Consider the following 72,089-nt stretch of genomic DNA (forward strand, 5'->3'; position numbering starts at 1 on the left):
CCTTAGGACAGCCCAGAATTTAAATAAGACCAACTGGAACTGAGAATGAATATGAACTCTTAATTTTATTAATCTTCTTATACTGCTGTGCATTGTTCTGAGTCACCAAAATATGCATCATTTCTGAATAGTCTGACACATTGCATTCCATGTTATATTTTAAGAAATACATATCATGTATCACATGCTAATGGTTTCTGTGGGAGGAGATGAGCAATTAAGGACTTGTGAAATTGGGGCAGCATACGTTTTTATAACTGATAACATAAACTCACAGGATGTCTGCAGTTCAGATATGGGGTTAGCTTGTACTATTCTGTAAATAAGCACAGGAAATTAGATTAAAAATTTTAAATGAGATTGCAAAAATTTTCAAAAGTGACCATAGATTCCATGCATCTTGCTTTGGGTCCCCCACTGTAAAGGACTTCCCAGAATCTTCACTTTTGACAGTTTTTGACTCTTTTAGAAAGTCCTTTAGTTCTCCAACATAAAAATACATAATACATATATATATATATATATATATATAAACAAATAAAACAAAACAATAAAAAAACTACTCTCTCAATTGCGTATTTTGTTAGATATGACATGTATAAATATTTTCTTTAAAAGCGTGCATTCTGGTCACTCAAGTCCTTCAAAATTTTTTTGTGTGGTTTTGTTTGGTTTTGTTTTAGTGTAAAACACTTATTTGTAATACAGATAGATACAAACTGAGGTTTATTGTTCCTCTCTCTTCACTGTTGCTTTGCAGTTTGTTTAGAAATTTAATGAATGTTTAAGTTTCATTGGTTTTCTTTCCTAAATATTGGTAGATCATGAAACAATGTCACTTAAAGTCTTGAAGAATTTATTTGGGATTAGTAAATAATCCAGTCTTATTGTTTTGGTCTTAAATACTGAGTTTCAGGCAGAGAAAGAAGGAACAGAGATGTTTTTCCTCTAGTGCTGAAAAACACATCATCTCCTACCTGATAGCTTGAGACAATGTAGCTGTTACAACTGAAGCACTATGGTGGGCATTTAGCTATAGCTTGTAACGACATTGTGAGATTCAGGGTTACTTCCCAAATCCTCTTGTAAACTCAAAACAAATTTTATTGGAATAAAACCTGAGCACTCCTCTCCATCTTAATATGGTTGGGAAAGAGAAGAGGGGAGACAAGTGAGAAGGATGATGGCAGGCAGCAAGTTTTCAAAATGCATTTTATCTTAAAGTTTAAACCATATTTACCATCATTTATCATTATATCATTGTTTTTTAGGAAAGCCTGGAAAGTGCTCTGTATACAATTTTCCTGTCATGTATCTCTGCTTTTTTTTTTTTTTTTTTTTTTAATAATGAAGTAAAAGCCAGACATAATGAAACTTTATTCCTGTTTTCCTAAATTATGAAATCTCTTTTCAGTAAGTACTATTTCATTGGATAAATTGTTTAAGAAAGAGGAAAAAATAATTTTGAAGATAGAAAACTTTTTAATATGTGCTACATATGATTTTGACCATAAATTAAATGTTCATGAGAAAGTAGCAGACAATGGTAAGATCAAGTAAAATAGTTGAATGTAAAGTTCGATTTTTCTTCTACTTATACTTGAATCTTTTATATTGTCCACACTTTTCCAGAAGCTTTACACAACTTTACAGAACTTTTGCACAATGTCTAGAAGCTTACCTAATACCTGCATTTGTCTACTTTCAGTTTTGAAAGTTCTGTTGTATTGGGAAAACAAAAATATAGATAAAATGTTTCATGAAAGTAATTTCAAAATCCATTTTTTCAAGAACATTGTCAACTGCATAAAATTGGAGATTGAATATACCAGTCCCTCTGTTTTCCAGTCCTGATCAACTTCCTTGAATTGCCAGCCCAGATCCTTAAAGAACATTTAGAACATTTGAACAAAAAAAATAATTGCTCAATTACTGCAGTTTTCTTCAGGAACAGTTTAGATGAGCTATTGGGTTAGTAGTTCTGGCTGTTCTGATGGTACAGATGGACACAGCAAACAATAGTTCTGAATAAATTTGCAAATCTGTAAATTTTGTCTAAAGGTTTTGATTAATAGAGGTAATCCTACCTCTGCTTTGATGCTGCACTTTCACTTCTAGCCCATCAGCTGAAATCAGTTCTAGGGAAACTGACAGAATACCGTCTCTAAGCATAAATTGTAGTCTGAATTGACAATCTTTCTTATATTCCTTCTGTTTCATTTTCTCTTCTGTTCTGATTAGGTAGTTATATAACTACAAGTAGCAGTATCACAGCAAATATTTAGACAGGACTTAGAACTGGTCTGTATACCTTTATAACTCCACTCTTCTTGTGGTGATCTGTGTAAAATTACTGATAGTACTGCATACTGTGTAAGACCATGTAGATATTCCTTGTTCCACACTTTCTGTCTTACAAGCATAAATTTATACACCTGTTTTATGTGTGAAATTCATGTAGTGTTTGGAGGATAAAATTAAACTCTGTTCAAGATAACTGTTGAACACTATCAACAGCTTTGAAGGTGAGAGGGAAATAATAGACAAAGCCACATTTACTTTATTATACTGTCTTACTGCTCAGCTGAAATGAAGGAAATGCAGCTCTTAACTGTTCAGTGAGAATGCATCTGTGGGTATTTTGATGCAAATGGAAATAAAAACTCAGAGTAAATTCATTGTGTGGAGGAAGAACTGCACAACAACAAATCTCTGTACTCACCTACCAAATCTTAAAGTCAAACTGTCTTTGTATGTATACTCCAAAATTTATCTTTGGTATACATTGAACATCTTTGACATATATTTGAAATATTCAAACATTCATAAATTAAGTTTTTGTTGTTGTTGTTTGTTTTTGGTTGGTTTGCTTTCCCCATTTAATGGCTATGAAATTTAGCTTTCTGAAGATTCCTAAGAACAGCAAACTCTGTTTTATGATTCAACAAGTAATTCATTGAAGGCATAACAAGAAAAAGAGTACACTTATTTACACAGTGCAATACCTTTTTTTTTATTTACACAAAATAAATAAATTAATTTTGCTAATTCTTGGGTGATTACACATGTTGCACTTCTGGTTAATTAAAATTTGTTAAGTAATATAAGGATTCAAGACATGCTGTTAAATTAAATTAGAATGCAAATAAAAAAATAAATTCCAGAATTATATCATGTCATATAAAGTTGACTAAATAATAATGCTATCAATGTTCAAACAAATATATTTCATCTAAGTCTGTAATTTATATCAAGTAATAATAAATGGTATTATTTTTGCTTATTCATTTTTATTTTTGTTTTATTTTTTATTATCTGTAGTGCCAGTACTTTCTAATTTACCAGGAAAGGTTTCTTCAGACCAAAAGTAACAAGGAACTGATAATGGAAATTCTTTCAGCAGGAACTAAAAGTAAACTTTGGAAATACAAACTTTTTCTGAGTTTGGGCTGTGTCTTTTCCTTACACAAAAAAACACACTTGCTGTTCTCAGTTACTAGTTACCAAAACTTTTAAAAATTATTTTTAAAAATTTATTATTTTACTGAATAGTGGAAAACTATCAGTTTTACAATTTGCTTTTTCAAATACGTGCCAACTACTAAAATAACAGTAATCTATTTTACTTTTAAGTGAAACACTATTACAAGTTATGCACTGCCTGTGTAAGTAGCTGTCATTATTCCAGCAATGGAATAAATTCCTGCATTATAATTGCTTTAAGCATGACCATTTTCTCATTGTATGAAAATACTTTTTTTTTTTTTTAATTAGAAACAATTTTTGCTTCACTTAGAGTTAAACTTATGAATATAATATTTTATTAGAAATATTTAAGTTAGAATTAACTAATTATGGCTTGGTAAAAAGAAATGACTGGCTTTACTATTTACCAAGCAAAATCACAAAAGAAATATATTATCTTGTTGCTTTTATGATGATGATCCCACACTGAAATTGTCAGCTTAATTCAAAGTACCATTATTTCAAGAGGGGTTTGTGATTCCCATTCTGTTAGTAAGTATGTTTTTCCCTAATATACTTTTCAAGATCTGTATCTATGATAAACTTTTTAACCAGTATGAGGAATGGTCAGAAGCCAGACATTGGACCAGTATCTCATTTCCTGTCTTCTCAGGTGTTAGCTTGTTTGAAAAAAAAATAATTGTTTGTAGCACTAAAATTATTTTTGCTTGGTTTGTATGGGTCTTGTTTACTTGTTTCCTTGTCAAGACTCTAATGTGAATCACTAAGAACACAATCCATACTGTGAACATGAGTCTGAGGTGGTAACCACAGTGAGTTTTCTATTATATATCATCTCTTACATGTAAAAGCAAGAAAGGGAGTAAATACCTTGTGGTTTTAGAGCACAGAACATTGTTGGACTTCAGATTCCAAGAACATAAGGATCATAAATCTTACATGCAAAGTATCATGCTAGAATTTTCAGTGTAAAATACCTGTTTAAATTGTCATAGCATAAATTAAATCAACAGAGCTATAGATACAATTGTTGGATTTGGTTTAAGAAATCTTAGGAGCCTTCTGTTCAGGGTTCAATATGTTATTTTTTTTCATTTAGGATGACGTTTTCATACCGTCAATTATTGCTTAGTCTTCTCTAATTTGATTATGCTGCGTATACATCATCTTCTCCAGTATCTTACCTTTAAATCCATTCATTGTCTAAAATGTAATTGACTCATCTTACTTTCAACAAAATGCTTACATGAGACTCCTAAACCTTTCTCATTCTTTGTTTTTAGTCTTATTGGCCTTGCAAACTGGAAACATTTTCTTGTGCTTCTCAGTACTCTATCTAGGGGTTTCTAATCAAGTACTTATGAAACCATTGTGTCCTTCAGTCCTTCATTGTGTCCTGCATGTGTTAGTTTGCTTTACCTTGAAAACTTTCAATTCACATTGGCTTTTCAACATATAAATTAAATGTTTCACCTGAACTTTGATAGAACATAGATGCTTTCAATACCTTTATTCATTATCTGTTAAGTATGTTCATTAATCAACATTTCCTGTTTTAAATAAAAATGTATTATTCTGACACATGTGATTATGGTCTCCTAGCAACTTTCTGAAACTAGTCCTTTTAATTTCTATGGATCTGAAACCAGAGAAGAATGAAGATAGTCTTAATTCTGTATGTGGTTTAATCCTTTTCTCCATGTGGTATAACTTTAATTTATTAAAAGAGTTGATATCTGCAATTTCATTGGACTAATGATAAAGTATAGCATTAAGCCTTCATTCTACATGTCAGTGCAAGCTATATCACAGAAAGAAAAATCTCTTCCCACATATTCAGTTGGAGTCTGCAGTTAGCAGGCTGATTGTTTTTCAGACAGAAAGCTCCAGCAAGGCATCTTAAAGGAAAAACTTAATTCAATAGGAGTTTTCAATACCTCAGTAAGAATCAACTTATTTCATTTTATGTGCTGCTTTCCTCAACTCCACCGGGCTGCATGAGGTAACTCTTGTCCCCAGTTGCCAAGTGCCTTCCCTTTTTTCAAGTCATCCTTAAGCTTTTGTCTCAAATTACTTCCTCTTCTTTTTATTTCTGTTCATTTGTCTATTGCTTCTTTCTCCTGAACCATATTTTTATGTCCTGCCACAGCTCATTCTTAGAAAACTGTGCAAATTCTTCTCCTTAGGTGTTTGATCTTACAATGTCTGGCACCCTGGAAGACTGCTGCACTGCTTTCAGATGAACAGGAAAGTTTATGATGTTACAACAGTAGATCCTAAAAACTACAGTTAATAAACCACCTTACATGTAGGTACGCATGTATATATATACACTCATAAGAAGAAATCCATTCCTCATTACTGATAGTGTGCAATTTCTCAGTCTTTACCACACTAATTTAAGACTGACCAGTTCTCTTTGTTTTGGTTGGCACTTACTTCATTGCTTTATCTCAATGCATACACAAGGAATGCAGACTTAATGCCAACATCAATGTTCATCCTTTCTATATGTATCTAAGCTATCAATCTGGAAGTGAGCTAAGCTGAGAGGAATACAGAGACATTGTCCAAGTATCAGAGATCAAGAAAGCTAAAGCCCAGACAGAATTGAATCTGGCCAGGGATGTCAAAGGCATTTAGGCAGAAGGGCTTTAAAAGAAGTACTGAATGCCTTCTTTGCCTTGGTCTTTACCAGCAAGACTGGCCCTCAGGCCCCAGAGACCAGACTGGAAGGCTAGAGGAATTAAGATGTTCCCTTGGTGGAAGAGGATCATGTTAAGGATTACTTAAGCAAACTAGTCTTTCACAAGTCTGTGGGCTCAGATGGGACAGAAACGCGAGTGCTGACAGAGCTAGCAGATGTGATTGTGAGGCCACTCTATATCTTTGCTTGATTGTGGCAACTGAGTGAAGTGCCTGAAGACTGGATGAAAGCAACTGTCACTCCTATATTCAAGAAGGACAAGAAGGAGGACCCAGGGAACTACAGGCTGGTCAGGCTCACCTCGATCCCTGGGAAGTGATGGCACAGCTAATCCTGGAAAACACTTCCAGGCACATGAAGAATGATGGGGGAACACTGGATGTTGTCTTCCTGGACTTCAGTAAGGCCTTTGGCACCGTCCTTCATAAGGTCCTAAGATCTCCCTTTAGAAGTTCTTGAAATACGGTCTGGATGAGCAGACAGTGAGGTTGATTAAAAACTGGCTGAACAGCCAGGCCCAGAGTGTGGTGGTCAGTGGCACAAGGTCTAGTTGGAGGTCAATAATTAGCAGAGTACCCTAAGGTTCAATACTGGGTCCCATCCTGTTTAACATCTTCATTAATGATCTGGACAATGAGGTAGAGTGTACCTTCAGTAAATGCACAGATGACAAAAAACAGACTCACCAGAGGGCTGCACAGCCATCCAAAGGAATCTTGATAGGTTGGACAGGTAGGCTGGCAGGAACATCATGAAGTTTGGAAAGGGAAAGTGCAAAGTTCTGCAACTCAGGGAGAACAACCCCAGGCACCAATACATGTTGCCAACTACCTAGTTGGAAAGCAGTTCTACAGAAAGTTCTAGGAATTCTAGGAGTTCTGGAGGACATGAAGTTGAACATGAATCAGCAATGTGTCCTTGCTGCTAAGAAGACTAAAATTATTATTGTATGCATTAGGCAAAGTATCACCAAAAGGCCAAGGGAGGTGATCTTTATCACTGGTGAGAGCACCTGGAGTACTGTGCCTATTTCTGCTCCCTCCTCACCCTCATATAGTTTTACATAGGCATACAGGACAAATTTTTGAGCTTTCTGAAGGAGTAACAGACTATGATTAGAGCTTTAGTATGTACTCAAACTTTTATTGTTATAGCCTGAAAAGGACAAATACAGGTAGCTCAAGTGCACTGTCCTCTAGAAGGTATGCCACTTTTCAACAGATAGTCAATGTCTTGGTTCTGTGTGGTTTGGAACCAGAAATAAGGTTGGAAAGAATGAACATAGGAGCTGGTCACACTTAAGATCAGTCTAGGTCTTGAGCAGGCCAGAACTTATGTTCCTGTACTAACCAGGGTTTCAGGTTGGATAGGGATGGGCAGATGATTTCTGTAGCATTGTTCTTAGCAAGTCGTATGGATTTTATCTTGGAAACATGGACAACTCTTCTGCTTATTCGTACAGGCACAGGGAAACCACACAGGGATTCTGCCTTGTAAAAAAGGTGAACAGGAGAAGCAATAAGAAAGCAGAGCGTATTTTCAGTTTCTTTTGCAGGATCAGAGATACCAAAGTTGAAGCTGATGTTCCTTTTATGACTCCCTAAGTTCTAAGTAAGTCCATTTCTATGGGGGTTAGTATAAGAAGGCAGCATGTATCATCTGTCTACTTTTCTCTATTATTGAGACCAGTTACAGTGCAAAACCTGTGAGCATAGTTACAATACATGTGAAGTATATACCTTGCCAAATATATTTGAAATGACTTAAAAAAGAAAGGTCTGTGGTTGTTTCTATTTATATGTGTAAAGTTATAATGGGGAAAAATGGTGAATTAACCAGCATAGATGGTGACTGTGCTGTGCCACCTGGCCACAGCAACAGAAAATGCAAGGTCCTGATAGGTTCAGTTTGCTAGCATAGACATAGTGTAACTGTTATATCTGCTGAAATCTGCTCAGGTCAACAAAACTCAGCTGGATCAGTATTTTGCTGTTTTCTCAGTCTTTTGAAAATTAGATTTCTCTCTTAGGACTTTCACCAATATTTTCAATATCAAATTATGTATTATTTTTGTGAATACTGATACAAGATTGGATCTTGCTCTGTAATTAGTTCTGTGATTTACAATGTTTGGAGAAGTGTTCTTTCATGCTGTGTTAAGAATAGTAGCTATGGAGAAAACAAAATGGGAAATAGCTGTGAAGGCTTACACAATTCTGTAGTACCACATTTAAAGTAATAATGGCTTTCACTGATGAAGACAGACAATTAATTTATATCTGTTGTTGTTGTTTGTTTTTCTTTCCTTTGGTAAGGACCTGATTCCATATAAAACTAAAGAGCTTTGAAAGACATATCAAGACTACCAGAACAAGCGGTGGTCAATGGCTCTGTGTCCGGGTGGAGGCCAGTGACCAGGTACTGTTTAATAATTGATAATCTTTATCAGTGACAATGGGATTGAATGCACCCTCAGCAAGTTCCCAGATGACACCAACTTGAGTGGTGCAGTCGATACAATAAAGGAAGGGATGTCATCCAAGTTGATCTGGACAAGCTTGAAAAGTGGGCCCACATGAACCTAATGAGGCTCAACAAGTCGAAGTGCAAGGTGCTGCACCTGGGTCAGTGCAATCCCATATATGAGTATAGACTGGATGGAGAACTTGTTGAATGAAGGCCTGCAGAGTAAAACTTTAGGCGTCTGGTAGACAAAAAGCTTGACATGAGCCAGCAATGCATGCGTGCAACCCAGAAGGTCAACTGCATCCTGGGCTGCATCAATAGAGGCATGGTCAGCAGGTTGAGGGAGATGATTGTCCCCCTATACTCTGCCCTTGTGAGGCTCCACTTGGAGTGTTTCATCCAGGTGTGGGACACCCAGCACAAGAACAATGTGGATCTCTTACAGCAGGTCCAGTGGAGGGCTATGAAGTTGATCAGAAAGCTGGAACACCTCTCCTATAAAGAAAGGGTGAGAGAGGTGGGGATGTTCATCCTGAAGAAGAAAAGGCTCCAGGGTGAGCTTATTGCAGCTTTTTGCTCAGGCAATGACAGAACAAGGGAGAATGGTTTAAACTAAGAGGGGAGATTTAGATTGGAAATTAGGAGGAAGTTCTTCACTCAGAGGGTGGCGAGGCACTGGAACAGGTTGCCCAGAGAAGTTATAGATACTCCAGACCTGGAGGTGTTCAAGATCAGGTTGAACACGCCCTGAATCTACCCTTTATTGGACTTAATGGTGAAATTCATTCTCCTTACTGGAAAATAATTATTTTTACTTCCTACTGTCTGCCTGCCTGGTTTCTCTGTTTCAGACTTTCCCACCCCATTTTCATTTTCACCTGAACATATTCTTTCCTTTACCTCCTTACTCTCCTCCGGCTATCAGAACTGAATTTGGTGTCAACATAATTTAATGTTATGGAAACACAGTAGGCTGGATCCTGTATGCCACACAGAATAGAATTAAATTCTGTGTTGGTGCAGCCTCACCTTGAGTACTGTGTGTGATTTTGGGTACCACAGTGGCCAAGGACATAAGAAGGACATAAAACTATTACAGTGTCCCCAAAAGAGGGCTATGAAGATGGTGAAAGGTCTAGAGGGCAAGACGTATGAGGAGCAGCTGAGTTCCCTTGGTTTGTTCAGCCCAGAGCAGAGCAGGCTGAGGGGAGGCCTCATGGCGGCCTGCAGCTCCTTCACAAGGGGAGTGGAGGGGCAGGCGCTGAGCTCTGCTCTCTGGGGACAGCAACAGGACCCGAGGGAACGGCATGGAACTTGGACAGGGGAGGGTCAGGCTGGGTGTTGGGAAAATGTTCTACACCAAGAGGGTGCTTGGGCACTGGAACAGGCTGCCTAGGGCAGTGGCCACAGCACTGAGCCTGATGGAGTTCAAGAAGTGTTTGGATAATGCACTCAGACACATGATTTGGTTTTGGGGTGGTCCAGTACAGAGCGAGGAGTTGGACTCAGTGATCCTTGTAAGCACCTTCCAACTGAGGATGTTCATGATTCTATGATTCTACACTGAATGGTATGATTTTGCAAAGAGTAGTTTTCAGGGTCATCCTTTATTTCTGAGATAAACCAGAATTGAAGCAGTAATTAATTAATTCTGTCTTTTGAAATATTCTATTGCTTTATTTAATACATTACTAGACTCCTAGACTAGAGGTTTAAGAAAGAAGTGAAGGAGGAAAGGACAGAAGTAGGGAGGGAGGAAAGAAAGACAGCTTTGTAAGACAGGTACATTTTGTTTAACCTCAAAGAAAGATTTTTCTCTCCTGCAAGTTACTAACTTACTTGCTATGGAATAAGCATAGTAGGTAAGTTGATAGCCTGTATAGCAATGGAAAGAATGGCAAGCTGATTACTTTATGGTTATTTCACAAAACTGATGAGACAGCAAATGATATTCAATCCTATTAAAAAGACTAAGCACAGCCTTTTTTTCCCCTTCTCTTCTTTTCTTTCTTTAAAAAAATAAACAAATAAAAAAAAAAATCCTGCATTTCTTGCACTAGGATTGAATGACATGATTCTACAATTCAGGGAGTCTGGAAATTACAGAACATCTGCAATGAAATTGGTTTTCTGTGGAAAACTGATGAATCACTTACTGCCAATGACTGGAAGGAAAAGTACTTGTTTATGCCCTTATGTAATGAATTTTTATGAGGTGAAGTTTGCTGTTTATAAAAAAATATACTTTCAGTTGCTGTAGATGTGAAATAATAGAATTCAGAATTTAGACCAACATATTACTAAAATGACAGTCACTAGCAGAATATCATCTGCTTATAAAATGCCAAAAGAGAGCTTTTACTTCTGTAATAGAATTAAAATTTCCATCCATCCTCTAAAAGAAAAAATAACAGGGACTGTAATAACACTGTTGTCTGTTAACATACCTTTAAGAAGAATAATTTCTTCAAGTAAAAATTCTTCTGCTTCAAGAATTAGATCTGAAATGCAGAAGAAAATTTGCTTGTGAGCAATCTTGCTCACATTTCAAATTTTCAAAACCAGCTTTCTCTCTTAATCATTGTCAATCAAGTACCTGCTCTTCTTTGCATGCCCCTTCTCTTGTACTTACTGGGTTTGCATGTAAGATATGTTGACTTTCAGAGTCTCACTTTCTTCTTTCTGTGAGTAACGTCTTGACTATGGGAGAAAATTGCAATTCTGAATAAACTGTTCTGAGAATGATAAAAGATAAAGTACCGATCAGTTCTAAAAAATAAATAATAACAAAACCAAAAATCACTAGGTCTCTTTTAAGCAAGAATTAAACTCATACCTGGGGGATTAGAACTGATCATTGTGAAAAATGCAAAAAATTACTTTTTACTGTCAAATGTGTCCAGACTGTTGTATATCTACCATTAGTGGCTCTATTTTTGATAAATTAACAGATTTTATTTTATTTTATTTTATTTTTATTTTTTGGTAGCTTGAGATAATTTCAGTAAAAGATGTCACTGCTTGAATGTGATTTCTTTTTTGATCCTGCCAAATATTTCCAGGAATAACTGGAGTGATTAGAAATGTACAGAAACATATTTTTAATGATGAAAACACTTTGCATTTCTTTAGCAAAAGCTGTATTTGCTATACAAGTGAAAAACTTCAAGTGCTATTTTCTTTAGAATTCTTCACTTGTCTGACATCTATATTGGTTTTCAAGTATTGCTAATGTAGCACACTTTCTTGGATCTATTTATATTTTTATGAAGATGAGTCTTAGTGGCACTGAGTAATGGCACAATAAGTAACCTTCATTCCTTTGTGCTTTACCTTTCAAATCATTACACACTGCCTGCCGTTGCTGATATCAGTGACAGGGATTGTGAAAAGAGTGCAATTGAAAAGGCATGCTGCAGGTCCATCTATGCCTTCTGCTAGCAAACCTGGAGACAGCTGGCCTGAGCATGACTTAACTTACTGTTTTCCACAGTGTATGTAATAGAAGCTTTGCCACTTGGCTAATTGTCCATCTCATCCTTGTGTTTGCAGCATGCTCTGGCTATTCAAAGATTGGTTTTGTAGGAGAAATATTACTCACTGCATGGGACCATTATGTATATGGAATGAACAGCAGTGACTGCAAAAGCTTGTGCATGGAAAAGGCCCTCTTTGATATCCTCATGTCATTTATCCTGAAGCCACTGCTCTATATAGCTCTGATTCCTATGTCCTATACCCCTCGCTGCCTCTAGTCTGTCCCTGTTCTGATCTTTTGGGATAATATTGAACAAATCAGAGATTGTTCATTAGCATCATGAATACTACTCTGAAGTGATGGTAATTATCGACTTTCTGAATCTATCTTTGAAAAATGCTTTGAACCAATTGACTTTATTATGTGGGGCAACCCACAGGATCCAGTCTTAGGCATAAGCCTTTATCGAAGGAGCCTGGAATTAGGAATTGTCAATAAATATTTTGTCCACATCACGTAGGCTTTTGCTAATTACAGAGACTGTTTTGTAGATATGACTGGCTGTGGTGGTCACTAATATAAGAAACTCTTACCTAATTGAGTACAGAGACTGACAATTTTTCATCAATTCAAAAGCATTTTTTAAAAGCTTAATCAGCTTCTGTTTCTGTGTCACGAACACTGCTTCTAATGCCTTTTTAAAAAGGGTCATGGATTTTTTTTCAGAATAATGGGTCTCGTTGCATATTCAGTCAGATGTTCAATTCGTGTTGTAAGATGGAGATCTCCAGTAACAGATTGGATACTGACATCCAGAATGCCAAACGTTGTTGCATCACACACAACCATGCACAACCTTAAGCAGAGGTACAAAAATCAAGGTGGGTTCCAGAGAATGAAACAGATCACTGCCTGGCCCTGGCAGATGCCCTGTATCACTCACTATGCATGTTTGTGTAGTCCTCTGGTCCTGGACTGGAATCCCCTCACAAATATCTTCTGTTTGAATGCCATCTACTTGGTGACATTGCCAGGCTTATGCTAGATCCTGCCACGGAAGTGGGCTCCCTTGGAATGCTACTAGGACTGCAGTAAGAATTTTAAGTGAATGCTTTGGTAGCGACAACATGAAAAAACCTTTTGGGAGGGTGAAGGAAGATGGTTGTGATCTACTTAATCAGTTCTACCCCGAAATGAATAAGGTATGAAGCACCATTTTAAAACTGATCCTTGGTATGTTGGTTGCAAGTGCTGTGCTCAGACTACAATAATTTTATTACTAGAAGTAAGTGACCACGTGTCGTGGTTTAACCTGGCCGGCAGCTAAACACCACACAGCTGTTCACTCACCCTCCCCCCTCCCTCTCTGGGACGGGGGAGAGAAATGGAAAGTGAAGCCTGTGAGTTGAAATAAAGACAGTTTATTAAGCAGGAAAATAACAATAACAGTAATAATAATAATAGTACTACTACTACTAATGTGTACAAAACAAGTGATGCACAATGCAATTGCTCACCACCCGCTGACCGATGCCCAGCCTAACCCTGAGCAGTCCGGCCCCCTCACCCCAGCAAGCCACCCCTATATATTGTTTAGCATGTCAGATGGTATGGAATACCCCTCTGGCCAGTTTGGGTCACCTGTCCTGGGCCTGTCCCCTCCCAGCTCCTGCTGCACCCCCAGCCTGCCCATTGGCAGGACAGAGTGAGAAGCTGAGACGTCCTTGGCTTGGTGTAAGCACTGCTCTGCAACAATTAAAACATCGGCGTGTTATCAGCACTCTTGTCATCCTAAGCCAAAACATAGCATTCTACCAGCTACTAGGAAGAAAATTAACTCTGTCCTAACTGAAACCAGGACACCATGAGCTTTACTGCCTAACATGGTACCAAACAAATGACTCTATCCTGTATGTGTAGCCACGTCACAGTATTTTCTTCTTAGTACAAGCCAAGACAGCTTCCTAACAAGCACACAGTGAAGTAGAAAATACAATTAGTCTACGCGAAAGGAAAGTTGTTAAAAAAAAATCAGTTAAAAATTTTGATTTGCAACCTAAAATTGTAGAAATTATTTTTAAACGAACTGTAACTATAAACTGTTTTCCCTCTTGGCATTTTGGTCTCATAAATGTTAAGTATGAAATAGTGTAACAGTCAAACCATCAAATAGGGATGATAACTATTTCTCTTAAAAAAAAGAAAAAAAGCCAACTTGGTTTTCATAAGAATGATGCATCCCAGACATCAATAGCAGTTATATCCTCAAATAAGGACATTCTTTAGTTTGGACCATATTCAGGAAATATATTTCTTCCAATGTTTTTACTGCCTTTCCACCATTTTGTCTAGATCACTGCCCTCTACAACATCTCACATGTATGGAAAGGTAAATAGATGGTTTCAGATGATGCAGAAATGGGATTCTATCCCTGTCATCTCTTTTACAGTATACTGGAACCTCTGATTTTAAGTCTTACATACTACTTAAATTTGAGATCTCTTTTACAGCATACAGAGTACACAGAGTTGTGATTTGTGGAAGCAAGGAATCAGCATTCTCCACCTCCTTTCTTCTAAATACCCCCAAAAACATACCTTATGACAACTGGTATTTCTCATTCAAATCAAAGCACATTAAGTATTTTCTAACATGTTTATTAAAGTAATTAGTCTTCACTTTTTTATTTTTTTTTATTTCTGATATATTGAAAATGTTCATGTAGCACACAAGACCTACAACAGATAAAAACAAATAAAACTGTTAATACAGGCTTGTAACTCACATCCAAGACTCGGTAAGCTTGGTAAGAGTTCTGGTTATTTAGCTTTCTTAAATTCTAGGCATTGATCCTTTTCACTGTTGCATATATAACTGTTCAGAAGTACATTCTCATGGTAGGTGAACACTAAAAGCCTTTAGTTTAGAGAAGATGATTGAAAAGATTAACATTCCAAAATAAAGTTTTCTTCTTTCTCTTGCAGGAAGCATCAGTAAATTATCTTGGTCCATCACTGCATTACTTTTTCCTGAAAATACAATGCTTATGAGGACAAGTTATCCATGCAATTAGTATATAACATTAATTATCCTTTGATTAGTCTACAAATTATTATTTTTTCTGTCATCTCTTCAGTTAAAACTTTTCCGCAGCTTACACAAGACACACAAAACAGAACTGCAGTAAAAAAAAAAAACAAAACAAAAAAAAAAACCACTAAGTTATAAGGAAGCTGCTGAGTATTGAGTTTGTCATCATAAAATGCTACCCTAAAAGCAAATGATTTTTGAATATGCAACTTGAAATTCTGGTCTCAGCAATCAGAGTTCTGGCTACAACAGACCAAAGGTTTCACCAAATGGTGACAGTTGGGGGCAGGGAGCAGGGCAGAGAGGAAGATGTCAGTTAAAGAACAAAACCAAACCAAAACGAACACCAAGAACCAACAACAAAATGAACCATCCTCTTCCCAAACCTTCTAATTCTAAGAGATGTTTGGTACTTGCTTACTCGCATTGAAAATATAAGAACTAAAGCCACTCTGAAGTTTGGACACACACTGTCACTACTTTGTATAGAATATTTGCATCTCCAAATGCAAACAAAAATACCCTACAGTGCATGACATGCACTAAATACCTTAAGTCTTTTTAAGACAGCCAACTAGCTGAACACCGGACTAATTATACATATTTCAAAAAACAGTTTAAGTAGCACATATGAAATTTACAAATATACAATAGAAAGTGAATATGGTTAAGGTAACATTCTCCTGTATCACAGCTCTCCATTTTATTCATGTTGAAGGTTACCTTTATTATGATTACTAATCAGTCTCTTATTTTTAAAGTAGATTTAAGTGTTCTCCTATCTTCAATAAGGATTATGAAAACAATTGACTAAATACATCTGTAGCTTTCATAGAAAATATTAAGTTCCCATTAGTGAAATTAAAATTATTCCTCTGCAATATTCTGAACTCATGAGGTTCTGAAATGTATGCATTTGGAGCCAAGGACTAAAAGTAAGGTTCTGGATTCTACAAGGACAGTTCTAGAGGGAACCAAGAACCAACAGTTTTCTGGCAGGTATCTACCTATACACTAAAACCAAATCTAAGAATCTTCAAATATGAAAAACAGAAGTAGCCTTATTAATCCCTGGAAAAGCAGCTAAGAATCTGAAAATATTTTGAGTTATTCTTAATAACTTAATGACTTTGGATCCTCAGCAACCAGTACAGAAGAAACACTTCAGAACAATGTTGAAGATACCAAACTGGACGTCAAATCTGTTGGCCTTGTAAGAAAAAGAATTTAAGACAGTTTGTATTACCTTATCCATACCATAAGAGACAGACTACAAACGTCATCAGTGCTGCAGGCTACAAAGCTAACACGCTGATGATCAGATACTACAGAAGTAGGCCAGTGCTTTGGTATTATAATTCATCATCAGTTAATTATCAAAGATTCCACTCCATAAGAAAAACAGGGCAGCCAACAGCAGTATACCAGAGCTAGCAGTGGTATAGTTCTGTACAACATAAGTACAAAACTTCTAGAAACGGGTATAGTACTGATTCTGTAACAGCGATGAAAAATAGACTATACTTGGTACTAGGATTTACACCTGTGTGAAGCTGCAAGAGATAAAACAAACCTTTGGAAACTTGTACAGCTTAGTTAAGTAAGTCAAAGCGCAGAATGGACAGAGGTAGAGCAAATAAGGAAGAAAACATTATTTAAATATTCAGGAAAAGGCAACATTACTGAACAGGAAAGAAGTCAACTCTTAACTAAGAAGAACATAACACCTAAAGGAGTCCAATATAGAAAATCTGGGCACTTTTGACACAATACTGCACTGTGACTTCAGAAAGATTGAAGAGTCCACAGAAAACAAAGGTCTGCTATGATTATAACCTATGAACACTGGATTTTGGATGTGTATATATTTTAATTAATAAGGACAGTTGAGGGGAGAGGTAGCCAGAATACTGATAATCCTTTCCGGAGACCACTTTCAAGTTGAGGCTGCTATTACATTTCTTTGGGAAGATCTATTAAATAACGTGCAGTGATAACTGATACAGAATCATCACTTCAGCACTAGCTAGTGGATATTCTCCAACAGACTTACTAGCTTTGATACTTCTAATAAGGACATATTGGTACCTCATGGTTCAAATAGCAACTGCGAATTGCAGAAATTTGGCAGACTGCTGATACACACTGACAAATTATATATTACAGTACACAGTATCTGGAAGCAGTTGCTCTGAAGTCTCTGTTGACTCAGAGAATAGTAGCAAAATTAATGAATTTTTGGGCTGCCCAAAGATACTTACGATCTTACTAACTTTAATTGCATCAGATGAAAGCATTATGTGTCACTCTAAAGATCAAAAAACAGAATTTAAGATCTTCAAACAAATAGACTGGTGGGTTGTTTTAATCACACTGAAGAATGTAATAAACCATTTTGTAAAAGGAGATCAAAGGTATGCATCAGTTGTTACTATACTATTTTGGGGACTGATTATTGATGATAGCCAATCAAGAACCTAGTCATCATAAAGTGATTTAATTGGTTGAACTGTATAAGATTTTGCAAATTTGATTTAAGAGCCAGAGCACAATAAAATGTGTTTGTGTGTTAACGAGACACTTATGGGTAAGACTTTCTGTTAAAGAAAAATAATGCAATTTTGAAAAAAATAATATACCCTATAAAACCAAGTCAAAGACTACATGAATGAAGGAATAAGGGAATAAACAAGGGAATAAAAACATCACAAAGCTGAAAGAGAAAAACAAATTATAATAGCCCAAAACAAGAACAATTACACAATTTTTAGTACATTTACACACACATATCTGGTTTGATCTCTTTTCTCTGTGGTAGTGAGTGAGTGAGGTTTGGAACCTCACAGAGGTTTTCTCCGTTAGTGAGGTTTGGAACCCACCATCACCACTCCAAATAAAGAGCGGCAAGTCCCAAAGACAGCATCTTGAGAGCAAACTGTATTCTCCAAAGTATCTGATTTAGAATAATGCATGTTGCCTCAGGTAGCTTCTGCATCCCAGTGGGTTTGTGTCCCTCAGCTTCATAGGAAAGAAACGGGAGGTGGTCATACATACATCACTGAAGATCCCAGACACATTGGTGGGTGAGAAAATGAGTTTTGTCATCTGATGAAGAACGAGAAGGTGTATTTTGATCAGGAGATGGTTATATCTCCTGCAGGCACAAGTTAACTTTTTGTCTGTTGACCAGACAGATCACTTAAAAGGTTATTCTTCTCTTACAAGTAGACCATATGTCCTGTTATGGTGGCTGAATCTGATGACAACTATTAATAATCTGCTGAGATAAGACTTCGTCTTACACCATTCCTTCCTTCAGTGGAGCATCACACTGAGAATTCAGATTTTAAATATTCAAAACTATTCTTTAGGTGTAACTAGGATGACTTTCACATAAAATCTACTAGTTATGTTGGTAACAGAAGAAGCTTTTACAAGGTTGAAAAAATCTACAAAGTCTATCAGGCATGAAATTCTGTCATTTCAATTTTATATTTCAATGGTTGAAGACTGTGTACCTCCGAGCCACACTTAGGACATGTAAAATACATATCAAATAAATAGTTACTTTTAATACAATAGTAACAAAAAACATGCAAACAGCCTATGGTATGCGGCATGGTAGGCCACTCCCCACACAATGAACACTCCTTGCAGTGAACTGCTAATGTGTTTTCATTATTAGGAAGACTTGCCATAGGCAAACACCACGAAGAAATTTTGAGTTTCAGTTTCTGTACATTAATGAGGGGTAGCAGGTAGATCAGAAATTCAGCGAAACCATGCCATAAGAGCTCCCTGTTCATGTATTCAAATCCTACCTGACGAACACTTTGTGGCTTGCAAAAAACTGACCTAATTCCTAGAATGCGTTCTGTAAGCGTTGCAAATGTTCCTTTCTGAAGAAAAATCAGAAAATTTACAAGTCCACACAGTTTAAGAAGTCCAGCTCCGAAGTTAAGGTAATACTTGATTTTACAGAAGGACTGTAGTTGACCATTGCTAAATAAATCATAACATCTTTCTTCCAACCATCTTCCACCAACAGTGAAAATAAGATACCATAACTTCTGGTGTTTGCTCAGAGGCTGGTATTTTTCTGTCTGAGATAAATTATTCTTGTACTGAATATTCAGAATAGCCTGTCCCACAGTTGCATTCTTAGAATAGATAGTGAATCTCCACAGTAAAAGCCATAGAAATGCTTTTAATTCTGGTTCAATATGAGACAGCACTCCTGGTTTAAATCCATGAAAACAGCTGGTAAACTGGGACCACACTAGTTGTTCCAAGGCTTTGTTTAGTTCAAGAGCATCGAGTTGACTTATTCTAAGCACAGGATTCACACTCTTTTCATTTCCAACGCTGGAGGACATTTCTTCAGAAAAAAAAAAAAAACACACAACTTTCTAGGAATAAACACAAATAGATTTTAGTGTAACAGAGCATTTCCTATTTTCATTCTTATTACAGATAACAAAATTGTAATATACCAGCAATAAACAATAAATAACAAATGCTTCTTTAGATATTGTTATGTTATCAGGAATTACTATGAGTCCCTTCAGCAAGCTTTACATTGACAGTATAAAATTGCCTCTCAAAAGAGCTTGTATTAGACTATTTTTCAAAAATAGTAACACTTTTACTTGGTTAGATAGAAGTATGTAACCTGTTTCAAATATTCAAAAAACTTCACATATTTCACATTTCACTATTCTCATTTCATATTCACATTGTGTAAATTAAAATAAAACAAAAACAAACAAACAAAAAAACACAATCCTGGGCACAACTGTTACACTCAACTGGATCTTAAAATGGAAGAACCTTGTAAAACTGTAAGATTGTTTATGGAAAAACAGGGAAAATAAGCAGAAAAAAATCCAGAAGAGAACAGTGGGGTGGATAGAAAATACTGTTCCAATTATAATTCAGTAGTTGCAGCTGAAAGTAAAAATCTTATCAATATAAAAAAAATGTATAGATTACATACAGAAAAATATAGAAGAAAATTAAGGCAAGAATGATAAAACCTGCTAAATAAAGGCAGCTTAGTTTAGGGAAGAATCATTATAGGTGATTAAAGAAATATTCAGCCATCAATTATCATACAGCACATCACTAAAGCCAGAATATATTTTCCAGAGTCTTAGACAGGTGCAGAATTGTACTACTAATACTCCTTAAATATTAAATTTCCTAGCAAGATCCTAGCAAGACTAATGCCTACTAGAAACCTCAACATATACTCTTCTTGTTTGAGCATTACAGAGAAAAAAAAACATTTCAAAAAATTGTTCAGCTTAAATGTCATCATATCTGAAATTCTCTAAGAAAGTAAATGGAATAAATTGTAAGAGCAAAATATGGATAACATTTCCACAATGCAAAAACTGTGTGTTAGCTGATTTTTTGATTTTTTTTTTAAATTTATTATTATTATTATTATTATTATTCAGAAAACAGACAACAAAGGGATTTATGGAAAGGGGCATATTTCAGGTAGTGGACAACATATTTCAATTTCTGAATCAGACTGTATAACAGATGAGGGACAGCCTTTTGGAGAAGGTACAGAAAAAATGCTTGCAATTTATATGAGGAAGGCCTGCTCTAACACAAAATCACTTTGAATATAAGGTGCTAGATAGGACCCCAGATACGAACGGTTGCTAATCACAGAATCACAGAATTTCTAGGTTGGAAGAGACCTCAAGATCATCGAGTCCAACCTCTGACCTAACACTAACAGTCCCCACTAAACCATATCCCTAAGCTCTACATCTAAATGTCTTTTAATGATATTAAGAATACTAAAAAAGTCCTCCAAACCAATAATGCCACCCTGAAACACTGTGCACCAAAAGTTTTAAAGCCCAGTATGAAATATTATTTATTTGTACCATGTGTACTGTTTTCTGTACCTACAGAAGTATGACCTGTAATTGGTCATGTCTGTAAGGAAAATACTGTGCAAAGCTCATAGGAAATATGATTTCATTTTTATTGTATGCTACGCAATGCCAATTTCTAATTAACCATGACTGGCTACAAGAACAGGGCATGGAGTAACTCCACTTTGTTTCTTTTAACTCTTCCTTCCTCATTAACAAGTAAAATATGAGTAAAGGTAGCATAAAGCCACCTCCTCTGGACAAACTGAGGTTCCCACCAGGTTGACACCCACCAGCCTGACAAGCCAGTAAACAAGGACATACCAAGCCTGTCTCACTTGCACTTCCACCTTTTCTGTAGTAAGCACTGAGGCACGGGAAGTTTGTCTGGAAAGCACTACCCAATAACTTATCTCCTCCACTTTGTGATCACAAGATCAATATGGACCCTACTGTATCTTTCTGTATCTCTTCATTAACAGCAGCTCCAATGAATATCTATGCTCCCAGTCCTCATTTCTCACCCCACTACAATTTTAGGAACCCCAGTCTCTGACAGCCTGCTCTGGAACCTCACTCCAGCCTCATAATATCCACCCCTAATCTAGTGCCTTCTTCATTTCTAGTAACATCTCAGTGATGCCTACTCATTTCACTCTCACCCACCCATTTTGATTACCCTCTCATAAGCATTCTGTACAGCTTCCAATACATATAATCTCCCTTCAAAACCCTAATTCTATTTTAACGGCCATCTCATCAAACTTCCACACCCACAGAAAAAAAGCCTTAGTAGATCAGCTTTCAACACAATCATTTTTTCCAGCTGTCTTCCAGCACCATCCCAGGGGCTGAGATCCTGTTCTTGTAGATTTCGTGTAAGGTAAGTAGGCTAACTCTGCAGATTTTTTTTTTTTTCCCTCCAGTATGGCTAGATTCTTTAAAGAAACCTCAGCAAGTAAGATATGGGTCAACAGGAACCTCTTGAAGTTGAAGGAAAACGTGTCAAATACACAGGACCAAAACAGATCATAAAATACATGAGAAATCTTGGTCACTATAGGCTCGGGACTGACTGATTGGATGGCTGCATTGCAAAAAAGGACTTGGGAATTCTGGTAGGAAGCAAGGTGAACAGAAATCACGAGTGCACCCTTGACGCAATAGTGCCTATTGGACTGCATTAGAATGGCACAGACCAAAGGATATGTTCATCCCTCTCTACTTGGCATTACTGGGTCTACACCAGGCATCTAGTTTTGACTTCTTACTATCACCACTACAAGACCAATGTCAACAAACCCAAAAGAGTCCAGACACTAGTATCGTCAGGGAGCCCCAACATGTGATATATGAGGAGAGCATGAAGGAACTCAGATTGTTTAACTTGAAGATAAGATGGGTAAATGCAATGTAATTGTAATCTCCCAGTTCCTAAAGGTTACAGAGAAGATTAAGTCAAACCTTTCTGCGATATGCACAGTGAAAGAAAAAGTGGCAACTGGTCATGTGTTGCAACATGAGAAATTCCAACCACACATAAGGAAAAAGATTGTCTTCAGGAGAGTGGTTAAACACCGGAACAAGTTTGTCTAGAGGGACTGTGAAATCTCCATCACTAGCGATTCTTAAAACTTGGTCAAACAATGTCCTGATTTACTTGTTCTAACATTGAATTTATCCCCTGTTTTCATAGAAGAATGTAATGGATGTCATCAAGATCTTTTCCCCTGACCTTGGACCTCAACCTTCCAATAAATTTGTGCATGGCTCATCGTATAACATAACTTTATGTTTTGTGACTAGAAATACACATATTTTTCATGCCCCTGACCCTTTACAGAACTTTATTTGAAGGAAGTAATTTCAGTGAGCCTGTCAGTGTAGGATGGAATTTTGTTTACAGAAAACGGAAACCACTTTTGAACCAATGAGTCCAACCACTGTTTGTCAAATTTCCAAAATCATCCCAAACCCATGAAAACTCCTTTCCTAAAACTGAAACCAATACTATATATACTGTTTAACTGTGGCATATTTAGTGTTTCTTCCTGAATTGTCAACTAACATTTTGATTCAACTTCAAAGTAAATTTTATGTCAACTATATGAAAAAGGAAGGCTAAGACAGAAATGTAACCAGCTAATACAAGTTATATATATATTCCTCTAAAATTCCTTTAAATTATGCTTATAATATTACTATGCATAAAAAGCATTTATTTCCCCAACAGTTAGGTAAGAATTCTCAAAGTAATAAAACTGAACATTATTGCCAGGTTTTTTGATTACTGCAAAGCATACCTAAAGTTTGCCATAGGTCATGGCTGTTAACCAGAAGACCCTGCAAGTTATTTAAACATTATATCCATATAGCTTTGATTTTAATGTTTAAGCACATTTTAGTGTACTTACCGTTACATACATGCTGAAGCACTCTGCTATAAACTATACTTATTTCAGAACTGATTTAAGGTTTTACTGCATTTACAGGGTAGATTTTCCACCTGAGATACACATTACCTATTTACTTTCCAAATAAATACATTTAAAGGGAAAATTTGAAACACATATTCACCTGCGAAAAATGTCTTCAAAAGCCCTAGGTAACGGCAACTGTTTGTTCAACAGAAGAGGCCTGAATTCTGAACTTACCTTATTTTGTAGGGAATTTCCATTTTATGTATATATATTATATATATATATATAAAATATATATATAAAATATATAATTTTTTTTTTTTGGTCTGTGATGGCTGTTTTTTCAAGTGATAGTAAGATATTTTTTTTCCCTCTTTACTTCCTCCATGTGAAAATCTTTCAGAACTTTATTAGATTTTTTAGTTTGTACTGCTTTCATAACATAGTGGTCTTACAGTAGGAATAAGTGAGAAATCTGCTCTCTGTCCTAAAACCAGATACAAGAAACACAGACTTTGAGTGTCAATAGTTATACCTTTTTATACTAATATTACATTTTATATTGTGCTGAGCTTACCAGACCTTACCAGACCATAAAGAGAATGTGGTCTTACCTCCAGTTAAATTCTGTTTGTCATGCTCTTACTGCCCTTTTTTTTTTTTTTTTTTTTTTCCTAAGATTTGGTCTACTTTACATTTACATTATTTAAAATAAGAAGAACTTAAGAATTCTGAATTGTTGACACAGTAATGAAAAAGAAAAATATCAATGCTCAGTTAAGGATGCCATCACACATTGGTTATCACACACGGTTATATAATCTATGATCAGAATTGAACAGTCAAAAAATCTGATGAAGATAAACAATAAGCTCTGTGTATGATTAGCTTGATACATAAATACTCTTTAAGACAAAACTCTAAAGAGTACTACATGAATGTTTTTCCTTGATTTTACAACTTCACAGATATTGCATACAAAAACTAAAAATTTGTCTGTCCGTCCCCAAGGAACTTTTCTGTCTTAAATAATCTACACTTTGTCTTTTTTTTTTTTCTTCCAACTAAGCACATCAACAATCCTACTTATACAGCACACTGCACTACAACTACAAAAAATGTATATCACGAGGGAAATAGGAGTTTCTCCTGGTATATGTTAGTGCTGTTATGGAGCATTGTACAAATTATGAATGAATATATTTTATTTGGAAACATGTTATTGACAGAAATCTATCAATAGTAATGTGAGTATTGTCAACAGCCTGCCAATATTAATGTAATTATGATTAAGGGGATAACATAGATTTTAGCTATAATACCAAGTAGCATCTCCTGCTATCAATATAAGCATTATTATTGACCTGTTCTGGGACTATCAGTATGAGATGTATTACCATCAGGCATATTTGTCAATGAGTTCTGCCTACAAAAATTCTACATTTAAATTTACAGGTCTGTAAACTTTGCCTGCAGAAATACACAAATCCAAGTAATCTCCAGAGTGCCATTTTTTTCCATGGGGCTATTCCACTGTGGATGAGTAATCAAGGGGTTTCTACTGTCTCAGTGCTACTGCAATCTCATTCCCTGCTTTTCTAGCAGGAGCATTAGACTAACATATTATAAACAGAAGTGCCAAAGTATTTTTTAGTATGATTTGGCAAAACACTGTTTTGGAGGCCAAATAAAAATATGTTTTATTAAATCAAAACCAAACATTACCTTGCAACACTAACATAAAACTGCATTTAGCACGCAAGAAGTAGCACCCTTGTTCACCTCAATGAGTTCATGATTTAACTATTTTACACAGTCTCTTCTACGCAGATAAAACAGTCTGATGAGGGAGAGACCACAAGGGACCACCCAATCCTAACTCAGCATGAATGTAGGCTGAGAAATACCTAGAGAAAGTTTTTTAACTACTAAAACAGCAGATTCCAGAACTTCTCTAGGTAGTCTGTTACAGCGTTTTATCACTGTTAGAGTGTTTTAATTACACAAAAAACTGTTTCTCATACTCAATATAAATCATTCTTGCTATAAATAAAGATGGTTTTCATTCCACCGGAGAAAAGAATAACAACATCACAGAAGAATTTCTAGTTTGTCTGCATTTTCTCAAGATAAAAAAAATGGTGGGGATGCTGAGAAGACCAACAGTATACAGAAGACTTGCCAAACTGGACAATATGCTATTTCCTACAATATGTTGTTATCCTCCAGAATAAAACTTTTTTTTTTTTTCAGTGTCATAGTTAGTTTAAACTGAAGTCTACAATATCTTCAGATCCTTTTCTGTCATTTTACTGAGTAATTATTTCCTGATTTGTATTTATATATGCTTTTCCTTTTATACGTAGTGCTTTATGCTTGCATTGCATGAAACGCATTGCATTTCATCTCATTGATTTCAGAGATATTCTCATTCATCAAGAGTGTGTTGGATTCAGACCTTATGTTAAAACAAACAAACTACAACAAAAAAATAACAACAACAACAACAAAAAAAACCACCAAAATTTTCAACCTCTCTTCCACTTAACAGCATCAGTAACTTTTGTAAGTGTGTTCTCTTCAATCATCCATCTCATTAATGCCTTTGCATTTAGACAGGATACTATAGATAATTACCCTATAAAGGCAATTTCTCAACTTGATGCTGATAATATCACCACCTAATGGGGACAATATTGGTATTATCTTTCACCAGCTTGCCTATGTGAGGAAAAAGTCTTTATTAAAACGAAGTAGTATCGTACCTAAAGTTTCTCCCTTACTAAGCTTGCCATCCTTTCTAAGAGATAAATATTAAGATTTTTTAAAAACATGTATGGGTCAAAACATACTGTCTGTTTTACAATTTCTCTTCTGAGTACTTCAAGGTACAAATTAATTGCTAAAATATTTGCTACTAAACCTTAATTTGGAACTGAAAGTAACAACTTCGATAACTCTCAACAAAAGAATGAAGAGACAAACACAAACAGACACAGACAACCTCTGGCACTTTTCTGGTTATTTTAACTCTCTAGAATGTTAAGCAAATAAATAAATAAAATCAGCAGTGCCTAATTCCACAGTCATTTTAAGAAGAATTTGTCTCTTGAGCACATCTATATTAAGATTCCGTAGGCTATTCTTCTGTGCTTCAGTTCCACTCTTTTTTTCTGTCTAAAATTAATTTTCTGAAGTAGCAGGTCACAACATATCTCTTATAAACTAAACAATCAGTATCTGAAAGTCTGTTACTTGTCCTCCTTTCTTATTAAATAAGAGATCTAGGTAATTGACCCTTTATGCTGCCTCTTGCTTAGATTTTTGGACCCTTTCATTGGTTCTATTCTCATGCTTTGTAAATGGACACTTATTTTATTATTTGGAGTCACTGATTTTATCATCACATTCTTATGCTACTCCTTTACATTCGTCCCTAATAATCAGTATTATTTTTGCTCAGAAAACTCTTTGATTTTGTGTGTTTACTTGTAGGTTTTTCATAAGTGCTAATTTTTTTTTAAGATAAAATAGTATCTTTGCATACAAATGAACTCTATCTTACTAAGTCAGCAAGACTTCACTCTCTTCCTGTAATTCTGCTTTCCAGATTAGCTTTATAGAACAGTGAATAGTTACTTGAACCTTCTTTCTTTACTCATCAAATTTTTGAAAAGACATCTTAAATGAGGCATCAGGAGAAGTAAAAAAAAAAAAAAAAAAAAAAAAAGTGTCCTGACCTCTTCCATATTTATACTGCATTAAGCTATCGCTGATAATCTGACAGATATGTGGAAGATGAGTGCAGAACTGAAATATTAGGATGAACAAAAGCTTAAATCTCCCAGATAGATGGTCACAGAGGTCCTCTTTCTAATGCTGCGTTAAGTCTGCTGAAAAACTTGTGTTGAATGGGCCTGGGACTCAAGATTCTGTGATTCAGTCACAAGAATGCTGTGATTTTTTTTTAGTGCAAAGTGGTTTTTTTTGATGTTTAGTGAAGAAATATTCTGTTTAACTGTTCACTTATTTCAATAGTAGATGTTTTAGATGTCAATTTGAAATCAATAGATGTTAGAGATGAGAAATCAAACTATAGGTATGCATTTACTTACAAAATCTTCCTTTACATCTACCCTCATACTAAAATACAAAACCTAGACCCCAGATGCTGAAAACCACGTTTTATCATTAATTCTCATCTCTTTCTTGCTCTTCAACTGTAGAGAGAAATATTCTCAGATCAAAGACTAATTGGAAGCCCCAACTGCGTTGTCTCTTAATCACTGTAAAAATAACATCACTTCATCATTACCTAAAATAACCTTACAGAAGATTGATGTTGTATTACTGTCTGGATTTTGATATGCTTCTGCTAAACACCCATCATTTTGTTAAGAACAAAGTGACTCTTTAACCATTTGAAATAGCTACTAGCACTAATTGAAATATCATTAATACACTGCACTTACAGAAGATATCATTTATTTCTGATATTCCTGTGAAACAGGACTATTTTTAGAAGTTGGAAAAAAAAAAAAAAAAAAAAAGGAATACACTGAATGAATCCCATAGATGAAATCAATATTTTTATTAAAGAGGCTGAGTGAGCAACTAGTAACAAATTCCAGAATGCGACTGTACTGAGTCTGGCTGGAATGGAGTTAACGTTCCCCACAGCAGCCCATACAGTGCTGTCTGTGCTTTGCACTTGTAGATAGAACAGTGTTGGTATCACATTGATGTTTGGCTACTGCTGAGCAGTGCTGGCACAGCTTCAAGCCTGTTTCTCCAACTCCCCTGCAAAAGCCAGTAGGCTGAAGGTGGGCAAGAGGTGGGGTGTGGACATGGCCAGGGCAGCTGACCTAGACTGACCAAAGGGATATCCCACACTGTAACATCATCGCTCAGCAGCAACAGCTGTGGGGGAGAAAGAGATGGGGGGACACTCCTTATGAAGGTCTTCTGGATCAACTACCATGTATACTGAGGCCCTGCTTCCCAGGAAATGGATGAACTTCACTGGCTGATGGGAAGTTGAGAGTATTTTTTTTCTCCTTTTGCTTCCATGCAGGGCCTATTCTTCTTTTTCTTTTCTCCTTTCATTACACTGCTTCTCTATCATCCATCTCATATTCTCCCCTGCCCCTGTCCTGCTGTGGAGAGAGAGAACATGCGTGTTGCTTAGCTGCCTACCAGTGTTAAACCACAACATTTACACTGAATGCCAGAAGACCAAATGCAAGACAAAAATACATTCGAATCATAGGTTGCCTTTCCAACTTCAACTCAGCAAACCTAGATTTCATACAATGTGATAGAAGAGATTAACAACTGATGAATGCCCTGAGACAGCAAAGAAAACAACAATAGCTCATTGAATTATCTTCCATAAACAACCTGGCAAAGTCAAAATATTAGGGCTTCAAGTTACAAAATCAAAACCAGCTCGCAAGAGCCAGAATTGATAAAACAGTAATGAAGAGCAGTACAAAAGTGCTGCACTGTTAGAAGCTGTTCATCCGTCATTTCTGTCAGTATTTGATGGAAACTGAAAATCCTGCATCAATGCAACACATTCTGTCAATGAATTCTAGCAACTGAGACAGAATTCCTTTATTGGACAGTTAAAGATACACTGCGTGCTAAAAGCTCCCATTGACTTCAGAAAAATCTGTGATGAGTCAGCACTCTTAAAAGACATATTATTAGGTAAAAAAAAAAAAAAAACAACAAAAAACAAACACCTAAATCTGAGAGTCTAATTCCATCATAATTTATATTTAAAGTATTACTTTGTAAACATTATGATGTTAAACTGAAGGGAAGAAACACTGATCATGTATTTGCATTCCCTGCAGTATAACAGGCATAGATAGCATCATCCTTCCAAATTTCTGGATATGGCTCTAATTTTAATTTATTATAATAAATAAGAAGCATGTAATAAATTACATGCAATCCTTATTCTTCTTTACCTCATATTCCATTTCCTCTTCTTCCCCCATTTTATGTTCTCGTCATCCTTTTCCATAGCACGTTAGATTGCAAACATCTCTACAGGGATGCATCAATTTTACAAGTAAATTTCCATTCCCTGCTGAACTGCTAAAAAAAAAAAAAAACAAAAAACACACATCTCAAACACTAAGATGGAGAGCCAAAATATATGCCTAATAAATGATATTGACATTTTTCAATTGAAAAAAATAGCAGGTAATGAGAACTGTCTGAAGACATACCTTGTATTTACTGTAGTTAAATCAAAATGGTGGAGGGTTTGGTTGAAGCACTCTGACAGAGTTGAGACTATGAGAGTTAAGTAGAAAAGACATCTTCGACTAAACCAGTATCAGGAGGTATGATCACAAGGGACACCTTACGCTACAAACGTAGGTCTCAACCATTGACAATCACATCAGCGGATGAGGCAGATATCCTTGTGTTTGAATAGATTTTGGTTATGATGAGAATACCATGTTCTGATATATGGATTGATAAGCAGAAGTCTACAAGGCATTTCACATGTAAAAGTGAAAAGAATGCAAAGCTTACATGTGCCATCCTTCGTGCTAAGTAGGTAAAACATCACACTACGGCAAAGGTATGCAGCTCCTTTTCAGAACGGTTCGAAGAACCTGAATGAGTGGTTGTTGGCACACTGTGGGCAGTAATAGCCATAACTACTACTCATTTGCTGGTTACTGTTACTTACCAAAGAAGTTGGCCTTCTGTATACTAACATGTAATATCTGTTTTAAGGACTCTGTATCTCACATAGCCTTATTTGTCATGCACAGTGCCAATGCTAATTTTATGCATTGGTTCTGTGGCCTCCATGCCTTTCTTCCATACTACTAAAAAACACAAAACAAAACAAAAAAGGAATCTTGCTTAAATTCCCATTTCACAGCTCTGCTTCTGTCTGATCTGTATGAATGGATCACCAGACAGTTCTGGAAATCCCAGGATGAAGACTAAGATATATAGAAGAGACTCAGAAGCAATGCCTGTTCTACATACTGAAATACAATTAAATATAATTTACCACAGATGACAGAACACTGAAATCTTGCATTATACATACCTTAGCTTCACCATTTGCAAACACAGTCATTGCTCAGATTTTATTCCATCTTTCTTTTGACACACATATGCATACCAACTGCACAGTCATGAATATTCATTAGTATGCAAGTGCTGATCCAAGTACTGCACCGCAGGAACATAATGTCCTTTAACCTTTTATTAGAAATACTTATTAGATGAGAAAGGTAAAATCTGTCCTAAACGCATAGCTAACTCATGATTAACCTTTGTCCACATCTGTACCAAAAGAAGTACTATATGTAAAACCAAACAGACTGTATATATTTACAGCACATTAAAGCCAAGGCCCTTCATCAATATGAAGCTATGCCTGTTCACCATCAGTTTTAAGTTTTGGTCTTGCATTATATGGTGTAACAATAATAATTGGATCTAACTATAGTCAAGAACTCTCAACTACTGAAAAGATAAAGAATGGTATTGTACATCAGCATATATCTCATTTTTTTAGGCTCCAGTTCTGCAGAAATATAAGCTGATGGAATTTCCGAAAGCTAGTTACTCCTTCCCATCTTAATCCAACCTGGTATTGCTCCCATCCCTCTCCCATTTTCTTAAGCAGACTAGCTCCAACACTCTCTGCTGAACTGTTTTAGTATGTTGATGAGGCAGAAAACAATCCTGTTTCAATTTATTTTTCTCCAGTTTTGGTACACAAACCAGTCAGCCCAGCATCATGTAAGACCCATGCAACACCAGTGTGCCCCACACCAGGCCAAGAAATAAACACTCACAAGCCTTTGACATACTCTTGCATCTGCCACCAATCCACAGGGAGATAGAAAATCAAGCCTTTTATTTAATGAGTTGAACTGCTCTTTTAGTCTTCAAGCCTAATACATTGAGTGTGCAAGGACAGCACTAAAACAGTGTAAATCTGCACATTGGAACTTTTTTTGGTGTCTTTTGAAAATTAAAAGAACACAAAGAATTACCTGTATAAGTCAGCTGTAGGACTCAGGCAGACTTGCAGGTGAGAGGAAACTCTGCTTAAATAAGGAATACGATATGATTTCTCTCAACTCTTAACTCTTTGGTAATGATTTTAGTTTGAAATGTTTGGCATACAGGGACTAATAAGAATGCTTAGCAAATCAGACGTGCTCACTGTCCCCAGATCTTACACACTCTTCAATCCTGTACCTTCACTAGCATTTCAGATTCTACTAGCAGGGGTGCGCACACATATTACAAGTAGAAGATTTGAAAAGGAACAGTAACTTCCTTACCATGCAACCTGAGCTGTACACCTCTGACAGCTTCTTAGTCCTTCTGCAATTCCAGCACAAATCCACATTCATGATTTAGTTATGCCCCACAGAGTCATAGCCCTACATTAACTTCCTTTCCAGAAAAGTTTCCTTTCTTCATGCCAGCCCCCTCCTGTGATATCTCCTGCCTGCTCTTCTGCTTATAGAATTAGTAACATTGGTTTTGAATAATATTGTTTTTGAACATATTTTTCAAGCTTTCTTAGAATTTAAACTTAATTTATTTTCTTTCTTTTCCAACTCCACTGCCAATATTAGCAGACAGTGGAGATAAGCAGGGGCAGAGACAGCATTTTTAGTTGTATTTTTCCCAGGCAGATACTAATACAAATTCAATGAATATGAACTTGCATCTAAAGGCTAGATATCTCCACAGGTCCTTTGCTGCAGGGAAAAGAGGAAGTGCTCAGACCCAGTCAGAGTCAATCCATGAATTAAGAGTTGCTCCACTGCCATTATTCCTCTCTTTTCCTGTATTATATATTTGTTCTCTTTTTCCTCCTTCTCAAATTTTATTTCTTCCTCATTATCTTTACCCTTTCTTCCTCTGAAAAATCCATATTTAGTTTCTTTTTCTGAATTAATTTTAGACTTTCAAATTGTCTTGCTTTTTACCTTCAAGCAAACAAGTCCTACCACTGTCTCTGAGAGAGCCACATGCAAAGAGACAGTACCCTTTTTGTTCTCCCTCTCCTGAAGATGTTTGCAAAGTTTAGATATGCACTGACAATGCTTGTAGACATAGTACAAACACATGGTTGCAAGAGCCATTTAAGTCACCTGAAAAAGTAGTAGGACAGTCTTCCAGTTTGACTCATCTGACTCATGAGTCTGCAGCCTTTTAGTAGAACACACTTTTTTTTTTCCCCTCTAATTCACTGTTTTTAACTTTACTCCTGAAAGAGTATAGGGAGTGCTATGGACTAGCTGGTGTTTACAACATACTAGTTCTAGAGATGCAGTACCACATCTATTCTCTTCCCCCTGCACTGGTCTATGTGAAAAAAGTATCTATTCTATTACGCTAAAACAAACAAACAACAACACACCAAAACAAAACCAAAGCAGAATAAGCAGCTTGCTTTAAAATACCATACTGAAGTAATCCACTGTACTCCAAAATACATAACAAATTTTAGGGGCTGTCATCATTAAGTGCAGCAGCAATACAGTGGCTTTGTCATAAGAGAGTTACCATAATTTACATTGAAATATTAAATTCACCCTCTATTTGTTATAAATTTGTGAACTTAGACCTTCCGCCTGGAAAGTTCACATTTGGAAACCAGCCCCTGTGGGGAGGAAATACACATTAACATGTTCCAAGGAAAGAACAATTTTAATTGGCCAAATGAACTTCAGCTAACAGCACACATTACATACAACTGCAAAAATACCCTTTTTGTTTTTTGTTTCTTATGAGCTTAGCATATGCTACACATATACATAAAGCAAATATATTTGTACAGAGCTAAGTACACCCATAATGTGAAGGAACAACATACACTTTACAGTACTTACAGGATAGAGTTGACTGTAATGCAAAGAAGAAAAACAGACCTCTCTTGAGGTTTGCTGGATTTTTTTTTTTCTTCTGTCATTTGAAAGTAGTAAAAGGGGTTTCCCTCTCTGAGTTTCTTAAAGTACAATATGCTTGCGAAATTCAACTACTGGGTTGACAAATATTGTTTGCATATTTACTGTAAACTAACAACAACAAGAAGAATTCTGGATTGCTATTTCCCCCTCCCTGCTTTTTAAATTTTCAGTTTTTAATAAACGTGATAACAGGCACAATAGAAAGGGATTAGTGTGTTTACTGTAACCTTATGATGTCCAACTCAGCAGGGTCATCTCAAGCAGGTTGCCCAGGACTCTTTCCAAGAATATTTGAAGATCTTCAAGGAGAGAGACTCCACATCCTCTCTGGGCAACCTGTTCCTATGCTCCATCACCTACACAGTAAAGGATGTTCAGAGAAAACCTGCTGTGTTCCACTTTGTGTCCATTGCCTCTTGTCCTGGCACTGGGCACCACTGAAAAGAACCTGCTCTCTGCTCTCTTTGCACCCTCCCTGCAGGTACAACCATCAGTTTCATCCTGAGCCTACTCCTCTCCATGGTTACCACTCCTAGCCCTCAGCCTTTCCTCATATGTGAGATTATCCAATCCCTAAACTGCATGTGTAACCCTTCACTAACTACTTTCCAGTAGCTCCATAACTGCCTTATACTGAGGAGTCCTGAATTAGAGACAGTACTCTGGCCTTACCAGTGCTGAGGAGAAAAGATGCTTAACCTCAACCAACTCCCTTGGCTTGCTAGCAACATTTCTCCTAATGCAATTTCTTTTTTTTTTTTTTTTTAAATAAATCTTTATTTCTAATCCCAGTGAAAATGAATAAACAGAGATTGCAAAAGCAATAGTGTTACGGGATTCAAAAAGAAAAGTAGGTCATTATAACCAACATGGAAAAAAAAGCTCAGGCAACACACTATATATTTCATAAGCTGATATTGCTGTATGATTTGTCTATGTTTAACTGACCAGGTTTTCCTTTAGACATTTGTTCTTCTCCTCCCTCTTCTCCTTCCTCATACTCTCTCTGAACCTCAAAGCTATAAAATGACTTCAATATTTTCTAAAAGAATAGTAAAATACATTCTTATTATCACATATTCTAAATGGGAGAAAAAGTGTTTTATTTCTGAAATACTATGTGATGAATTACTATAACAAGATATATGCTCATACTGGATTCAGACATCACTCCCTCCCTTTGATTACCTACATTTTTATTCATTCTACAATATATTTTTTGATATTGATTACTGTGTAGTCATATGATATTGATACTCAATAGTCATAAATTCGTTTCACTCCTTCCTTCCCAAATATTCTCTGAGTAGCAGCCTTGAGCAGTTTTCAGAACTGTCACTATAAAAGACTATAAACTATAAAAGATTAAACACTAGAGAAGATCAAATGTCTTTCTTGACTTGCACCACAGCATTTGATGTCAAAAGCACAAATGGAGGTCCTCAGATTACTAACAGTGTCAGAGTACAGAAATTACCTTTCCTATTCTATAAGTTGTCTAAGGAAGTCTTTATACACTATCAACACCTGTTTGCAAGTTTTAATTGAGTTTTATCTAGCCGGTCACAGGAACATTTGCTTCATACATGTCCTGAATCACAGTAAGTATCAAAAGCTTTCTGTGAGTCACTGCCTTCACTAACAAAAGAAAAGAAGTGTTATCTACAGTCTCAGGGGAAAAAAAGGGGAAAAAAGAAAAAAAAATCTAAAAGGAGACAAGCACACAAAGCTCTCAAGCAAACAAAAAAAATTTCCTCACAAACTTAAATAACACCCTCCTTGCCTGAAAGACATTCAATCTGGAATGAGAAAAGGTGCAACACTCAGAAGCAAAGTTATCTTACCAAACGAGTTGATTTTGCTCTATCTAGAGTTTTTAGATTCACTTTCAGTTATTGAGCACTTTATCAAGCCAAATCATTTTACCTACACATATTTATCCTGAAGAAAGTGATTGTTCCTTTCTGTTCTGCACTAGCATGGCCTCACCTTGAGCAGTGTGGAGTTTTGGGCACTACAGTATAAGAAGGACACTATAAGTGTCCCTGAAGGAGAGCTATGAAGATGGTGAAGGGTCTAGAGGGCAAGACGTATAAGGAGCAGCTGAGGTCCCTTGGTTTGTTCAGCCCAGAGAAGAGCAGACTGAGGGGAGGCCTCACAGCAGCCTGCAACTCCCTCACAAAGGGCGCTGAGCTCTGCTCTCTGGGGACAGCAACAGGACCCAAGGGAACGGCACGGAGCTGGGACAGGGGAGGGAGGGTCAGGCTGAATATTGGGAAAAGGTTCTTCCCTTAGAGGTAGTCAGGCACTGGGACAGGCTGCCCAGGGAAGAAGTGGTCACAGCACTGAGCCTGCTGGAGTTCAAGCAGTGTTTGGATAATGCTCTCAAACATATGACGTAGTTTTTGAGAAGTCCTGTGCAGAGCCAGTAGTTGGATTTGATGATCCTTGTGGGTACCTTCCAACATGGTATATTCTGTGATTGCGATTTCTGGTATAGTGTATCAGTTAAAGGCAGCAATGTTTGCATTTTTAAAGAATTATCTGCAAATGCATTTTTCTCCTTAGATAATGAAATTAAGTTGAATCAATTTTACTTTTGCTTTTTAATAAGGGTTTGTATCCTTAAATTCATGTTTGATGTATCTTGCTTTATCCTTACTAATCCACCATCATGAAATGGGGCATACCATTCAAGCTACCTTACAGCTTATTAATCAGAGAATGAATTTATAATGCATCTGAAGGTCCATTACCTAAGAGGTTAAACTTTTCTTAAACTAAGTTCAGAGGATGATACTTTATGTGCTTGTACTTATGTCCTAAGAGTTCTAATGACTGCTTTTGAGAGGCCCTAGTAGGAGTGTATTTAGAAACGTGTAAGTTGACCTCTATTACTCTACAGTTTTGCAACATTTTCAACAGAAGTAAATTTTAACAATTCAATGTGGTGTCTAATTTTAACTGTTTACCCAATTATATCAACATTAATTCCCATTAAAACTCCAGTGAAACTCTTAATTTTCTTCATCTGAGGTCTGGAAAGGATGATCTCAACAAATAAAAACACAAGTTTAAACCCATGCAGGACTAGAAGTTAAAAGGACTTAACTGAAGTAAGTTTTAGTTTAAAGTTTTGCCTCTTCTGTTTTGTCCCCAGATTAATGTAATTTTAGAATGTACTGTATTTAATATGTATATATACACTGAGTTATTTTCAAAACATTATATTAATGTATAAGATGGTAAGATGTTGAAAGGATTTTCTTTTCCTTTACAGAAATGGGTATTAGTTTGGACTAGCCTATTTGTGGTGTAATATTTCATATACAACATGTATCTATGCTGACATATATGGACCAAGTGCTGAAATATTATCTCCAAAGACAGAGTATGTGGATAACATAATTTTTTAATTCTGAAGAAGTATTCCAATAAGAGCAGTAGCCACCACAGCAGATGTTCCAATCATCTATTTCCATAGTAGTAAAGCCTAAGTGTTGAATCCCTTCAACACTTGACTTTATGTACCCTACTGGCCTATTGCACTTCCACAAAAAAAAAAAACAAAAAAAAAAAAAAAAGAGAGAGAGAGCTCTTTAAAGAGTTCATATATATATATATATACACACACACACACATATATATATATATAAAAACTATCCTGTAGGTGTGAAGTTATCCCCACAAGTCAAGATCAAGTAACTGCAATGGATGACTTCATGCCCTGTCAACAGACTTAAAGAATTCAGAGGTGTGAACGGTTACTCCTCGTTAACAGTTTATTTCTACTGTATGTTACATTCCATCAATGATACTTCTGTTTTCTTACCAAATTCTTCATTATATAAACTTGTCATAATGACACCATGCAGAAAATGAAAAACTGCTACTGAGATTAAACAGATTCTTAAAGAGAAAAAAATGTTTGTACCAGAAAGCATCAATAAATACCTTTTCACATAGAATAAATAAAAATAGTCTCAAATTGAATGCTTCGTCAGCTACTGCTGCTGAACTGCATATTGATAATGGCTCCAAACAAGTCAGACAAGAATTCACTAACTTGCAAAATATTTAGCCATTTGTTTGATTGTACTGGAATGGGGTTTTACTACAAAGTGACCATACTCTATCTTTGACCTTGACGAACATTTCCTTCCCATTGGCAGTTAAATGATAATACAACAACTCTGGATTTAAAGACATGTGCAGTCCTCTCATTCTCAGTACTGACTATGTCATGAAATGGAATTCATCTCTCTGCTTAAATTACTTGGCCATCAGACTCAATCTCCATTTGCTTTGTGACAAACCATTAGTTTGCAAAACAGTTGCAGGCTGCACAAAACTGAGTTAACAGAAAGTAGCAAAGACCCATCCCCTCAACAGCAAGTATCTATGAGTTAAGGTATATCATAGAATCACAAAGGTTGGAAAACACCTCCAAAATCATCTGGTCCAACCATCCCCTACCACCTATACGACCCAGTAAACCATGTCCCTAAATGCCAGGTCCAACCCTTCCTTAAACATCCCCGGGGACAGTGACTCCACCACCTCCCTGGGCAACCCATTCCAATACTCGACTACTCTTTCTGAGAAGAAATGTCTCCTCATTCCCGACCTGAACCTCCCCTGGTGCAACTTGAGGCCATTCCCTCTGGTCCTATTGCTAGTTACCTGCGATTGTGACCATAGTTATAGGAAAGACTTCTGGAGCTCTATAATTGTTTGACTCTCTCAACTGACATCGGCCTAAGAATTCAAACGAATCCATCACCCTGTCCTCTCTCCAGACGACGTGCTAAGGCTCCCTCCTTTCTTACCTTACGCTTTGGGCCTAGCTGGAAGCCTTGCAGCCTCCTTGCGTGCTCAGGTAGGCAGGCACCGGGAGGAAGCACACCGACGGGTATCACGACACTGCGCAGCCCAGGTAGGCCGCTAGAGGAGAACCACAAGTTTTGTTTTGTTTTTGTTTTGTTTTTTCCCCACAAGCAGGGCCCGATGCCATCAGGCCCAACGCCCGCCCGCTCGCCCCCGTGGCCGGGCCCAACCCGCAGGGCTGCCACGGGGGCTCTGTCTCCAGCCTCCCCGTGAAGGCCCGTGCGGCCGGAGCCTCCCCGGCCCGGCCTCCTCCCCCCCACCAGCACCAGCCCGAGGTCACCGAGGCAACGTCCGCAGCCCAGAGTGGCGGCGATAGATACCCCAGGTGAGCGCCTAGAGCGACTGCACAGGAAGTGCCCGCGGCCGTGGAGATGACGCACTGGAACGTCTCCCGGGATGGTGTCCGCGGCGGGGCATTGATCGACAGGCGGAAAAGCAAATCAAGAGGCTCACCGGGAGCCCGGGGAGCCAATGGGAGAGGGGAGGGGGCGGGAAGGGAAGGGAAGGGCAGCTGCTGCAGGAGGAGCTGGGAGCGGCAGGGCGGGGGCGGTGGGGAAGAGGGAGAAAGGAGCTGTTGCATGGCGTGTGCAGATAAATCACTTCAGCTCGTGTGCTAAAAGCAGGTCACGGGCTTTGGCCTGACTTGCTTTTCAGACAGGGGCTGACCTGAAAAACGCGGAAGGAGCGTGGAAATGAGCTTCTGATGTCATTTCTGTACAAAAAGCTTGGGCTTAATGCGTTTTCAGTTGAGGAAAACCCCATTGGAAAGCTGGGTGTTGCGGTTCTAGGCAGCAAGTTTGAGTTAAAAACAAAGAACGCTTCCATGTGCAGGGTACAAGCACTGATACAGCTCTTTAAAAAACATCACAAAGTGAAATGTGGTGTGAAATAGCATACCGCAGTAAAACAATAGAGGACCTGTAGCTCAAGACTGATCGCTGTGCTGCATCCTTTTGGGGCTGATTTTATTTACTGTTTTTCTCTGGGAGCCGTTCTTTCTAGGTGAGAGTCTTCTCCAGCCTCTTGCCTGTGTTTTGACCCACTACTGCAGATACAGCTGACAATCTCCGATTGTCACACAAGGTTTCAGAATGCAAGCTTGTAGTGCTGTTGTCAATGGTTGAAAGAGAGACCCCGTAATAGGACACTGAATTTTGCATGCAGAATAAAAGTTTTGACATCGGTTCTGGAAGACAAGGTTCAGAACAGTTCATGAGTACAGAACCTGTAATGAAGCCACCTTTCCCCCCCCCCCTCGAGTTCTTGAAAGAAACACTAAACAAATGGATAGTTCACGTCTGAATTTTATCCTTGTTTCTATACTCATCTGACAATCACATTTCCTCGTGCTGTTTCTTCTGCTCTGTTCATATGGATATCATCTGGCTTCCATGCTGTTGAGAAATTTCTCTCTCCTCCAGGACTCTATGTGGATGAAGATAGCAAATTCATTTCCAATTATATCAGTTTTATAGACTGAATGGCTGAAAACAGGCACTATTAGCTTTTTCTAAGCTGGAAAAGAATGTGAGAATGTGCTTACTTAAACTATACCATAGTGGTGGAAAAAAAAAATAAATCAGATACGCAGAATGAAAGGGGTAGCAAATTAAGATTACCTTTCTCTTCGAAAAACTTCCAATGCTCCTTCTACCCTGCAAGTGGTGCTTGAATTGTAGTGGTTTGTGGCTGATGCAGTAATCAAAATCTTATTTGTAGTGTCTTTATAGCAGACTGCACAGATTAGGAATTTAGTCACTGGAGTTAAATGTTCTTCCTGAAGCAGAAAACCACAACTAAGGGACTGAAACACAAGGAAAGCATGGGGGATGGAAGAGAAATGAAAAGCTAGAGCATACCTTTGTCCAAGGTTTTCATTGTATCTAACCTCTCTGTCACTTCTATCCTTCTAATTCTTTCAGGAGATAGAAAAACATCCTCTGTCACTATAGAAAAGCACTCAAATTTCCATGCTACTACTTGAAACATGGTGATGCTTTTAAAGCAGACATTTTCCATGGCCTTAACTGCTCACAGGTCTGTCCTAAAACCAAAGTAGCCACTGTGCATACCTAGTAAGTACTGTTCATAAACATTTTTATAATGTTTGACCTTAAGAGTGACCTGAAGATTAATGGATATGTTGTATCAGTTTTAATGGGCCTCTTCTCCCTTGGATGCACACATGTGACTCCCATTAGCCTTAATGGGAGTTATATGTGTGCCTAGAGGTTAGACAAGACCTCTAAAGGTGCTGTTATGCTCTGTTGTATTAACGATCTCATAATTGCTGAGGTGCTGCACCTTTGCGTTGAAAGCAAACTAATTAAATCAGTCTAGTATAAGTTGGTATACTAACATACCTGGTATGTATGTGTTTTTTTCCTATGAGTCTCTCAGTACATAGATGTGGAGGCCAAATCAAATGTGGAATTTAAATTTTAACTGTGACATGACTTTGTTTTTAAATATCTTTTTAAAATCTAAATGGTTTTGTGAATTTGATTTCTAAGGATGACTGTTTATGCTAATGCAGAGGAAGATGAATGCAATGTTTTATTTTATCATTAACATGTACACTGCGAAGAACTGAATTGATTCTTATTTTTGATGTTCCAAATCACGCGCTTTGAAAAAGGCAGTTAGGTCTAGAGGATTAATATGAATCTTGATGTTGAATTTTAATTATAGCTCTGTTGCTCATTTCTTCTAAGTGCCTTTAGACAAAGCACTTCACCTTTCTTTGATTTCCCCATATGTAAAATACCTGCTTGCTTCATAGTGATGTAGACATAAATTAATGTCTGTTCTCTGCTTTGAAAACATAAGACTAGTCCATCCAACTGTGTTCTACTGGCATAATAATGACAGCTCAGGAGGTGGGGAGGAAAAAAAAAAAAAGCCTAACCAAAAAACCTAGCAAAAGCCCTGGTGGAGATGTAGATCTGCTGACAGAACTAATTCTGTTCCATTACTTTATGATGCATAAGGCAGGGGAATTATACTTTTCTTTTTTTGGTGGAAGAGGTTGTACCGTAGGCAAATCCTTTTATATTTTATACACATTAGATGTTTTTATTGATCAAAATCATGATTAGGATTTGACTGTTACTATTAATGTTTGTGTGCTGTCTTCTGTCACTATTTACATAAGTTTGAAAATTAACTATGATGTAGTCGTCTTTGCAGGTATAAATCTGGTGAAAGAATGTATCTTAATATTTACTTTCTGGAGGAAAAGATTGTGTGGTAACCTCCACAGTCTAAGTTTTTCTTTTCTTGTGTCAGGTGAAGGTACTTTATATATGCTCAATTTTGTGATTCAGTTCTGCTGTTTATGAAGTAACATAAAGATCTTGCATCTATTCTGATTAATTTTATTTTGCCTTTACGTGGTTCATAGTCTTTATTAGAAAGCAACAAATTTCCACTGGTATTGATGGTATTGTCTCAGTATCTTGAAATACATGGAAAAATCTTGTGAATGGTATTGTAAGTATACTTTCAGATTTTGACTCCAATGTATACAACGTGTGATACATTTATATCATTTTTCTTCATCATGTGAATTTCAAAGATTAATTTCAATATATATCTATATCAAGTAACCTGAGTTTATTTCTCCATTACTCTTTTCTTTTAATGAAGAACTAGTTATTCCTCTCAGTGTTATATTAAGTATACATAGAACGTTGAAGTTGAAAATGAAAGTTGAATCTAGCTCACTTCATTTTTAGTACATATATACATTTTTAGTACATCCAGAAAAAGAGAAGGAACAGGTTTGTTTTATAACCCTTGCCAATTGCATACCTACCACCCCACCCTCTGAGATTTTAGTTGTGCTTCTATGTACTTGAGGTTCTTTCTCCTAACTTTTTTTTTTGATGACATACTGAGATAGGGATTGTGTCCTATGTCTTTTTATTGTCAAGCACCAGACCTCTCATGAAGGAAGCTTCTATGGGGGAAAAATACATATTTATTTTGGATACTAATAATAGACCAGTTTTCTAAGGAGAATAATCAACATCTTCAAAAACAATTTAGCTATTTTTTCTCTTTGTCTAGTATAACAATGCTTATATTATTTTTACCAGTATAATGGTTGTCACAAAGTGAGTGTTTTATTATATTCCCTGTCATTTAAGTGTGATTAAACGCTGGAGCAAGTTGCTCAGGCAGGATTTAGGGTGTTCATCCTCAGAGATGCTCAGAACTTGACTGGACACATACCTGAGCAACCTCCTGGAGTTCACCCTGCTTTGAGCAGGCTTTGGACAAGAGGTCCCTTCCAATCTCAACCATTCTGTGATTGTGTAATTTGTGTATTTTGTGAAGACTTTCATTGTATATCAATTCAAATATTTAAAATGGTAATTGAGGCTGAGTAGCCCTATTTTATCCCTATCTTTAATTTAAAAGCATGTAAGCAGAAGTAGTTAGCATAACGTGATTGGCCATGTGGAATGTTATAAGGCTAAACAATAGAATATATACAATGCACTGTACTGAATAAATTAGTTTTCTCAGAATGGAAAGACTGTACAAGGAATTGATATGCAAGCTTTTAATGCAAGCTGCTTTATATTTTAGCCTCAGTTGACATGCTACTAAACAAATATTGCAATAAATGCTATTTGCATTAATTACCTGTGTTTAATTTTCATGCATGAACTCCCAATTGCCTTAAAATTATTTTATATTAAGTATAAAGATTTTATCTTAAGGTTTTAACAAGAAGGAATGAGGTAGACATTTTTTATTTTTTTTTTTATATAATAGTTAAATTTTAACTAAGTCAGAAATATGAGGTGGTTTAATGGGAAGTTAAAATGTTGAAGTTGAGAACAAAAGCAGGATACTGGGATTCGTTTGAGTTATAGTCCGATTTTGAATCGATTATATAACTTCTAATCCTGGTTCATTAATGTTGTGATGTTACTGTATCCAGTCGCTTACCCCAGTTCTGTAGAAAGCTAGCCGAATAGGTAAACTAAAGTCAGTTTAGCCTTTCTGTTTTATAGTCCTGTGCCTTTGTTAACAGTTTCAAGCTTTAGGGGTCTGAAAGCTGGCATAGGTACTCTTCACTTTTGACTGTAGGTGCTACTAAAACAATACAAGTGGAAAACGGATCTGTGATACCATTTCAGTAACAATTCATTTGAACTTGCCCCAAGAGCTCTTAAGGATTTTAGAATCCTATCGATCATTAGGAAGTATTCCATAAAGCTGTTGTGTATGCCAACTGCATTAAAAGACACCAAAGGAAAAAGGTGTGCTGTGCTGCACGTGCTCAAATAATTGTACTGTGCTGCATGTGCTCAAATAATTGTGAGGGTAATAAATAACTTTAGACTAATGATTCCTATACGAACTTAAATAATAATAATAATTAAAAAAAAAAGAAAAAAAAGACATGAAAGCCTAATAATGCTTTTGGTAACCTGTACATTTATTACATCTACTTGCACACTTCATAGATAGAACAAAATATATGGCTTCATTTGTTAGTGGTTGTTGGAGAGATTGATTTGATGTGCTTTCTCTACTTGTGTTGATCCCAGGTACAAAAATTAGTACATTAGTACAAAAGTTGTAGACATTATGCATGGAAATAGGCTAAAGAAAGGCAAGAGCCTTTCTTGATTTATTCTTTTCTTTTCTTCTTTTATAATCAAATTTGAATTATTTCTGTCCCTTTTATTTTTGTTTGTTTTTTTTTTTTCAGTAAGATGACAGAGTCCAACTTTGTATTCTTTTATAAGAGAATAGTTCGTTCCATTCAGTTCATTGTGCAACTAATGTCACAGAAAAATCCTATAGGAATTCAGTGCTGTTTAACTCAATTTTCATAAGCCACTGTTGCTCATAACTGGCTTAAATGGGCTAAGTTCTGAATGAACTTATGTAATGGTAAACAGTAGTATTTGTTGTTTTTTCTAGGGTGTTAGTAAAAAACTAGGGTACTATGTTTTCATCAAACTGATAGAATTTTCACGTTATGGATTATTTCAAGTTAGAGGAGCTTATCAGCAAGTATGTTCTTTGTGATGTAATGGAAGAAAAAAATATGAATATTCATGCAATTATACATGCAAAATCAACTAAGTTATGCAGATACCTAAAAGGAGGAGGAGAAATGGATTTTAGAGGAAACCTCTGTTGTGTTCTGATATCAACAGCAACTTAGATCACGTTGGTATCACATCAGAATAATGTTTTACAGCCTCTGCCAATTTAAAAATCAAATGGATGTTAGATTTGTATAGAACAACACGTTTGACTGACAGAAAAGGCTGTTATAGATGGATGTGATGTTCTATCCTTGTATAACAAGGGTTTTGACTGACAGTTTAACAATAGTACACTTTCTATCCCATATATTCTAAATGATTATTATTACAGTACAAAACATTTTTGCACTTGCTGTATATAGATAACGTACACTTCTTGTGTAATAACATTCAAGAAGAGAGGGTTTCTTTTATGTCTTAGAGATGATGACAATTAATGAAGGTTCTGTCTGACACTTATAACCAATGTCAAGGATTGCTATTGTGGTGCATGGTAATGTAAAAACTATTGGGTACTTAGCTCCCAGTGAAGGATCAGCATAACTCTTGACACATGCTATATGGTGGATGAAATAAATCTCCTTGGAGAGCAATAGAAATATTTCTTAAAATGAAGAGCACCCTTTCTGTCTTATAATCCTTCTTTTCAGCTTTGTAGTTCTTTGCATATCTGTAAAATGCAGTTTTAATCTGAAAAGTTACTGTTTGAAATGGTACTTATTAATGCAACAAATTTGCTTTCTGTGCTTTTCAGTCAACATTGCTCTGATATGAGGCTGAAGATGATTCTTCAGAACAGTGGCTAGAGATAAGGAAGGTATGCTTTGTCTCGTTTGTAGGTATGTGTCTCATTTTCTTTTGGGGAAGCACGTTTTTGTAGTATCTTTCTCATTTTAAGATTGACACTTCAGGTTCTTGGCAGTTTTTGTCCTTTAGATCTTTGCAGAATTATGTACACTAACTTGATTCTCAAACCGTAGGTGTCTCTTATTTTGTACAGATTTTAATGAAAGCAGGTATACTACAGTGTTTACATTATATTTGATGATTATACAAAGGTAAACATTAAAATCCAAACTTCTTTGTAAACTTCACTTCAGCATTGCATGCAGCTAATGAAGAAAGCATGCTATTTTATCACCCTCACAATGAAATATGCCAAAAAAGATTTAAATGAATAAAAAATGGGGCCATGCATGTTTATCAAGACAAGTCTCACTTTTATCTGTCTGATTATCTAGACAGGGAAAACTTGGTAAATACAAAGATTGCTTTTGCTGTATTGATTTTATAAATTGGCCTACTGTGAAGGATATTTTTCTTAAATGACTTTGAATTTGGTAATGGAATTAAATAGTTTGATTTAATAATTTTAATAAAAATTGTAGTTTTATCAATATGAATTGCAAAGTTTTTAAGTGAAGCCAACTAAAACAAAAACAACAACAACAACAAAAAACAGTTTTCATCATCTGGAGTTATATTGATTTTCACATAGTTCATTGTGATCTGCTACTTAGTTTGAGAGAGAACTAATGACAGTCATCTATATTTGCACTGACTTCTACAGGTTGTTAAAGCATGTGCTTTGCTGACCACTGAAAACTGAGAATTATAGACTCAGATTGTGTTCAAGTTTCTGAGCAGGATACATCCTGCTTCTACATTATTTAGGTACAGAATTGTCTGTTACTTCCTCTCAGCTGACCACATCTGTCCATGTCCCTCTTGTTTAACATCTTTTCCTGGCATCTTTTTTCTTCTTGCTATCATTGCTTTACTGTCTGTTCTGACTTTGCTCATTGTCCTTCATAAGTAAATATGTGAATATGTGTCTAAAACCGTCTCATCTTAGTTCCTCCCTAGTTTCTTGTGCTTTTTTTTTTTCTTTTCTTTTTTTCTTTTTTTTTCTGACCTTTTACATCACTGTTTCAGTAGAAGTTGTCTATCTAATCTACCTAAATTGTCTTTGGTCTTTCTTCTGTTATGCTTCCGTCATATGTGAACTCTCAGTGCTCAATTAGTGAAAGAACAAAATGCACAAAAGATGTTCCCTTGCTGTCTTTTCTTGTCTTTGGCTTTGTTACAGCCTGGAACACAGACAACAAGGGAATGGATTAGCTCCTTCATCTCCAAGTTGTAGAACACTTAGTAGGGATAGTTGGTTTTTTTTGTTGTTTTTTTTTTTTTTTTAGAGACTTTTTCTTTTGGAATGAATTTTCTGCTGAACATACGCAAAATATAATTTGCAGAGATTCACAACTTGCCCAAAGGTGAGAAACGGTGCAAGGTTTGGGAAAATATTATTTTGAGATAGTTCATCACATATGCCTTATTTCAATCTCTTGCATTAAATAATGAGTATGATTTTCCTTTAAAAACATTTCCTGACTTTTGATAAAGACAAAACATTTCCTATGTACTTTGTTTTTTAACTGCCAGCTTAGTTACGTTTTTTCACCTGGGGAGCTGAAATATTAGTTTCTTTTTAGTTGGACAAAGTCTGACATCTTGGAAGCATTTGTTGTACAAAGAACAGCACTTATAAATAACTGTAAGGGAAATACACACACATTTGTAAAGTTGTGTATTGTCTTTATGTAGCAAAGTTTTCATAGTGAGGGTCTGCAGGGGCAGCCTCTGTGAGAAGTCTAGAACGTGAGACAGCCCTGCAGACACTAAGGTCAGTGCAGAAGGAAGGCAGAAGGCACTCCAGACACCAGAGCTGAAGTTGTCCTGTGGCCTGTGGAGAGGCCCATGGTGAAGCAGGCTGCAGCCCATGGGTCCCATACGGCGCAGATCTCCACACTGCAGTACATGGAAGAGCCCCCGGTTGAGCAGGTGGATGTGGCCTGGAGGAGGCTGCGGCCCATGGAGAGCGCCCGCAGGAGCAGGCCCCAGGCTGGAGCTGCAGCCTGTGGAGAGGAGCCCACGCAGGAGCAGGGAATGTGGGGGGAGCTGCTGCCTGTGCATAACTGTCTGTTCCTGACCTGTATTGGAGCAGTTCTGAAAGAGCAGCTGCATGGGAGGGACCCCACACTGGAGAAGGGGAAGAGAGTGACTGTGAAGGAATGGCAGAGACTCTGGCGGTTTTACTCAGGTGGCAGCCAAGCTCCACCACAATCACTCTTTCACTCCCCCTTCTCAAAGGGAAAGGGGGAGAAAATACGATGTAAAGGGCTCAAGGGTTGAGATAAGGACAGGGAGATCGCTCAACAATTATCATGGGCAAAACAGACTCAGAGTAGGGAGACTATTAAGTTTTATTGCCTTTTACTAACAAGCTAGAGAAGTCAGAAACAAAGGAAAGAAACCAAAAACACCTTCCTACTATCCACCCTCTTGCACCTCCTCCTCCCGAGTGGTGCTGGGTAATGGGGGAATGAGCTCCATGGTCAGTCTGTAACACTTCATCTCTGCTGTTCCGTCATGGTCGCTCTCTGCCCCTGCTCCATGTGGGGTTCCCAAACTTATCCTTCCCAAACTGATCCTGCATGGGCTTCTCACAGGCAGCAGCTCTTGAAGAGAGTTCTTGAAGAACTTCTCCAAATGTGGGTCTGTACCCCAGTTCATCCACCAGAACCAAACTGCTCCAACATGGTTCCCCCACAGGCAGCAGCTTGTGCCAGGTCACCTGTTCCTGTGTGGTCCCGTCTTCATGGACTACAGGCCTGGCCTGGAATCTGCTCCACTGGGGGTTCTCCACAGGCTGCAGCCTCCTCCAGTGCAGGTTCACCTGCGCAACTGTGGTCTCCTCCATGGAGATCTGCACCACCGTGGTACCTCATGGGCTGCAGAAGGACACATTGATCTGTTAGAGTGGTCCAGAGGAGGGCTACAAAGATGATCAAGGGGTTGGAGTGCCTCTCCTACAAAGAAAGGCTGAGCGAGCTGGGGCTGTTCAACCTACAGAAGAGAAGACTCTAGGGTGACCTCATTGCAACCTTTCAGTACTTAGAGGGGACTTAAAAAGGATAGGGAGCAACGCTTTGCTCAATCAGATAATGACAGAACAAGGGGGAATGGTTTTAAACTAAAAGAGGGGAGATTTAGATGAGATGTTAGGAGGAAATTCTTCACTCGGAGGGTGGTGAGGCACTGGAACAGGTTGCCCAGAGAAGCTGTGGATGCCCTAGAGGTGTTCAACGCCAGGTTGGATGGGGCCCTGGGCAAACTGATCTAGTGGGTGGCATCCCTGCAGGGGCGTTGGAACTAGATGATTGTTGTGGTTCCGCTCGAGTGGGCAGCCGAGCTCCACCACAGCTGCTCTCTCACTCCCCCTCCTCAAAGAGGAATGGGGAGAAAATATGTAAAAAGGGCTCAAAGGTTGAGATAAGGACGAGAAAATCACACTAATTATTGTAACGGGCAAAACAGACTTGGCATAGGGAGATAGTAAGTTTTATTGCCTTTTACTAACAAGCTAGAGAAGTGAGAAACAAAGGAAAGAAACCAAAAGCACCTTCCCCCCCGTCCACCCTCTTCCACCTCCTCCCCCCTGAGCGGCGCAGGGGAACGGGGGAATGAGGGTTACGGTCAGTCTACAGCACTTCTTCTCTGCCGCTCCTTCTCGGTCACTCTCATCCCCTGTGCTGTGGGGTCCCACCCACGGGATACAGTCCTTGATGAACTGATCCGGCATGGGCTTCCCACAGGCAGCAGCTCTTCCAGAACTGCTCCAGATATGGGTCCGTACCACGGGGTCCATCCCTCAGGAGAAAACTGCTCCAACCTGGCTCCCCCACAGGCAGCAGCTCCTGCCAGGTCACTTGCTCCTGTGTGGTCTCCTCTCCACGGGCTACAGGTCCGGCCCGGAATCTGCTCCGGCAGGGGTCTTCCACAGGCGGCAGCCTCCGTCCGTGCAGGGCCACCTGCTCCACTGTGGTCTCCTCCACGGGCTGCAGCGTGGAACCCTGCTCCACCGTGGTACTCCATGGGTTGCAGGGGGACATCCTGCTTCACCATGGTCCTCACCACAGGCCACAGGGGACTTCTGCTCCGGCGCCTGGAGCACCTCTCCCCCTCCTGTACTGACCTTGGTGCCTGCAAGGCCGTTCCTCACTCCTCTCACTCTCTCAGCTGCTGTGTGGCGCAGCGTTTTTTTCCCTGTTTTAAATATGCTCTCACAGAGGCGCAAAACAACATCGCTTATTGGCTCAGCTCTGGAAAACAATGGGGCCCTTCCCAAACATGGGGCAGCTTCTAGATCCTTCTCACAGAAACCACCCCTATGGCCCCCCTGCTACCAAAACCTTGCCACGTAAACCCACTACAATGATCTTTGAGGTCCCTTCCAACCCAAGCCATTCTATGATTCTATGACAGGCAGGGGGGAAGAGGGGGATGCATCACTGTCTATGTCAGTCAGCAGCTGGAGGGCATGGAGCTCTGCCTGGGGATGAATGAGGAGCTGAGAGCTAATGGGTCAGGATTAAAAGGAGGGCAGAGATAGGTGACATAGTGGGGTCCGCTACAGGCCATCTGATCAGGAAGACCTGTAAAAAGTAAATGAGGTCCTCTATAGACAGCCTGCTCCACCACAGCCCTCTCCACAAGCCACAGAGGAACTTTGTCTCCAGCACCTGGAGTGCCTTCTCCCCCTCTTTCTGAACTGACAATGATGTCTGCAAGGCTGTTTCTCACTCCTCACTCTCCCAGCTGCTGTTGTGTTGTGCAGCAGTTTTTTGGTTTTTGTTTTTCCTTTTTTTCTCCTTTCTAAAATCTGTTCTCACAGATGCGCAAACATCAGTTATTGGCTCAGCTCTGGGCAGTGGCAGGTCCTTTTGGAACCTACTGAAACTGGTTCTTATGGGGCAGCTTCAGGATTCTTCTCACAGAAGCCACCCCTGCTGCGCACTGCTCCCAAAACCTTGCCACATAAACCCACTACAGAAACAAAGCATTACAGACTGACTGCAGTCCCCGTTCCTCTGAGCTGCTCAGGGATAGGAGGTAGAAGAGGGTGGATGGAAGGGCAAGTGTTTTTAGCTTGCTTTCAGTTTTCTCACTGCTCTAGTCTAGTAATAGGCAATAAATTACATTAATCTCTCTATGCTGAATCTATTTTGCCTGTGGTGAGTGGTCTCCTTGTCCTTACCTCAACCCGTGAATCATTTTTCATCATATTTTCTTTCTGCCTGTCTTTGAGGAGGGGCAGTGAGAGAGATGTTGTGGTGGAGTTTAGCTGCCCATCAGGGCGAAACCACCACAAGTTATATTATTATTATTATTATTATTTTTTTTTTTTTAATTTTAAATTAATCTCCTTAGCAGAGAGGTTTCCTCTCGGAATAGAGACACGATTCTAGTCTCATAGATAATATTTAATTTGCAAGATAGTGTAATGAAAATATGTTAATAGCTTTTTCAGTAAGTTAATAGCTTTCAAATTCTTACTAATTAGTTTGTTAAAATATTCTATTGGTAAAATACTTCTTTTTTTCCCTGGTAAAACTTAAAAATGTAGGTCTTATAGGGACCATCTTGTGAATAGTAAGGGCAGAATGAGAAGTAGTAACAAAATTGTTTAAAAAGAAATAATTAGCAAGTGAGTGATAAAGGAAGCTGCCATAATTTGCATCAAAGATCACTTTCTGTCATTTTACAGCAAAATCTGATATAGTGTACAAGTGGATCTTGCATAGAAAGTAAGCATTCTTTGGAACAAGGATGAGAAGGCAAAATTCTTGTGATGGCACACTTGGTCCCAGGTGTCTTGGACACCTGACTACCTGCTGCTGCAGGAGGGATGAGTAGTATCCCATTGTCAGCCCATCCTTGGTGGCTAGGGTGCCATGGAATTAAAGCATATGTCTTCATAATTGATTTTTGTATCCTAGGTCCCCTACGTTCTGACACTGTAAAATCTAGGTTTACTTCTCTCTTTCTGTGGCATTGTTTAGTAGTACCTTCAGATAACCCTCTTCAGGGCTATCTAAAGCAATGCCACTTATGTCCTTATACATTCAGTCCTCTGATATCCCTTAAATCACCATGCAGTTTTTTTTCATTTCTTTCTTATGTCCCTTTAAAAACTTGTAGTACCCTCAGATTCCTTTTGCTTCTATCAGCTGAGCAAAAGGCATCATGTGCTGTGTCTTATTACAAACGATACTTGTGTTTAATACAGGAATACAAGTGCTGAATGGCCAGCTGCCTGTCTCCCTATTCTACCATCAGTCAAGAAATTGATAGAGATTATTTCCACTGTTTTTTTTTCTTCACCCTCCTCTGTACCACACAAGTTTTAATGTTTTTGGCAATTCAGTTGCTTTAAGTTTTCATGGAAGTAGGTCACTGGATTAAAATTTAAGCTAGTATAGTATATGAAACAATCCAGTGTTGCAGAATTTTACTTGAGATAACTGATTATGAACCAGCATGAATCTCTGATTGTGATGAGAAAAAGAAAATGATGAGCAATTAGACAAACACTTCCATAAGCATATTCTCACCTGCTTCCCAGTACAAGTACATTTTGCTGTGAGTTGTACTCAGTCCATGTGAATACCTCTGGTATGGCAATGGGCATCAAAGCCTCCTTTGATTCAGGTGGTTTGTGTAATGGATTCTGTCTGCTACTTTGTGTTAATGGTTCCTGTAATCCTGCAAGCCACTGTCCCAAAGGGGTGTTCATGCCCTGTCTAGTGGCTAGAGAACATTAGGAACCTTGGCGGTGTCCCTGCCTTACTGTGAGTGGCCCTTAGTCACTGTCCCTCAGTTGTGTCTGTACTGCTTTTGGCTTACAGTGTCACACCACCACCAAGTGCATCTCTAGCCCCTCACAGCTGCCTCTGTCTTAGATATGGCTAAGCAGAGATGCTGTGCACTTTTCTGATTCTGTTTTTTTGTTTGTTTCCCCATCAATTTTATCTTCTGTGGGACAGGCTGGACCAGCACATAGCAGTTCATGACTTCCTGCCATACAGGTCCCCGTTACAGCCCATGATATTTAAAGCCTGTAACATATGCACAGTACTACTAGATAAAACAGATCGAATGATAGGTACATGACATAGATGTGTACCATTTGTTTCCTTACAGAAATATTGGGGGGGAGGGAAAGAAAAAAATGAAGGGCGAAGCTGGAGAAGGGCCTGGAACACAAGTCCTCTGAGGAACAGCTGAGGGAACTGGGGTTGTTTAGTTTGGGGAAGAGGGGGCTCCAGGGACACATTATTGCTCTTTGCAACTACCTGAAAGGAAGTTGTGGGCAGCTGGGGGTCAGCCTTTTCTCACAGGTAAGTAGTGATAGGAGTAGAGGGAATGGCCTCAAGTTGCGCCAGTGGAGTTTTAGTTTGGAGATTAGGAGACATTTTTCAGAAAGAGTAGTCATGCATTGGAACGGGTTGCCCAGGGAAGTGGTGGTGTCACTGTCCCTGGGGGTGTTTAAGGAAAGGTTGGACCTGGCACTTAAGGACATGGTTTAGTGGGGTGACATTTGTAGTAGGGTGACAGCTGATCTTGAAGGTCTTTTCTGACCTTAATGATTCTATGGCATTCTGCGCAGTGTGTGGTGCATGAGTTATCCAAAGCATTAAATTTTCCTCTGCTGTTTTCTCCTAAAAGGTAAGATATTTACATTAACGCTCATGGGATGAATAAGATGCTTACTGTGAAGGGAGAGATTTTTCAGTGAATTTCAGTCTCATACAAGTATTTAACAGGAATCTTCCTCAAAGAATGCTGTTAAACAGCAAAGACCAGAGGAGAAATTGCATTTGACATCCCATCTGTTATACATTTTTAAATTGGTGGTTCCATCTTACAGTTGTTTTAATTCATAAATCAGCAGTTAACTATACTCATTAGATAAAAATAAATACATATTGTTCAGACTTGCATTTGGTTCTTAGGAATATGAAAATTTGGTGAAGATGTGAATTTTCTGTTTAGAATTCCAGCTTTCTGTTCGTTCAGACTTTTCTCAAATGGCTTACTTTATTCTGACTAATGTTAACACTTCAGAAAATGCCATCCTTCTCTCTGAACAGACTATCTCATTTTACTTATGTTACAATTGGTTAGGCCATGTTTCTTAAATCTTAATAGCATTATTTTTGTTCTGGAAAATAATTTCCTGGTTCCATACTTTGGTGAAAATATTTCTTTTTGTTCGTCATAACATCATAGTATGTCAGCATTTTCCCAGCAAGGTAGTCCTCAGGGAGTCCTATGTATAGTTATTGCTTTCATATGAAATCTGTTTTGGTCAAGTATGATACTATTTTAGGTCTCTCATAAGGACATAGGACATATATGGAATTCAGTTTTGTATAGAACGTCAATTTCTAAAACATTCATATAATAATTATCCATTACTTTAAAATGTGTTGGTGCTTTGTAAAGGAGAGAAAGTCCAGTTCACATGGGGAAAAGGACGGAGCTGTAGAAAAGTATTATATTTTAACTGAGAGAATAATTAACAAAAATAATTTCACTTCTTCCAGTCTTTGTGACAGTCTTGAGTTTATAGAAGGAATTGAATGAGGCAAAGAAGTTTGTTTAACAAACAGGGTTAGAATTGTACAAGGAGTTAAAATTTGTCTTGGTCAGCTTCCAAAAGCTATATCCTAAAGGAAACCATGTTGTTAGTCTGTTATAGAACCTTTAACCTCTAGTTCAGTCTAAACTTCTAATAAAAGTAAGAAAGCTTGCCTTTTTCCTCAGCAGTTCCTTGGGGCTACTTTTTCAAACATTTGGATTCCCCATAATTGTTTTTATTTCAATACATATAAAGTGACATGCACACACTTGTTATGACAATTAGGGGAAGAGAAAAAGGAAGAATGATGAAATAATGTAGAACGATGAGGAACATTTTTTTTAACTCTTTTTTTTTTTTTTTTTTTTTTTTTTACTTTTTAACTCAAGTGAAAATTTTGAACAAGGTGATCCTTTTTTAATGGTATGGGCTTAATTTGTCTTTTATTTGCATATGAACTAAAAATAAGAATTTCAGTTCTGCATAAATCATCTAGGTGACCACAATAGAGTTTTGCTTCAAACAGCTGAAGATTTTGAAAGAGAGTACAGTGACAAAGCTCCTGTGGATGCTGTCATTTTGATAGTAGACTAAATAGTTAACTCAGTTGTGATGATCTTATATTGCTGTAAACAGAATTCTCTTTGTATTTTTTTTTTCCAGCTTTGTGGTTGCTTGTTATTCTCTCTTTTTATTCCTGTGTATGTTTTTTCCCATATCCTTCTCCATATGATTTGAGTTTACTGATTCTCCAAAATATTTGCTAAAATAGATTATATCTTCTCCCTCACAACACCGTGATTGAGAAAAAAGAAGCTTAAGAAAAGCTTTAATTAAAACTTGCAAAAACCTAAAGGAGGTAGCTGATAGTAGGCTAGTGCTTATAGTAGAAAACTAAGCACGTCAATGGACATTAAGTGAAATTTGGCAGATTTAGGTGAGATTTAATTTTTATAGTGAGGGTACTCACTACACCTGTTGAACAAATGCTGTAGGAATATGATAGACTCTTTAGAGTCGGAATTGGAATTGGAATTGGGGGTGATTTAACACTATGGTATGACAGGTCAGCAAAAAAAAAAAAAAAAGAGTAACCAGCTAAAAATGATGCTAGTGTCAGTTTCAATGACTCTTTATCTCATATTTTGACTTGTATGGAGTTGGTAGATCAGTAGGCTACTAGTATTGTTAGCCATACTTATTTTCTCTTTTTGTGGGGAAAAGGTTTGACAAATGTGAAGTGACCACTCCAGCATCTCTTCAGCCCCTTTATTATGTCGTTTTCCAACAAGAAAGCAAAGTGACTGGGCTACAAATGGAAAGAAAGCACTCGTTTCATCCTTCACTTACAGATGAAATATGTCTAATTTTATTAGGGCATTCACATGGTGTAATTAAACCTTTGCATTGTTTCCTGTTTATAGGGATACAAAAATGACCACATACAAAAACCAAACAAAACGATCTGTCAGTTCACAGTGCAACAACAGATGTGAAGGTCAGGAGTATGATACATGTGTAAGGGAAGAGAGGTTTGCACCAAATGCTGGTACTGTTGAACAGGACCTTAATCCTATGCCATTCTTCTGTGCTTAGAGAGAGAGAAATGCTCCTGCTCTTCAGAATAGGTGCTTGATTCTCAAGAAATGGAAGTCAGTGGCAGTAGAGATTAGAGGTAGCCATCCAAACCTTTGAACAGGAAGCAGCTGTCAGCTGCAGGAGGCAGCAAGTTTCCACTTTTTTGAACCACTTTTTTGGAGTCAGCCATGTTGATAGCCATGTCTTGCAGCTTCTCTGCCATGTATACCTATGCATAAAGCAAAATGTAAGTATGAGATACTGGATGTTTTATGTCTTCTAAAAAAATAAAATAAAAATCTTGACTTGTATTTGCATGAAGGTATTAATGCTTACATCTACATTTAACTGTAATATGATTCAAGATGAAGAGCTATAAAAAGGATTCTAAAATGTAACTCAAATATTTTGACTTAATTGTTCTTTATCTGAAACAAATTTGACGATGCTTATGAATTACTAGATATCCTTTCTAAGTTCCATATAATAGTATTTTCTTCAGCTCTATCTCTGTGTCATGTAAAGTCTAGCTGAGCTAACAAGTAGCCTGTCACTTTTGGGCACTGCTGATGTTTCTACTACCCTGGGACCAATTTCTAGAGTTATAGAAGATAACTTTGCCAGTTGATGGGGACAGCTAATGCTATTCTAAAGCTAATGCTGTTGTCTATATGGATTACTCTCATTAATTTAAAAAGTTAGATCTGTGAGGTGAACCCTGTTTTGATGTCAAACAGTACTTTTTTTTCTTATTAATTTACTGTTTACTTAATGATATGCAATGCTTGCTTTCAGTACTGTTTAATACCTTTCTCCACTCAGTGAGAAGATGCACTTCTGCTTTTAACTGTTTCAACTTTTTGCCACTAATACGGCTTTTGCTATTAAAGTTTTGTGTAGTGTGGTAGTTTTTGATGGTGCATTTTTGAAGACAATGCACTACATCCACAAAAACTTTTCCAGACATCACAATTAAAACAAGGACATTTTAAACATTAACGATATCTCAAACCATTAAAAATAAAATATGTCCTTCATATAAAGAACAAATAGCTTGAATAAACAAGGTTGAATTTAAATTTTAACTTGAAATATATTTTGAATTTGCCTGCTAATTCGTACATATATAAGAAATATACATGAATCTGTCATCTTATATGACTACATTATTTCTGCTGTTTATACCTGGTTACCTAGAATGAAACAGGCAATTATAATGATGTATCAATGAGGTACTGTCAAATATTGGGTTTCTTTCTGTGAAGCAAAATCAAGAATGGAAAATTCAGTGTTATACAGCATGATATTTTTATTCTTTAGTGTTAAAATTTAAATAACTAGCATATTAATTATAATTTCTGTCTTCAAAATTGGATGTTCTTCCTAATATGTGAGTAATAAGTTGGACGTATGTGTGTCATGTGATAACTTCTGCATGCTGTGCCAGGAAAGGACCTAAGCTTGACTGCCTATAACAGGTTAATTTTCCCTCTGTGAATGTAAAAGGAAGCAAAGTAGAAATCAATGTAAAAAACATGTTAACATTGCTATAAAATATAATAAAAAAAAACCACCCCCAACGTTTTAGTTGAATTATCCTGCTCTACAGAGACAATAAAATTACGATTTGATTTTATAGTACTTAATCCAGTATTTTGGATTATATAAAGTATACATATATATGTAATACAATGCAAAACATTTATATTTAGGAAATTGAAATAAAACCCTTCAAAATCCATAGCTTTAAATGTTATTAAATGAAATGTATTCAATACAAGTAAATTTCTTACCTTTAGATGTTCTTAATATATGCTCCTTTTGATGAACAACAATATAAAACAATCATGAGAATAACAGAGCCATAAAGCATGAACATTTAAAGTACCACATTTGTTTAAGCTCCAGTTAAATGAAAAGCCAAACCCAAGAATCCTACAGGTGTTCAGCAAGGTGTGGTTGTGATCTGACTACTCTACTCATTTTCTCAAAGTTGAAAAACTTTTTTGTACCTAATAGAAATGTTTGAAAGTCATGGATAGTTGCAGCAGGATTTACCAAATGCTGACATAACAAATGCAAGTAGAACTAAGAAGCAGAAGCACTGAGGTGAGCTGCATACCATTTTGAAGCTGTTCGTACTCTAATGGTACTCTGTTATGAGTGGTGTGCGTTAGCAGTCTGAGAACCTGTGGTGTAAGAAACATTACATGGGCCTCTGAATCATTTATTTTCTCTGTTCATCTTTCTACGAACATTTTCATTGCTAAGTAGGACTTGCTCTGCTAGTCTTAAATGATGAGTAAAGAAAGAGTGGGAGCTTTGGAACCAAACCATTTGGCACTGGAGCTATGTGAGGATTGCTTAATATGTGGATTGAGGACATGAGACAATTGCAGAGTAATAGACATTACAGATGGAAAAAGACCTGTTAGGTCATCCAGTCTGTCTCCTTACCAATTCAGGACTATTCCCTGTAGAACATTTTCCAACATTTTGTCTAGTTTGGTTTTAAATATCCCAAATGATGGAGATTCCACTGCTTCCCTTGGGATGCTTTTGTACTGCTTTGCAAATCTCATTGCCAAGTAGTTTTTCATGATATTCAGCTGCATATTTTTTTTTCTGTACTTATTTATTACTGCTTGTATTTTATTTTTCTTTTCTAAGCAATTCTTTAATAATTCAAAATATTAACCATATAAATATTATGTGTTATTATTAATATCAAAGTGACTATGTATTGCCTATCAATCCTCTGCAGGGAAATTGTGTTTTTAATTTTGCAGTGTTTTCCTTTACAAGCAATATTGCCAGCTCTCTAATCATTTTCATTGGCCTTCTCAGTACACTTAACCTGTTACTTTGCACCTGAACTCCTCTTCATAGTGAACCTTCTACCATTTCCTTATGGACAAATAAAATGTTAGGAAATACTTTGTGTGTGTTGATATGGATCACTGAGATTAGTGTTTCCATACTAATTCTAAAATGCATGGTGATAGTTCAACAATGGAAAGAAGGAACGGTCACAGTTTAACTATTAAATGTTCACGTGTATACATTATTGATATTCCTCTGTTATGATATGTTAGCAATGTGGAAGTAAGTCCTTAATGCTTAAATGACTTTTTGCTAAACAACTCTGTGTATAACCTCTGGAAACTAATCACTTTGAAAAATTTTGTTCATGTTAAGTGCCTAGCAGAGCTACAAAATCCTGACAGTAGGCAGCACTTGTTGTGTATCTGCAACATCAACTGAGAATATTATTTTTTATGTTGTCCATTTTGGACTTCTTCAGGGAGATTTCCACTGTTTCCAAGATAGCTCATGCATATGCTATCTCAGTGTTTCTGTGGTGCATATCTGATGAAGGCTACCAGCTCATTCAACCTAAATGGAGGGGGGGAAAAAAAAAGTAAGACAATGCTGCAAAAACAAGTAAAACCTTTCCTGATCAGTGAATATCCTGGAATGTTCCTGTTATGATGCCAAGCATATCCTTGAAAGTGGCAGCTGTTATTATACTTCTGTCACATTTTCAAGATGAGTATCGTATCTGTTGCAACAAAATGTACACGTGTTCCATTTTTTTCTATGCCCTGAAACTGCAGAAACAGAGATGAAGTACACTGCAAGTTCCTGCAGAAAGGGTCTTCTCTATCCCTTCCCTCAGCTGAATGCATCTATGGTTCCAAATCTGAACAGGCAGTATTTGGGATTCCTGTGTGAACCAAGGAGACATTTTCTTGGATGTTATCTTGTCTCTTGCAGGCCATAGTTCCATTCTAACACACATACTGCTTGAAAAACAGATGTTACAGGACAGAAAGCAAGCTTGAAGGTTCTTGCTAAGTTTAAAGGGCTTAATTTTCTGTTTGATGTTGATAAGAACAGTACTTCTTATCTGATGTTAACAAAAGACATATACTTGGAAATCCTTGCTGTTCTGGATGTGCCACTGGAGATTGTTATTAAAATGATTACTGGTGATATCCTAGTTTTCAGTGATTTGGTCAATATTAAGTATATAATTTATTTTCCAAATACATAGTGCAATTCAATATTCTGGATACATTTAGCTGTAACTGGAATTTCTCTTGTATGCTGACACAGAAAACAGTGTACCGACCCAGGAAAGAATTTTCTATGTCTATATCCTCCTCCTGTTACCCTGTAATTTTTAATTCACTAGCAATTGACAGTAATTGGCCATTACTCTTCTATCACAGTGCATGCACCATGCGCATTTGAATGCAAATAGCAGCTGCCTTAGTGATGCTTTCTTATCTACTTTGTCTCCCAAAAATCATGGTTCTGGTTTGTCTTGTTGAATGTATGACCTCCTCCTGCAAGAACATCCAGTTGTTTGTAAATTTGCAAAGAGTTCTGGACCAGCTGTTCTTGTTGTTCTTTTAGATTTCTGGTACAGATATTACTGACATGATTTTACCTATCTGTCTGATCTCAAACCCATCCACTAGCTGGAAGTCATACAGTAATCTAAGGAACACTCACTTTCTGATCCATCATATGTGCCAGAATACACTGATACATCCATTTACATCCAAAAGAAAGAAATGAAAAAAAAAAATAAAATAAAGGTCTGTGTCTTCTGGGTCTTGTTTGAGAAAGAAAAACCTTAAAATTAGAAAGTGAAAAGTGCTGAAAGTAGTGTACCAGGAAAAAGTGAACTGAATTACCACCAATGGTTCATGTGAACAAGTATGACACATTGCTTTTTTTTTTTTTTCTACAAGATTTATAAAGGACTTTTAAGATGCAACATTGATAGCTGTTAATCCCACTTTAAGCAGTTGCAGTTTTTCTTTGCAGTTTTACCTTTTCCCGTTCTGACTTATTGTTTTCTTGCATCCACTGTACATCCTTTTACGTGACCTGCAAGCTGCCTGCTTCAAGTGCTAGGCAGTTTTCATGCTGCAAAAGCCTGTCTACAAAGTTCATATATTAAAAAGGGTACAATTATTAATCTTCATTATGCTTACAGTCCTTAATTACACTCAATTGCTGTTCTATCTTAAAGTTCCGTGTCAGAGTGAACCTGATTTGTGGTCCTGTATGAACTACAATTCTTCATGATGGTCTTCTTTCTGTTTTATTTAAGGACTGAGTAAATTCTACTCCTTTCCAATTTAACATTGTCAAGTAAATATGAAATGCTGATGTCCAGTTCAAAATATGTATCACATGCTTGATCTCTTCAGCTGCAGGAGAAAGGCATATTATAAATTGCAGGACCATGTTCTGTAATAATAAAGAAAACAGTTTAAGTGTGCAGTTGCAAGGAATGCTTTAAGCAAACTATGAAGTCCTTTTATCAGTAACACAAGAAAAGCTTGCTTTTTTGGCTAAAAGTCCAGGGGAAAAGAATTCAGGATTAATCATGTGGGCACTTGATGGCTGCTGCAGCTCACGAATTTTTTGGAACACGTTCTGGAATATGACGATTGCCTTTCTTTTAAGGCTGCATGTCTTAGGTCGGTTTAATCTAATCCATATGTGTGTTCCCACTGTGTCTCTTACAAACATTATCATTTTTGATTTTGAGAAAAATATCCAACTAGCTACTGCTGACAATAGATGTTTCTGGATCCAAGTTATTATATTCACTTAGCCAAACATTCTGTTGTTGCAAGCCCTGTCTTAGATATGGGATGAAGCTGCTAAGTATAACCTATGTGTAATTGCATGGCAAATAAAATACTATCATGTATACTTCTACTGCCTTTCAAATATATTCATATTTGAGAAAGCATATGCTTTCTGCATACATATGCATATGCATTTATATTATGGTTTCCATAATATAATCTGAAAACTTGGAGAACAGTGTCCTTGACTGTGCACATCAGCAACTACAGTGCCTTTAGAAACTGTGGTTGTTGGGGGGTCTTAGAAGGATTGCTACACTTGACTGAAGTAATCCTCCTTTATGAAAGACACAGTCTCTATTATGTGGTACTCAAAGCTTGTAGGTTTACAGGGTCTGGCTGGGATGGAGTTAACTTTCCCTGCAGCTGCCCATACAGTGCTGTGCTCTGCATGTGTAGCTAGAACAGACTGGTATCACACCAGTGTTGTGTCTATTGCTGAACAATACTGGCACAGCATCAGGGCTCCCTCCAACCCCCCGAAAGCCATCAATCAGGTGAGTAAGAGGTGGAGAGGGGACATCACCAGGGCAGCTGACCTAAACCAACCAAAGGGATATTATGGTGACCATAATATGGTGACATATACCATATGGTGTCACACTCAGTAATAAAAGGTGGGAAAGGTATATTTGGGGTGGGCTCTTGTTATGAAAATGTCTGTCCTCCTGAACAATGGCTACGGGTGTTGAGGCCCTGTTTCAGGGACATGGATGAACATCACTCATTGATGGGAATTAGAGAGTAATTTCTTTCCTCTTGCTGTGCTTCCACACGGCCTTTTTTTTTTCCCAATTTTTTTTTTAAATTAAATTATCCTTATCTCAACCCATGAGATTTTTTTTTTTGTTGTTGTTGTTGTTTGTTTTGTTTTCCAGCATACTTTCTACTTCACCTCTTCTTCTGACGGGGGGGGGGGGGGGTGAGAGTGGTTGTGATGGAGTTCAGCTGCCTAGCAAGGTAAAAGTACCACCACAGTAAGTAGATCTATTTATGGTTGCTCACATCAAAATACTGTCCCACAAACTTGTGCACTTCCTCTTTCCCCCCACTCACCATGGGTCTGGAGATGAAAGGCTGCTATGTGCAGCAGAATAGACTTTTTCCTTCTCATCTGGTCAGCTCTAGCAAGGTGGCTGGTATCAGAAGCTGTTTTTCTTGGTCCTCTTTGGAAATGGTGGAAGATTCCACAGATGATTAGTCCTCCTAAGCTGATCTTCCTTGCCATTTATCTTTAAAGTTTATAGATACCTCTAATGCTGTCACCAGCAATGCATCATCTTTTGCTCTGTAATTTGCTTCTGGAAGAAAAAACTTGTTCTCTGGATTTTGTTTCTGTGAGGAAAAAAAGAAAAAAAAGATGCAGCCTGCTGAGCTACCAACACCAACACAGGGTTTCCTGGTTCACCTTGCAGCTTCACAGGTGTCTTGCCCATAGTTTTTTTCCCTGTTTTGTGTTCCTTGCAAGTTGATGCAGCGTAGCCCAAGTCAGCAAGGATACTCCTCCTGAACTGTAACCCCAGGTACAGTTCAAACGCTCCTTTTTGGAGCCTTTGTAAGCTTTTCCTGTTGGCTTACAGAATCGTAAGATTAGTTAGGTTGGAAAAGAACTTCAGGATCATCATGTCCAGCTATACACCTGACCTATTGAGTCCCATCACTATACCATGTCAGAGGTGTTGGAACTAGGTGATTTTTAAGGTCTCTTCCAACCCAAACCATTCCATGACTCCTTTTCTCCAGACTAAGTAAACACAGTTCCTTTGGCCATTTATCTTAATGTTTTTTTTCTAGTCCCTTCACCAGCTACATTACTCTTCTCAGGACAAACTCAAGCAACTCCATATCCTTTTTGTAGTGAGGGGCCCAAAATGGAACAGAGTATTTGAGGTGTGGTCTCACTAGTGCTACATACAAGATGACTATCACTTCCTGCTGGCCACATTATTTCTGATGCAGAAATACATCCAATACATCCCATACCCTTTGGATATTATTGTATGTCTTTGTACCTTTTTGAGTTGAAGATCTAAGAGGGAGTAACTCCATAAATTATATATATTTACTCCATGTCACTTTCTTTTTCCTTTTCAATTTAATGGCAAAGTGACAGAGTATGCGAATAGTATGTAAAATAGCCTGGGATCCACGTATCAGTTGCTTGCACCTTGCACACATGGAATTTGAATTGTACTTGAGCCTGGTCCCCCTATTCCATCCTCATAACCTGTGTCAGGTAAAAATCTCTTTCTCAGGTATGTGGTGGTATCATAACTGCTAAATATTTCTCTCTTTAGGGGTAAGAAATGGGCTAAAAAGAGAGACATTTCTTATATGTTCATCCCATAGAAAGATCATCTTTTGCATCCAACTCTATCCAAATATATTTTAACCTGAGAGAGTTTTCCCAAACATCTTTTGTTATATCTATTTTGTGCGCATCATTCATGGCTGTCTTTTGTAAATCTTGGTATCTTTTTCCAGAGGTGGGATTTGGTGGGTCCAATTTTCAGAGACAGCTAGAATTTTCAGTAATGATGACTTACAGTACATAAGCATGTGTGGCTTAGAAAATGATTAATATCCAGTGTTTTGACAGATTTTGCTTACAGTTACTGAAGTTGTTGATGGCTGGTGGTTTCTGTAAAGGTTAAAATGGTTATTTTTTTTTATTATTATTATTTTTTCCTAAGGAATCTGTAGAGTAAGTCTCTAAAAGGTTCAATTTCTGCTGAGTTTTGGTGTTTATTTGTTTTTATAAAATATATATTCTTTGTGAATATAACTTACTATTGAGAGGTGAAAAGCAGAAATAATAATTTGACCTTTCACTGTTGAAAGCATAAATATTTATCACTTCCTTCAATTAATTTTACTAGATTTGGGAGGGATTAAATGAATAGTAATATTGAACACTAATAGTATATGGCCTTTTGACTTACAGCGAACTGTAATTGTTCATAGTTAAAACTCTTCCACATTGTAGGGATTTCCAATGTAAACACAACCAGGCTAAGGTGCACCAGTGCTTGGAAGCCTACCATCTGGGAAAGATGGTATGCTTTCAAGAGAGCTCAGAGTGACAGGAAGCACTACGTTTCATAGAGTTGAGAAATGATAGTGGTAATGAGCTTCTCTCTTTGGCAGTATTGAAAAACCCCACCCCTACCCCCCAAAAATCATCAGCAGGAAATATCTCTTCCAAGCAATAGCAAACAATCAACATGACTTACCAAGTGATTTGTGGTCATGGGTCAGGTATCTACTCCACAGTAGTGCATGAACACAAAACCACTTGGACAGAAGTGCTCAAAAAAGTCAAGAACAAAGAAAGGAGAGTGCTCCACCTGCGGAATTTGTTCAACCTGCACATGCAATCTGATTGCTCTGTAGTTTGCCTTGGTTATTATCTTTTGTGAGCCACAATGGGAGAGGCTACTTGAAGGGGCAATGAAGAGGGCTAGCTGCTACCACTGGTGTTATTCATTTGCCTTGCATCAGTTGCTGAAATTTGATATGTTGTCAAGAAAGGTGTCAGCCAAAAACTAGCTGTGGGCTGAATGAATTACTTTGAGGAAGGCAGTCTGCTCTTTACCTATTTCTTTGTTGTTTACTCCTCAGTTATGGGAAAGGATTAGATATTTACTGTGCACACAGTACAGTTGAACTTTATAAATCAAATGCTGTCAGGACTCAGTGAATTTACTGTGCATTTGCAGATTGACTGCTGTGTGCATATTTGTGTAGAAATGCAGGCAGTGGGACTCAAACCTGGGGGAAGGTAGGATGTCAACCGAATTCAGACTTGCCACTTAAATCTTGTTCTAGGAGAATATTACTCTTCAATATACTCAACTACAACATCAAACAGGTTTCTTTTCTGCCCATGACTGACTGCTCTTGGAGGCTTGTTCTCCTCAGTCCCACTGATTTACTCCACTACAGGTACTTGGCTGTCTCTAGCAGCCTGTCTATAATTTAATAGGAATCTTGAGCTTCTCCTCTTAGAGTCTAAAATTTGCAAAGAGCATCGAGCTTCTCTACCGTTAACAGCACATCTTGGCTTAGAAACTTTTTACAGTTGGTATATTGTAGTTACCAGCAGTGTTAGACTCTATACATGTTTTACTGACTGGAGCTGCCTCCAATTTTAGTGCACTCCTCAAAGAAAAATAAAAGGAAACAAACAAACAACAACAAAAACACACACACAGAGCAAACCAACCAACCAACCAAACCCTCAGCAATCATGAAAAATTACTTTTCATAGGTAAATTCCCAACCTTATGTTGGGAATTGCATGTGTTATGTCTACCTTTTTTCTCATGAGATCTGCTTTCCAGATGGGCCATTTTGCATGTGTAGGTAGGTGTGCAACTGCTTAGTTCAAAGCATGGGACAAAGTATTTCTTCCAAAGTATGAGCATGGGACTCAGCAGTTGACACATGGCTACTGCCTGTTTAATCCTTGACTATGTCTGATTATGTATGAATTTACTGTGAGTTGGATTTGAACTGGATTTTTTTAAAATGGTTTCTTGAAAATTAAAAAAAAAAAAGGCCTTATATTCAGGGCAGTATAATCAGGGTTTTGTATTCAATTAGAAATATGTTAATCTGGCTTGGAGGATAGCATAGAGCCTTCCAGTGCTGTGTTCTTACTTTTGTCCTTTGTATCTGTTCTCCTTCCAATCCAAATATTAATAATTTTTTAGCAAGGAAATTGTTACTTTGAGGAAATCCTCTTTCATGAGGTGTAATCAGTTTTACTCTCATAGCAGATGTGCGTTCACAATTTTTGGAAGTCATAAGGAACAACTTTTCTAAAAGAGAGTACCTGAGGAATGGACAAAGTAGTGTAACTAAACACGTAGACAGGTGGTTACATACAAAACATAGAGATTTATTATCCTGCAGCTGTTCATTACATCCTCCTCCACTGAGATAGGATAAATGAATTTGTAAGTGGTCCGCGTTCATTTCAGTACGGAATGCAAGGGGTTCATATAAAGTAGAATCCTTAATATTAAATAGCTATTGTTTTTTCCATGTGTTTTTCTTTATTATCTGAGTGCCCCAAAATTCAGCTCAATTTATTTAGCTGAATTTTGATGATTATCAAAGCAGTACCTTTTCTTGCAATTTGAAACTTTATTACTACTGTATTTTATTTAGATTACTTCAATCTTAGGTTAGGAAACCAACATAACAAGCTATACCAGGAAGAATCACAGAATCACAGAACTGTAGGGGTTGGAAGGGACCTCGAAAGATCATTGGGTCCAACCCCCCTGCCAAAGCAGGTTTCTCAAAGCAGGCTGCCCAGGTAGGCATCCAGACAGGCCTTGAATATCGCGAGAGAAGGAGACTCCATAACCTCCCTGGGCAGCCTGTTCCAGTGCTCCGTCACCCTCACTGTGAAGAAGTTCTTTCGCATGTCAGTGCGGAACTTCCTGTGCTCTATCTTGTGGCCATTGCCCCTTGTCCTGTCCCCACAAACCACCGAGAAGAGGTTGGCTACATCCTTCTATCCCCCACCCCTCAGATATTTATATACACTGAGGAGATCCCCTCTCAGTCTTCTTTTCTCCAGGCTGAACAGACCCAGGTCTCTCAGCCTTTCTTCGAAGGGAAGATGCTCCAGACCCCATATCATCTTTGTGGCCCTCCACTGGACTCTTTCCAGGAGATCCCTATCTTTCTTGTACCAGGGAGCACAGAACTGGAGACGGTACTCAAAAAAGAGGAAAAAGAGGAAAAATTAAATCTAGTTGCTCCAAAAAGTCAGTGAAATGAGGGCAATGTGTACCAAATAATGTGTGATCTAGATTTCACCTGCAAGGATCCTTCCTCTATATCTTTTCCTTTTCCTAGATTGTGATATGACAGACATATGTGAGATGGTTTAGAATTTTGGATAAGTTTTAGAGGTTACAGATGGGAAAATATGAAATGGAGAGAACAGACAGGAATATAACATGACTAAAGATTTAGTAAAGGAAGAAAATAGGTTATACTGAAAGGTAAATTATCAGAGTATAAAGACATTGTTAGTAATTGGTTTTTAATAATTGTATGAATGATTTTTTTTATTAAAAAGTAGGTGGTTCCTAAAATTTTATTTTGTGACAACATCTGCTGGGGAAAATACCAAGAAAGGAAAAAAAAAAATTCTCTAAGTTAAATGTTTTATTGTCACCTAACAAGCTACATACACTGTCCAGGAACTTGGGAGGATTTATACTCTGCATAAAATAAGGAAACTTCAGAAAAAAAATTAAAAATGGACATTAATGTCAAACAACACAGCTATTTTTAAGATAGCATTTTAGTTAATTATATTATTGATGTGTTGTATTTAACTAAAGGAAGTATGATAATACATAAATCCAGGAAAACCCTTTTGGGATGCATATATGCAACCTTGATTGTGGCATTTTTTACTTATAGTCTGATACATTTTTCTTTTAATATACAGAATTTATGGAATTATTATAAAACTGTACATTATTCATTACTGCAATTGCTCTGCATTTTGGTTTTGCATATAAATCATGTCCAGAGTTATGCTATCAATAGCGTAGTTTCAGTGCTGTCTTCTAGGTGATTTTTTATTTTTTATTTATTTTTATTTTTTTTACTGCTTGTGAAAATCAAGCAGAAAAAAATCATTGATATGTGTCTGTACCAAATACTTGTGCTCATGTCAAGAACAAATAAGATAAAATAACCCAAAACCCTACTAAGAGAAAGTATAGTGCTTGATAAAGTCTTTGGGAATTGTAGTAGGTACAAATAAACCCTCCAGTCTTGGAAATGATCAATGGCAGGTAGGCAATCTCATTTTGGTTATATTTCTGCTATTGTTCTGGTGTGGACAATTACCATGTCAAAGGACTTAACCAACTGCTTTAAAATGTCATTAATTTTCTTAAATGAAATGTATCACAGGAAATAGCTCCAGTGCTTAATTTCAGAAGCTTGGATAATATACTGTGGACCTATCTTGGGACAAGCAGTCCTCTAACGTTTTGTTTGCCCTTGAGATTTAGAAGGAATCATATCTATAGTATTCATAATAAGTAGCAATTTAACCAAGTTCAAATTAGATGTGAACAAATGGATTAACAAGCACCTCATTAAAATTTTAATTTCCATTTCATTTATCACTTTTAATAGAATCAACTCTGTTTCAGAGTGGGGGAGGGTTCATTTCCAAGTATAACATTAATTTCACTTGTTTTTATCAATAGCTTGATTTTTTTTCTATAAAATGTACTTTGTATGGTTTCAAAGTATCTGACATGCATATGAAACTAATAAACGTTTAAAGAATAAGAAAAATTCAGGTTTATTTACTAGATAAAGTACTGAGCTTTGCAGTACTGCTGTCTTTGTGTGCTAATGTGTACTTACTTGTAATGATTTTAAGCAGAATAAATGAATTTAAAAGAAGTACATATTGGCAAGCTATTTTTAATGAAATTATTTAAATACCACTGTAAATATTTTAGAAGTAAATTCTGACTTTAAACTTTACATTTAGATTCCAATTTCAAAACTATATTTTAAAGTACTGTGAATCCCCTGAATAGCACGTCATATAAGTATGCAGATTTTTCATAATTTAATATTTCCTCTAAAATAAAGCTATTAAAAGCTCCAACTTGAACATATCTATTATTGAAAAAAGATTTTACAGAAAAATGCACTTCATAAAAATGTGTTTAATAACATTTTTATTTTCAAGAAACAAAATAAAATCATTTATAGGAACATAAGAATTCTATCTTGTGATTTGTTTTCCTTTGAAGTTCCTGTTTTCAGTAGTGATATGTTCCAGGTGTTATGTGCCATTTTTTTAGTTAAGCTTTTTCTACAGGCATGTTTTTTCCCCCAAGTGTTTGCTTCATGTTCCTTTCCATTTTGCACTGAAATGTATTGTACTGATCATTGTCAGAAACACTCATTGTTTAAGAACATTTTTCTATGCACTTACTATACATATATAGTAAATTTTTATCAATACTATATATTTTACAATATGAATGTAATTTTTTTTTGATCTAAATCAAATAATTTGGGGAGATAACAATCACTATTTTTCCCATTATGTATGGGAAAGCAAGTAGTTTTCATTGTAATGGCAGACTGTGTGCACGAGAGAAAAGAATAGGAATAGTATTTAAAGCACTTGCAAGATTCATCAAGCACATGTTTTGGGCAAGTAAGAAGAAAAATTATGAACACAAAAATGTATCTAAGAAAGAATCCAGAACAAATAAGTACATTGCTTATTTGAGATGGTACAATGGTATGTTGGTATGTTAGGCTTCATGGGTTTCAGTGCAGGTCAAGGCTAAACTCAGCAATTGTGTCTTTTTTTTTTTTTTTTTTCTTTTAAAATAAATATATTAAAATGTAGCTTTCCTGTAATACCGTATCTAAACTTGATAGTTTAGACATCTGTTTTTTGCTACACTAATTATAGCTATTATTGCAGATATCTTGATTCTTTGCAATTAATCCAATCTACATTATCTGTATGCTGCAAAAAATCTTAAACTGAAATAGATTACAGAGCATTAATTAGGATTTTAAAAATGAAAAATAAAACGAAAACAAAACACCCACCAGAAATTAAAAATAAGTCACTTTAAAAGTAGTCGTCTACCATAGCAAAGCACAGATAACATGTTTCTGATTGTTTTTCAATTGGAGTGGTTCTGAGAACACAGAAAAAAAAAAAAAAACAAAACAAAAAAAAAAAAAAAAAACAAGAATTGGTTAAGAATTGTGTCTTTCTTGGTTAAGAAAGACACAATTAAGGAAAATGTTCTGATTTCATATCTGAAAGATGAAGATTAAAGGTAAAGAAATGATGCATAAATGTATACATATAAACACACGGTAGTGCTTTTACATTGCTGCAGAGAGTGGCTGACTACTTTTTTTTTTTTTTTTCTGGGATAAATGTATTAGCAGGTTAATGAGAACAAAAGGCTTGTCTGGCTATAAGCGATGTATCAGATCAGTTTAAGTATGTTTTGAGGTCTTTGTTTTTCCTTTGCTTCAGCAACATAAGTTTCTCTTCTGCTAGTTTACCTTGTGTGTTTGAACTGCAGTTTAGCAAGAGAATAAGTAGAATAATTTCTAGTTTCTCAAGTTGCCTTTTTGGTCTTGAAAATTTTGTTTGTCTCACTATTAAGTTTATGTTCTGTGTAATTATATCTTTGGTATAAAGATATTTAATTTCATATACCCTGATGTCAACCTAGGTCCACAAATTCATTTATATTATACAGATGCAGAGCTAATTTATAATAGGTGCCATTTAGTAAATCATACCTTGCTGTACTATTTTATTAAGTAATGTTTTGACAGGTTCTAATCAAACTTTTTCTCTAACTTGTTGGAGACAAAAGAATATGTCAAGGCACTAAAGGGTACCTTGAGTTATTAAGGTAAATTAATTCTAATAATTGCTATGAAGATAGAAGATTGAAGTACAGACTAAGGTTAATAAAGATAATTTAGACATTTTATTTATATATATACTTTCTGTTTCTGTCAGGATTTACATTTTCCGGAATGCCTGTTTAGTATAAATTTCAACTAGTGGACTGCATGTAAGTGAAGACCAGGCATATAGCTGGGAAAGTACAAATAACTTTTTTGATTCATTTCCAGAAGCCACAGTTTGCTCTGTAAAATGGAATCACAGTGAAAAGATGTCTTGAAAAACCACCAGCACCGACCTAACCAGCAAAACAGAACAACAATAAAAGTCTTTCTGTTAATCTCATTTGGCTATGTATTTTCAAAGGTGCAGTGTTGTCCTGTCACTAAAAAAAATCACATGGGGAAAAAAAACAACAACAAAAAATGCAATCTTTTAAGGAAATGCATGTGTTACAAAAAGGCAGATGCAGTGGCTAAGTTATTTCTGTTCTATGAAATACTAACACACAAGATGATGAAATACTGTCATCAAAGGCAAGTCTCTAACACTGACAGATATTTTTTAACATCCTTGTGACTGAAAGACTCAGAGCACTTTTCTTTTTGCATCTTTTTAGCGTCTTAATCAAAATGTCTATGGTACACAGCTGAATGCTTACAAAAGTCTAACTAGTCTCTGGAGGCTTAAGATAGCTTGCACATTTGTGATGTTATTTGACAGATTATGCATTAGGCCATTTCAAGCTTTGTTCAAGTCAGTAGACAACCAAAAAAACATAGTGGAAAAGGGCTTTTAGTAAAAATTCTAGTGAAAATATTTCTTCCCTCTGACGTGAATGAATGGAAATAGTATTTACACAGAAATGCTCTTCTGATGCCTATTGCAAATATTTAGGTCTTGAGAATGATCATGTAGATCAATTTCTAACTGAGGAATTATGATAGGATTATATAGTAGTTCAGGGCAGAAAGGACCTCAAGAGGCCAACCCCCTGCCCAAAGCAAGACATGTTGTAAGTCAGGCTTAGTCCAGTCTGGACTCCAAAACCTCCTACGAGGGAGTCTGCATAGTTTCTCTGGGCAACCTGTGCCAGTTCTTGACTGGGTGAAAATAAATTTTTGGCGAAAAAAAATTCCTTAGTCACAGCTGCATTGGGCTTCCATGGCAAGGTTTTGGTAGCGGGGGAACAGCAGGGGTGGTCTCTGTGAGCAGAGCCCAGAAGTTGCCCCATGTCAGATAAGAGCAAGTTCCAGCCAGCTCCAAAAGAGACCCACTGCAGGCAAAAAAAAAAAAAAAAAAAAAAAAAAAAAAAAAAAACCACAGCTCAAAAGCAGCTGGGATAGAAGATTGAGAAACAGCCCTGCAGATACCAAGGTCAGTGCAGAAGGAGGGCAGGAGGT

The 72,089-nt window shown here is 37.1% G+C and overlaps 1 protein-coding gene across 7 annotated transcripts; it reads right to left on the minus strand.

Annotated features, from left to right (window-relative positions):
* Window positions 1–13,586: 13,586 nt before the first annotated feature.
* On the minus strand, window positions 13,587–38,801 carry PEX2 (peroxisomal biogenesis factor 2). Of its 7 annotated transcripts, none has more exons than XM_082755267.1 (4): window positions 38,733–38,755; window positions 38,355–38,469; window positions 29,524–29,653; window positions 13,587–19,606 (listed from the first exon to the last, which is right to left on the minus strand). In XM_082755267.1, the coding sequence occupies exon 4, from the start codon at window positions 19,602–19,604 to the stop codon at window positions 18,690–18,692; it is 915 nt and encodes a 304-aa protein (XP_082611393.1). In that variant the 5' UTR covers window positions 19,605–19,606; window positions 29,524–29,653; window positions 38,355–38,469; window positions 38,733–38,755; the 3' UTR covers window positions 13,587–18,689. The 7 variants fall into 7 exon arrangements, with proteins under 7 accessions (XP_082611393.1, XP_082611389.1, XP_082611391.1 ...); XM_082755263.1 differs by having other exon boundaries at window positions 13,587–19,637; XM_082755265.1 differs by lacking the exon at window positions 38,733–38,755 and adding an exon at window positions 29,788–31,641 and having other exon boundaries at window positions 13,587–19,637; window positions 29,524–29,650; window positions 38,355–38,376.
* Between the last annotated feature and the right edge of the window lie 33,288 nt (window positions 38,802–72,089).

The sequence above is a fragment of the Aythya marila genome (genome assembly GCF_965140915.1).
Source record: "Aythya marila genome assembly, chromosome: 2".
NCBI classification, from domain to species: Eukaryota; Metazoa; Chordata; class Aves; order Anseriformes; family Anatidae; genus Aythya; species Aythya marila.

Bases quoted from the DNA above. Each gene is read 5' to 3' on its own strand.
- PEX2 (XM_082755263.1), bottom strand. From the start codon at position 29,553: ATGGGGGAAGAAGAGGAAATGGAATATGAG. The intron at 19,638-29,523 runs GTAAAGAAGAAT...GTTTATTCCTAG, and splicing joins AAGAGGAAATGGAATATGAG to AAAGTTGTGTGTTTTTTTTT.